This window comes from Vigna angularis, chromosome 9 (genome assembly GCF_016808095.1).
Source record: "Vigna angularis cultivar LongXiaoDou No.4 chromosome 9, ASM1680809v1, whole genome shotgun sequence".
In the NCBI taxonomy this organism is placed as follows: Eukaryota; Viridiplantae; Streptophyta; class Magnoliopsida; order Fabales; family Fabaceae; genus Vigna; species Vigna angularis.
Window position 1 is genome coordinate 10,158,905 of NC_068978.1, and position 72,089 is coordinate 10,230,993.

Genomic DNA, 72,089 nt, shown 5'->3' on the forward strand with positions numbered 1-72,089 from the left:
AACAAACACCCAAAGCTAGGGCTCCTGTGCGAGACGAAGAGAAGAGGTGTCTTGACCAAAGATGACGACGCCAAGCTGGAGCGCATCACCTGCTCGGAGAAGATGACCGGAGCTGCCCGTTGGTGGGGATCAAACGGCCAGAAAAAAAGCAAGGAAGCAGATAAACAATGATCGTCCGATGAAGAAGAATAAGCGTCCCAAGCAAGTTTCTATTTCCTTTACCCGCTTTTCTTTTTCTTTATTTTTTCTATAACCCTATATAAAGGGGTTTGTTTCTGCCATATAGACTACTACACACTTTATATACTTTCACGGAGACGAGACACTAAGTTTTCTAGTTTACATTTTAGTCTTAGGAGTAGATAGAGAGGACGCAGATTCTAGGGTTCTATCGCACTTTCAGTAGTGAATTCAAATTCTCATGTTCTTGCGCCTCGATTGTTCGGTACATTTTCGTGTATTCTCGTTTCTTGTTAATAATACTTTCATTTTTTATGTTCTTATGTGTTGAGTGTTTGTTGATTCTGTTATCTTGATTTTTCTCATTATTTCTATGTTCTTGATTGATGATGTGAGAGTCTTTCTCGTTGTGTTGTATAAAAAAATGTTACTTAGACTATGTTACTCCACATAGTTGAAATTCCTTAGAGAATTACATGCCTCCACAGTGAGCATGACATACCGAGATGTCTTCTCGAGTTTGGAGATGAGTCTAATGAAAGAAAAACACTGTAATTAGTATTTTGTTTCTGTTATTTCATTTTAATTAGAGTTTTGCATGTTTTAGAGTATATTACATGTTTCAATTGCATTTAGATTAGGTTTTGCATTTGGTGATGATTAGAAACATGAATTAGGATTTGAACTTGTTGTGATTTGGTATAGTAAGTGGACATTTACCCAATCTAGGTTCTAATTTGGAACTTAAATACCACATAGTGGGTATGACTGTCCAGGATGTCTTCTTGAGTTGTAAATGACTGTTTTTCTACACTAAAATTGGCACTTTTTATTCTAATTCACGATTCCAATCAACTAAAATGTTTCTACTTATTAGTTTAGGTGTTTGCTCATTTGATTTCAGTTTTATTTGAGAATAATATTGGCATTTTTGTTATTAGTTACTTTTGTTTAGAGTAGGATTTGATGCTTAGTTTAGAAATATATCTTGATTGTTAATGCATTTAGGTTTTGCTTCTGTTATGCATTTTTGTTTTAAAGACTTTCTTTCCTTATTTATTTTAGCATTTGAGTTCTGTTTAGATTGTAGGAAGTTGTAGTAAGTAGATTTTGTTGTTGTTTTGATATTGTTATTTTGTTCTCTTTCAGTACATTTCAAATTCTTTATTCTTTTAAACAGATGTTAGTTTAGACTAGTTTCAATTCTTTTATTTTAGTTTCATTCATTTTAATTGTCCCCACCTAGTTTAATAGTAAATATTTAGTAAATAAAAACAAGACCTTAACCATATACTTTAATCTTAATTAGCTGAGTCTGCAGATTGATTCCCTGGTTGCCCTATACTACATTAGTGGGGACTAGTGTTTGTTGACTTTTTGTGCGACCAAAAAGCCTTTGAACAGTTATGCATATTACAAAAGAAGAGACAATGGAGTGATTGTGGTTAAGTAAGGCATTACATTAGATAATTATTTTGTAGTTCCTTACAACCCAAATTTACTTTTGAAGTACTAAGCACATATCAACATTGAATGGTATAACCGAAGTGCTTCAATAAAGTACTTATTGAAGTACATTAATAAGGGATATGATAGAACAACAACAATAATTTTTCCTAATAAACCATTTACAGACACCAATGTTTAACACAAATGAGATCAAACAATACATTGATTGTCAATACGTATCTCCATGTAAAGCTTCATAAACAATTGTTTTTTCATTTCCTATTCATGGCAAAAATCCAACGGTAAAGAGATTATTTTTCCATCTTATTGGCAAACAATTAATATACTTTAAAGATGAGGATAATATTGAAAAACTCATTATTAGGCCATGAGTTACAAAATCAATGTTTACAAGTTGGATGGAATGTAATAATACATACTACGAGAATGGAGAATTAACATACACACAATTTGTATCGAAGTTTATATGTGTCAAAAGAGACAGATGTTGGACTTCAAATAAGAAAGGAAACACCATCGAAAGACTCGTATATGTACGTCTAATTACAAGTGAATTTTTCTACTTAAGAAGAATGTTGATAGCTGTCAAAGGTCCTTTATCATATGAAGATATCAAAACTGTTGATAGGATTGTATATGAAACATTTGAGAATGGCCTAAAGAATCCTATCAAATGATTCAGAATATTTGTAACAATACTATTGTCAATAGTATAAACAAACCAAAACAATTATGGAACGACATTTGAGAATGGCTTTTGGATGGAATTCTATATAATGAGCAAAGAAGGACTGCAATGTCAGGTATGACAAATTCTCTCACTCTGTATCATTTTTAACAATTTGTAGAGCTTAAATAAAATGATTTTTTTTTGTATAGTTATCCATAGCCTCTGAGCGATTACAAAATCTTACTTCAATAGAAATAGAGAAATTGCTAGAAGTAAATGGAAAGAGCCTAAATGACTACCCATCTATACCTTATCCCAATGGGTTTATAACAAGTCAGTTAGGAAACAGGTTGATTTATGCAGAAATAGGTTACAATGTCAATAAACAACAACATCTACTTCAATCAAACTACAATTCATTCACAGGTATTTCCTATTTATTATTATCATCAATTTCTATAGTGATAAATTTTAATAAACTAAAATTAGCTCATACATTTTAGACTTAAATACTATATCTATTGGTTTCTATTTTTGTCGATTTTATGTGAGACTCATTTTTTTTCAGATGTTCAATGTGGTCCTAGTTTTGGTAATTTATGTTCATTTTGGAAATTTTTCATGGTGTCATATGAATTTTTAACGGCAAAGTGTACACGTTGGAAGTATTTGAATTAATTGTTCAATTTTTGCTTACATGGCTTGTCATATATTATGTGAGTCGAATTTAATTGAATTAATCAAGGTTATTGGAATAAAATCATCTACTTATTTGCTGTTAAAAAACCTGTTTTATTTTGTTTTGTGATTGTGCTATTATTTAGGGTTTCGTGTTTTTGAATAGTGGTGGCATGAAGGATGAGTAATGATATGTGGCTCGAAATGCATATACGAGTTTCATGGTTCATCATGTTTTCAAGTTTGTGGTGGCGCGATTTTGATGTTGTTGTGATGGTTGATTTCTCCTAGTGAGTTGCGTTTATGAGATGGTGGCAGTGTCAAAGTGTTGTCGTGATAGTCGAAGATGGCACTATAGTGGTGGTAGCAAAATTTTTGATTTGGAGGAGTTCTCGTTATGGCTCTATGATTTGGGTGGTGTGTCTTGGTTTGTGATTTAGGGCTTTTCTATATTGTTTTGAGGGCACACAAATATTGTTTTAAGGCTTTGGACATAAGTTTGAGTGACAATGAGAATAGAAAAATAAAATAACACAATATTTAGAGGTAAGGTAAGAGTATTTGGTGGTGATTTAAGAAATATCCTTCCAGTAGTTCTAGGAGGAATCAAATCAGATATTCTACATGCAACTATAAATGTTTCATGCCTATGGTATCATTGTCAAATACTATATGAAAAAACATGTGTCTATCGCAAGGTCATTCAAACAACAACAAAGCAAAATAAATCAAGCAATTCTCTAAATCACTAGTGCAGCAAAGGAAAACAACATCGGTTGGTTTTGACAATAGGCTTCAGCTTTCGAACCGAGGCATATACCGCCGAGGTATAAAGGTGGGGGACCTTTGGCCTCGGTTCAAACCGAGGTATCATGTCAAAGGTTTCTGCTTCGGTATGAACTATTGAATAATCTAATTAAATGCTTTGCAAGTGCATTGCTTAGGTATGTAAGTGACTTCTCAGGAAGTGGAGTAGGAGTCTTGAATCTCTACACAAGACACATGATATTAATTAGTGTATATGAATTCCAAATGATGGAGAAAAACAAAATTCATTAAATCTAAATATTATCGTTTCCTAGCCTATTGTGATATGGACACGAATAATGTGGGTCATCCAATACATTACGTAGTATCCGCACTCATATGACTCACTCTGTCTGTTACACTACAATATATCATCACAATTGTAAACAAAACAACTATAAGAAAGTATGGCTTTAGCATATGTCAAACCTTGAGAGCAACCCATGTAAGCTTTCTACCGTTAACAGTTGATTTCCCAACCAACATCATATGTGCTGCACTAGAACTATAAAAAAAGGCTTTAGCATTCATTTATAGAACAAAGAAAGTCCAAACATTGAGGTTCTTACCAATCAACTACTTGTCTGAGATGTTTGGGAGGAGACTTGTGTAATGAGCAAAATCATACATCATAACTCTCTGGTAGGGAAACAATAAGTAGCTGCCAATGGTGTCTGAAATTGATAATAACTTAATTGTTATATATTAAAATCACATATGGAACTTTGAAGTTTTAAAACTTCACTTACCCAGATATATAAGGAATAAAATATTTGTCCTTCCCACTTGCAAAGTTGCTGGTGAGATATGTTGTGATGTCATCAAAATTATTTGCTTCGAAGATGGAAAATTATCTAAACCTAATATTGATGGTTTAGTAAAAATTCATGTTATAATTTGATGATCTAACTAAAGTTATAATTTGCAACACATACTCAAACCTCATGCATAACTATTGTGATTACAACCTTTTGCAGTCTAGAGCGATTCTAGCAAGCAGAATTGAAACTGTGAATTAAATAAATAGTTATGTTTTATCATTAATTCCAAGTACGTCATTCAACTTAACAGTTAACTATGTCTATACACATCAACACCTTAGACTAACTCATTTTTGTTAGTATTGTGGAGCTTAATTTAGTCTCACATTGTTTAATACTTTGAGATATTGTTCACTTCTTAGCTATATAAGCAATCCTCTGTAAGGCTTGAGAGATACACCAAAATAGAAATATACTTTCTAGTGTAGTCATGGACGTAGGCATTTGTACGCTGAACCACGTTAAATTAGTGTCTCATTTATTTCTTTTTTTCTCTTTTATTGTCTTGTTCCTAACAACTGGTATCATGAGTCAATTTCTTAGTATGCTTTTTGGTTGCAATTTTGTCTGATCTTCCACATTAGAAAATGTTTGGTTTCCTTTTTTCTTGGGAATCTCGATTTAAAGAATTCGTGGGAGCTTTTTTCGAAAGCAGTGGGAGCAATGACAATGAAGAAGGGAAGGTGAAGATTGGGAAATTTGATGGCAGTGACTTCGGGTTTTGGAAGATGCAGATAGAGGACTACCTATATTAGGAGTTGTTAAATCGACAGACCCTTGGTGTGATCCGACAGACATTAGCAAGGAATGTTGCGTTCAACATCATGAACGAGAAAACAACCAAATATTTAATGTAGACGTTGTCAGACATGTATGAGAAGCCCTCTACAGTCAATAAAGTGTATTTGATTCGCAGACTTATCAACCTCAAAATGGGTGAAGGCAACTCGTTTACCCATCATATTAACGAATTTAATACAATTATTTCGTAGTTAACTTTTGATAATGAGGTGAAAGCATTAATCTTATTATTATCTCTGTAGAAAAATACGCAACAAAATGATTAGAGGGTGGGACAAAAACCAAGAAGAGGGTGAATTGATTCTAGTTAAAATTCGCTTTCTTTTTAACAGGTTTTTGCTTTCAAAATTTTCTTTGATGAAACTAAAAATTTCTTCGAATAAAAACAAAAGATTAACGTTGTTCAAAAGCAAATAAGTAAAGTAGAATAAGAAGAAGAGTAATTACATGAATAATTTTTATACTGGTTCGGAGCAAAAAGACCCTATGTTCAATTGTTAATCTCTCCAAAAGAGGGATTAACCTTTCTACTAATAAGTAACAATTTACAATAGAAAAATAAAGATTGAGATTAGAAGCCACCTCTCTAAAAGATAAGAGATGAAAGACACCTCCTTTTGACCCACAAGAGGATGAAAAACTTGACTCTGCTTTGTAGGTATACTTCACCACTTAAACACGCTAAGAAAGAACACTTCTCCTATAAGCACCAAGTAACACAAATTTCTTTTTCAGAAAAAGAGAGTTTCCTTTAAGCACACAACTCTAATACTCTTAGTGAAAAGTTATTTTTAAGCTAATTATTTATAGCCTCTTGCATTTGAAAATTAGGTCAGAAAACTAACAGTCAGGTTCGCAACTGTCACTGATAATTGATTATCATAAGTGGTAATCGATTATTCCAGAAACATTTTCAAATAATAATTTCTTATTGTGATAATCGATTATCACAGAGATATTTTATGAAAAATAAAAGTTTTTCTCAGTGTTATGCTACTTGGGTTCTGCCTATTGACTCTTGAACTATTAAATTAATTACAATACACATATTACAAGTCTTTAACAATTAAATTATTGACTCTTCAAAGTATTTCTCGGAACCAAACACTTCTTTAATTCTTCAACACTTCTCTATGAAACATCATCATCAAAATCCTTTATTGAAGCAAGATGTTCATCTTCTTCTTTTTGCTCACAATCTCTTTTGGAAAGTTGGGGTGCAACTGTTATTGTAGTTAGTAATTTTGCAAGCAACAACAAGTTGAAGTTTAATAACATTCGTGACTTGATTTTAAGCGAAGATGTTCATAGGATAAGTTTAGTGGAATCTTTCAGTTCTAATTCTAGTTCAGCATTGAGTGCTGAAAATAGAGGAAGAAATAGCCAGAAAAGTCATAATCAAGGCTAAGGTAGATCAAAGTCCAGAGGGAGACCACAAACAAAAGTACGAAATGATATCACTTGTTCAAATTTTTAGAAAAAGGGTCACTTTAAAATCAATGTTGGCCTTCAAGGAAGAACAACGACAAAAAGAAACAAGATGATGATCAATCAGCAAATGCTGTAATAAATGAAATTGTAGATGCCTTATTATGTAGTTTAGATAGTTTCATTGACTCATGGATTATGGACTCAGGTGCATCATTTCTTACTACACCTTAGAATTAGTTTTTCGCAAATTTGGGAAAGTTTACCTTGCAGATGGAAAATCTCTTGATATTGTGGCAAGATGTTATATTAACACCAGAACCTCTAATGGAAACGTGTGAACTTTGAATAATGTCGGACATATTTCTACCTTAAAGAGAAACTTAATATCTATAGGGTAGTTGGATGATGAAGGGCATTACATCACTTTTGAAGATGGACATTGGAAGGTAATGAAAGGTAATCTTGTTGTTGCTCGTGGAACGAAGCAAGGATCTCTTTACATGATTGCAGATGAGGATATGAGATCAGTTGTAGAAGTTGGCAACAATTACTCTTTATGGCATCAAAGGCTTGAGCATAAGAGTGAGTAAGGAATGAAACTCATGATCTCAAAAGGTAAAGTACATAACTTGAACCATGTTGATGTTGGATCTTGTGAACATTTATCTTTGGAAAGCATAAAAAGGTTAGCTTCTCCAAAACATGAAAGACATCTAAAGTTGAAATGCTAGAATTGGTGCATACAGATGTTTGGGGGCCAGCTCTAGTGAAATCCCTTGGTCGTTCACAATATTAAATGTCAAAATTGCATTCCTACATGGGGATCTTGAGGACAAAATATTTATGGCACAACCATAAGGTTTTGAAGCAGAAGGCAATAAGAATCTTGTATGCAAGCTTCATAAAAGCTTGTATGGATTGAAACAAGCACCGAGACAATGGTACAAGAAGTTTAATGAATTTATGAGAAACTTAGGTTTTCACATATGTGAAGAAGATCGTTGTTGCTATGTGAAAAAAATATGTTGACACTTATATCATCCTTGCTTTAGATGTTGATGACATGTTGATTGCAGGAGCTAATATGGCAGAAACTAACAAGTTCAAGAAATAATTGTCAGAAAATTTTTAAATGAAGGATCTTGGCCCAGCCAAACAAATTCTTGGTATAAGAATCTCCAGGGATAGATCTGAAGGTATTTTGAACTTATCTTAGGAGAAATATATAGAAAAATCACATAGCAGATTCAATGTTGGAAATGCAAGAACCAGGAATACACCTTTGGAACTCACTTATAATTTTCAAAAGGGCAATCTTCTTAGATAGATGAAGAAGAATCTTACATGTCTAAAGTGTCATATGCCTCTACAGTAGGGAGCTTAATGTATGCTATGGTTTGCACCATACCTGACATAACACATGCAGTGGGAGTTATGAGTAGGTTTTGTCAACTCCCAAAAAGAAGCATTGGGAAGGTGTGAAGTGGATATTGAGATATTTGAGAGGCACTTCAAAGATGCATTTGTCTTTTACAAGAAGCAATCTTACTTTATAAGGGTTCTCTGATGTAGACTTGGAAGGAGATCAGGATAGTAGAAAGAGCACAAGTTACAGTTTTACGTTAGGTGGTACAACTATCAGTTGGAAGTCTAAACTTCACGGAAGAGTCTCCTTCTCAACCTATAAAGTTGAGTATGTAGCTATCTCAGAAGCAACAAAGGAGATGATATGGTTGAAGAACCTTCTAAAAGAATTAGGAAAAGAGCAAGATGGTCCTCCATTATTCAATGATAGTCAAAGTGCTATATATCTTGCTCAAAATATAGTTCTTCATTCTAAATGCAAGCACATTGAATTGAAGTATTATTTTATTAGAAACTTGATAAAAGATGGAGACTTGTCTTTGTCCAAGATTCCAAATGTAGAGAATCCAATTGATATGTTGACCAAGACTATCATAACAAATAAGTTAAGGCTTCGTATTGCCTCAACTGGCCTTCAAGATTAATTGTTGATGAACGCAACTACACTAGGGGATAATGTAAATCAAGCTCCAAGCTAGAGAATTGTTAGTATTGTGGAGCTTCATTTAGTCTCACATCGTTTAATACTGTGAGATATTCTTCTCTTTTTAGCTATATAAGCAATCCTTTGTAAAGTTTAAGAGATACACCAAAATATAAATATATTTTCTAGTGTAGTCGTGGACATTAACATTTATACGTTGAACCACGTTAAATTCTTGTCTCCTTTATTTCTCTCTTTCCCTTTTATTGTCTTGTTCCTAACAATTTCAAAATTGCAAGCTTAAAAAGATAATATATAAGCTCTTATAGCATTGATAATACTAAATTATTCAAACTACATATCAACATGTTACACCAGAATTCCTCAATACATTAAACACATTTGGACTGCACAATTATATCATTAGTTTAAAGATTAGGACACCAATTTTGCTTTTGAGGAACTTGGATCAAACCAAGGGTTTGTGTAATGATACTAGATTAAGAGTTACAAGATTGACAAACCATATTATCAGAGCAAAGATTATTACAGGAAATAAGACTAGTCATGAAGTATATATACCACGAATGTCTATGTCACCATCATAGTCACCATAGCCTTTTAAGTTTATCAAAAGACAATTTTCAATTATTTTATCCTATATAATGACTATTAACAAATCCCAAGGACAATCACTAGCATCAATAGGATTATACTTACCATCTCTAATTTTAAGTCATGGCCAACTATATGTTGTAGTACCTAGAGTATGGAGCAAAGATGGACTGAAAATACTAATCCATGACAAATAGAAAAGGCCTTTGGACTCTACAACAAATGAAGTTTTTAAAGTTTTCCAAAATCTATGACAAGTGAGTACCAAACCAAATCGTCTTATGCCTTTATTACCATAATTATCTTTAATTGTTCCATATCAATTTCAGAATAAAACAACACCAATAAAAGGCTTGGTCTGTAGGACTATCAAAGGACTGCATCCATATTTTTTCTGTGACTTGGTAAATGTACAACTCAAGCACTCTGATTATACCTAATTATGTTATTTTGTTACCTTAAACCTTATTGCAAATAGACAACAATATATTGTGTCTGGAAACTACAATACCATATTATCAATTATTAGGCTGGGTGCTTCTTCATACTCAAACACTCAACTTCGCCATACAAATCATTCATAGAATCCACACCAAGCGTAACAAAAAAACTTGTAACATATATGTATCAAGCAACATTTTTTCCCGAGCTAGAGTCGAGCTTATCGAGCCCCAAGATGTAAAATTTGACACTGAGATATACGTTTACCATTATTCTACATCCTCATAACCATCAAACATGTATGGGATTTTCTAAGTTCACCTTGCTAATTTTTTTAGAGTGATTCTCCTTGCACCTCACTTATTTCGTTCTGCACCTCCAATTTTTATTTAATTTTCATCTTTGCCCCTGTCGCAACTCGATCACCGGCTATCGCATTTCCAACGCCGGTTGAATGTTACCGCGTTTCGAATTACAGTTCTGACTATATTGAATTCCTCCCATTTGGCTTGTTGCTTCATGCTTGTAGATGCTAGTTTATGAATTTATGTCTAATGGCACATTGAGGATCACCTTTATGGTATAAATTATGCTCTTATTTTCTAATATTATGAATTTATTAAGATTTTGGTTCATTACATTATTCTGATGAATGAGTAGCCACATATGCTTTGAACATATTACTTGTCTCGAAGCCCAACATACGTAGTTGTGTGCCTAATTTCCTTTTTAAGATGTCTCTCTTAAGAGTAAGCCTATTGTTTACAGTTAGAGCGAAAGAACCCCTGACTTTTTCCATGAGATTGAAGATTGCACTAGGGGCAGCTAAAGGCCTCATGTATCTATCTACACACAAAAGTTGATCCTCCAATATTCCACTGAGACATAAAGGCCAGCAACATATTGTTGGACTCTAAATTTTCGGCAAAAGTGGCTGATTTTGGACTTTCGCGTCTTGCCCCAGTTCCATATATGGAAGGAGTTATGCCTAGTCATGTATCTACGGTGGTAAAGGGGGCCCCAGTAAGGGTTTCATGATTGGATTTGGTTTTGCTAAATAGTGAACATGTATAATAATTACAAGATTATAAATCATATTGTTGGATTACTAATCTATCTTGGCACTTGTATAATACTATTAGTGTAAGTTGTAATGGATAAACAAGTATAGGAATAACATATCAATGATATCATAGCAATTATCTATGTACTGTATTATTAACAAGCCAAATTAAAAATATAGAAAAAATGAAAAAAAAAAGAATCGCAATTCGAAATACAGTGCCACTTAACCGGTGTTAGAAGTTCGACAGTCGACGTTGAAAGTGCACCAGGGAAAAATGTGGAAATTAAATAAAAATTGGAGGTGCAGGACGAAACAGGTGAGGTGCAAGGAGAAACACTCACATTTTATTGCAACTCCTGATCCATTTTACTCAAGCAAGTGTTTCAATTATGATAAAGTCAAACATTTGATAAAAGATTATCGGTCTGAAAATGAAAGAAAAGAGATGATCGACCTTCTCATAAAGATGTTGAAAAAGAACTCAGCAAGACAACCAAGTAAAATGGAAAACTTAATAATAGAGCTAAGTGGAGAACTTAATAATATTGTTTAGTAACAAAGAGAACTGGACAAGACAAGTAAGTAGTATGAATAAGCCAACTAAACACCTTAGTAGCCTAGATAGATGCAAGAGAAGCTTAGGTAGTCCCACAAAAACATAGCTAGAATAACCAAGAGATTTACAATACTAATATAAAATAACAACAATTTTACATAACCTCAATCTGATTATATTTTAAATAAGTATTCTACTGTATACAATTTAACATATTATTTCGTAAAATCAATTACCGACACTATATTATGATATCAATTTCATTTATCATATTTAATACTCAAATTATTGTTATATCACTTCAATTTACTACTTGATTATTCTAATAATAACGATTAAAATAATATAACCTAATCTTTATCATATCTTATTACATAATAATTTCACTACTATATTATTTTTATATACAAAATGAAAACAAAATTAAAAAAGAAATAGACAACCCGTGCTTACACGCTCAATCGACTAGTTAAATAGAAAAGAAGTAAAGAAATTCAATTCAATCAGCACAAAATTCTTTTATTAGAATAGATGAAGGATGATTTGTGAACCCACCATAGCCAGTCTATAAATTGTACACACGGCAAACAAAATAGCTCGAGTTGATTGAACTCCACCGCCCGATCCCCAGTGTTCTGTTGTGTTGTTCAAGGCTCATCTTACAGGTGTCGTCTAAAATCATGTCAAAACGAAGTTTAAGCTCATAAATAGTGAGGGAGACCAATAATTTTAACCTTCTGGGAAGAGCTTTTGTGGACAAATAACGCTTTGTGATAGCAAGAATCATTGGAATAAACAAGTGCAAAAGCCAAATAGAGATCTATCTTATGTCACATCTGAATAGTACACAAATTATTTGTACATACTATTGGAGGCTAAAGCCAAGCCTCTACAACCATTTACACAAGTTTGATTCTCTAAATTTTACACTCGTCAGCAGCTAAAAAGAATATATATATTTTCTTCATTCTGCCGCTAAAGCAGGACAAAAAAATAAGCAATTAATTTTGGTATGGATGAAACCATTTGTCAGGCCAAGCTCTCTTTTAACCGTAGCTCAAACGGGATTCTGAGGAGCGTGATGATGATGTATGAGTCTGACGCCGTGGAATCCCAATTTCACAGGCATTGACTCTGGCTGCAAAGCGTAGGGAGCAAAGTGACTCACCAGTGGAAGATTGATCAGGAGAGATGTTGACAAACATCAACGTTTTGGAGTCGCCACCGAGACATGGCTGCCATTGAACACAGCAATTTTAAACTAAGATCTTCCTTTATCAACATATAAAAGTTGATCATACTTAAGTAGTGTAACATTTTCACTCTTTAATTTGAATATGATAACAACCACCGCATCAATTCATCAATAATGAAAATTTGAACAGGTTAACAAACCTGGAGAAGGTACGTCAGCTTTGAATTCCTAAAAGGAACATGGTCTTCTTTCTTTCCTCCCAAAGCAAATATGACATCGCTCAAACAAGATAGACTTCTGTTGATAGCCTGAACGTGACAATTAATAAAAACGCTGTTAACACAAGAAAAATAGAATTGTTGGCATGCTGCCCAAGTTAACAGCAATGAATACCTGAGTTTCCTTCAACCGGTCTCCAGTTGCCCCACTCTTTGAGAGTCTTTCACTACCAGCAAGATCGATCAGGTTTAAGACACCGTGGACTTGTTGTTCAGTGTTCTATAAAATAGAGAAAGTGCCTCAGGAAATAATGTCAACAGGACAAAAGAACAGAAACAAAATATGTATTAAGAAAGCATGTACCTCATTTTTCCCACTTATACGCAGTGTAAAGACAAAATGGCTTCTGGATGACTGTTCATTCATTTGTGTTCTTCCCACTGACCTGTAAAAAAATGAGTCCCACAATTTCCCATTGTCCTTATTTATACATAGATTGTAGACCAATAACAAGAGCACGTTGTCCCTAATAAATTATTAGATTTTCTAACTGAATCGAGTACACTTATAAACCATAAACGGAAACCTTAGCAGCTTCAACTGATTAGTTGAAAATGAATAACAAATCATCTAAAATTCATATGAATCAGACTTTGCACACATTTATCCAGACAGTTCATTCAAAACAATCATTTTCATGACCAAAATATTAAAGACCATATACCTGCTTTGTGCTGCCTGTCGTAGGAGGGAGGAAATCTCATCTGCGCTACAAACATCCTTTATTGTGAGGTCCGAAACATGTGTGTTTCCGTTTGCATCATGTTTTATAGTGTACTGCTTGCTGGAAGCATTATTTTCCGTTCGTGCATGATCACTTGACCGATTGGTTAATAACAAATCCCTGATGGTGTCATTATATATTTCCAGAATTGATGCCTGGAATTGTTCAATTAAATTTTTCAGTTTCCATAAGATGTGGCCACATGAAAATTGAAAATCAGGATGCAGTATACTAACCTGCATTGTGTACTTCCACCCTTGATCTTTCAGAGATTGGCTAGTCTGAAATATCTGTTCTAAAGAACGGGGTATCAACCCTTTCAGATCTGGCTCATCAGGCCTACCCATCATAGTATAGGTTTTACCTGAACCCGTCTGTCCATATGCAAATATGCATACCTGTCATAGCAAACCATGGCCCTCTGTGTCAAGACACGGCTTAGACCCAAATACACAAACAAAAGTAATAAAAAATATGAACGAAAAAGATAAGCCTCAAGTAAAGCGTATTTAAAATGGTATATAATTCATTCCACCCCACGGCTAAGACAACTTTTCAAGAAATAAACACAACTGAGTTGTCTTCAGCCAGCCATCTTACGAGGCTAGAGTTCATAATAAATAACAAATTTAAAGAATATATACTTCAAGCGTTGATAGCATACTCAAGGAAGATACTGAGATAAAGCGGTCAATGAACACTTAACAACAACCTATGTAATCACTAATTAGTGATTATTTCCTATGAAGGGAAAAAAGCAAACAATCATAAAAACATTAACTTTATCTCTCACGCAGTGTTTCATTTAAACAAACAAAAAAGTATCCCAAATGTTAATATAATCACTTAATTTTTTTGGTTTAACCACCACTGCACCCAAGAAATTTGGTAGGATTGCTCAAATGCAAGAAATCATCCATGGTATTTTAAAAATAGAAAATCATTGTCCCAAACATAGGCACTGGGATAAGTTGTTTTTTTTTCTTCTGTCCCAAACACCAATGGCTATTTCTTTTCTTGCTAGCCATTTTGATAATTATTTCCTGAGTACTATGATCTGCCAGAGAAATACTGAAGGGAAAGGAGGCAAACTAGAAATTACCTTGTAGCCATCAAGTGCACTTTGTACCAGTTGTGATATCTCTACAAAAACGTCCTGCTGAGAAGCCTCGTGATTGAACACCTTGTCAAATGTGAAATTGTACTTTTGTCCTGCTCAACATTAATGAGTGGGATTGTGATGCTTGTCTAAGCATGTATACTGCACTAAACACGTAAATCATAAAATACAAAAGCTGAAGAGTTACAAAAATGTTCGTATATATACCGCTTTGTACTAATTCAATGCCCCGACCAAGAGCTTCTGTTGAAGTAGGGAACGAAACAACTGTGTCCGCACTGTCATCTGGTAGGAGCGGCCGTACACGGCAGAAAACACGAATATTTCCTTTTAGTTCCTGAAATAGAAATTAATTGGATATCATTGACCTATAAGCGGAGATTTACACCATAAAAATCAAAGAAAATATATATAAAAAGCAAGAAATACCTACCAAAATAGTGTTATGCAGTTTTTTTCGTAGCTTCTCTCCTTCTACTACTTGAAATTCTTTATCTGCCAAACGCTCATGTAGCCCCTGTATAATTCTCTTCTGCTCTTCAAACATTGTTCTTGTGTCTGAAGCTGATAGATCAGCATTCTAACATAAAGAAAATAAGGTTGTTTCAGGTAGTTGTCAAAAACACTAAAGCACACTGCAATAAAATTATATGCTAAGCAACTTTTTTATGCAAAGCATAAAAACCAACTACATTACCTTTAACTTCTCTCTTTCAGCAAACAATTGCTGCTGCAGTATATGTATTTGATCCTTTTGAGATGAACAAGTTTCCTATAAAGAAACCCATCATAACATAAATGCACTAGACACAGAAGTGCACTATTAATGAAATAAAAGAATATATAAAAGTGAACAAAACAAAATAACAAACCTCAAGAGCATTTGTTTTAATCATCAATGCATCCAATTGTGTACATGTTTTCCCAGTATATTCTTTGTGCCTCGCTATTTCTCTAGTTAGAGCATTTACTTGCTCCAACTGACGGTCACGGTCATCTCTAAGTTGCTTTAACTCCTCACGAAGACATTTGAGCTCATTTACTAAAATTTCTTTCTGCTTTATAGTCTCGTCCTGTGAAACCTGAAAAAACGATTAAAAAAAATTTAAGAACAGAGGCGACAAACACAAAAAGAAGAGCAGCTATCAATATACCACCATCAATGACAACAGATAGGTAATGCTAATAGTAATAGTACCAGTAAAATGCAATAGGTTCTTTACAACAAGTTTACTTATGAGATTTTAAGAAGTATAAGGGTAAGCTATCAGTGCCAGTTAATCACTTCCATTTCGCATTTAATGTGGCAAAATAATTATCACAATATTCACATAATTCATTTGATTTCAAATATTTATTAAAATTAGTGACAAAAATTCATACAAAAGGTGGAACTATAGAGAAAATACAGATACAACTAACCTTAAGAGATACCAACTGATCCTGCAATGCCTTATTGTGGCCTCTTAAATTACTAAGGCTCTCAACAATGGTTGCTTTCTCCGTTTCAAGCCGTTTAAGGGCCTCATTAACTGTTTCAAGATCAAACTGAAGACGACTATTGTACTGCTGCAAGCTCATATTATACTCCTGTGATCGCTTGTACAAATCTTCGTTTGAAATGGCCTGCAAAACTCAATGGTTTCAAAAGGAACAGATCACGAGGGAATCTGTAGGATTCAAATAGCAGAAAACATGAACATCTTTTTAGTGCAGAATTTACCCAAGAGGACATCGATTTTGTATTACTCGGGGGTAAAGTTCAGTAGTCCAATATTTTACAAATAACAATCTTATACAGAATATAGCATTGAATCACCTTCTTCTCAGCAACTGATTTCTCATCCCGAACTTTCTCAAGCTCAGCTGACTTCTCATCCCGAACTTTCTCAGCCTCAGTTCTGGCTTCCTTTTCTTTACCATAAGAATTAATTGCTTCCTAGATTTGAAGCCACAAAAAAAGAGGTCATTGGGAAATAAAGTAAATTCTCTTGACATACTCCACACAACGACGGCAGACAGCGTTACCAATTTATCTGATTCTTCCTTCACAATTCTCTCTTCTAGACAAGAAATTGTCTTCCTCGAATCAGATAGAGCTTCCTTCAACTCATCAATTTTATTCTTCATCTCAGTCACTGAGAAAACAGAATTGTATGAATTTTCTGATAACCAAAGATAAATTATATCTGGGCATGAAGGCACTATAGACTCAATCATAGAAATTTAAAAAAAAATAAAAGAAACAGGTCTTTAAAATAGAATAAATTAAAACAAAATATATAAACCCTCAACAAGCTAAATACATCACCAAATAATTACAATAACTCCGATAACTATTTCACTGTATATTGAAGAATGAATGTCACTATTTATGTGTAAACTATAATTCACCTAAATCCCTACCTACTTCTAGCCAAACAGTAAACAATACAAAAATATACGAATTCCTTCTCCCACCCAAGACAGATAGTAGCTACCATGCTTCTAAACACAGTATTAAGAAATTTTCAATAGTATATCAGCATATCAACTCAACTTATTCTCAAAAATCTCCGTAGAGATAAAACACACCAGTATCACTGCACTTCTTCTCAGAAGCCTCTAGCTCAGACTGAAGCTTTTCCTTTTCTTGAACATACCCTTCTTCTATCCTTTTATACCAGCGAACGCAGGCCTTAAGTCGCTTAATAAGATCCGTCATTTGCTCCATCTTTTTCTGCCAAACAAACCACAAAACAATCAAGAACAAAAAGAAGAAAAAATATAGACTAATTGATTAAATCAAGAACATCACAAACCAAACCTTACTATCATATGTATTTCCCTTTTTCTTTTCGTTCAGCAAAGCCTCCACCTCCTCCTTCGTGAAGTCAACTGCCTCGCTGACATCGCTCGTCGTGTTAAGGTCGGAGCGATTTGTGACAACGGAAAACGGTGTTCTGTGCCTCCCAGGAGCAGCGGCACCGCCCTGTCGCTCCATTTTCTCAGCTCCGATGCCCCGGCGACGCTTGTCCAGAGAAGCATCTTCGGGGCGCACCCTTTTCTGCAAGGGAAAACAAAGTGATTTAGAGGAAAAGCTGCATGGACTGCGAGGAAATGAAATAAATATTTGAGTGGGAGGAGAAAAGGCTTTACTTACAGAAGCCATGTGAGGCTTGGGAATTGGAGGTTTTGATTATAGAAATTGAAGGAATTGGTAGATTTGGTCTGAGAGAGAGAGGGTCGGGGGGGAGAGAGAGAGGAGCGTGAACTTTTGAATTTGAATTCGAAACTAACGTAACATTGTTTTTTTTTTCTTTTTTTTTTATTTATCAGCAAAACGTGACATCTCACATCTTTTTCTTTATCCGATAATATGTCTAAATATTTATTAAATAGTTTTTTATAAAAAATAAAAATTAAAAGAACATAACAAAATATAATATTAAAAACTTGTATATATTTTTTATTTAATACTAAATAATAATAAAAAAGTATAATTACATTATTTAAAATAAATAAACTATCAAGTAAACTAAAAATATTTTAATAGTGTAAAAATTATATGTATTACCATTATAATAGCAAATTAAGTTTAAAAATTCAAATTTGAACAATAACCAACATATAAATTTAGTTCCTGCTTTGATTATCATGATTCCCTAGATTAGAAGATTAAATGTGTTGTTTTCTGATATGGCACTGAGCAGGACAGATGTGACACTGAGCATTGGCTTGATACTACAAGTCTGGAAGCAATTTTGCTTTATGCTGCTGAGTGTCCACTTTTTCACTAAGCGGTCATTTTTTTAATGGTCTAACACTCAGTTGTGACAAGACAACGTTGAGCGTCATATTTTTTATTGTATGTGTGGAACCAATTTAAGTCCAAGTCGTAGAGCGATAAAATGGTGTCATTGAGCTATACAATGGTGTCATTGAGATATACAATGGTGTCATTGAGTGAGGAATTTTATGAGAAGAATGACATTGAGCGTCAAAGTTTGTTGAGCGTCAGTTTAAATTCCATGTGTTGGCTTATTTACTTTGGTTGTTTGGTATTGATCTATATTATTCTTAATATTACTATTGATTATAATGATTGCATGAATATATATGACAACTTTTGATATGTTGATGTGTGGCTTGGTTATTGAAAGAACTTCAAGAAGAATATTTATGTCTTAGTGATGATTAGTGTATACTTGACATATGGGAGTTCAAAACGGAGGTATTCTGTTATATTACAAGTCATTAAACTCATATAAAGATGAATGCGATGGGGAGAGAATGACAAGAGGTTTTGATGACTCGTCCAAAAGCTGATTAAGGTCATGGTTGCAATCACGAGCTAAGCAAGCAAAGAAAAAACCATGATGTAACGGAATTGAGAAGGGTGAGGTAAGTGCTTGATGAACAAAAGGAGCTCTAGCTCAAGCGGTCATCCATCATTAGAAGGAATTGGTGATAAGCAAAGCAGAGAGACTCTCGGATAGAGAGGTTGGACTGAATGCAACAACATAACTCTAATATTCCAAAAGTACCATACAAGAGAGGTAAGTGTTGAATATATATAGTAGACTCAATAATCACATTTGGTTCCTTATGCTGGGCTGATGATCAGCCATGTTTAGTGGATCATAGGCCACGTGTACAGGAGTGAAGCATGTTCTGGAATCAAGAGTTGCACCAAATACATGTGTTAAACGTGAAGAAGGCCTCGTGGCAGGCTGGTGTACATGGGGTTTGCGTTGGGCGCATCTTCATAGGCCGAAATGAGGCTTTCCTTGGCTAGCCTTCTCTATGGGCTAGAATGGTGGAAGATGGGCCTCCTTTCTAGTCTATGAGCTACCATTGAAAATGAGCAAATAGGTGTTGGGCTACTTTGGAGGTGTATTCAAGATCTTGTTGTATCTTTTTAGCCATTCCACATGTAATGGGCCCTTGACTTGTTATTGGGCTTGGGCCTAAGTCATCATCTTCTCCCTCTTGAGAAGGATTTATCCTTAAATTTGTAGGACCTTCATCATCTGTCAAATCCCCTATAAAAGGGCAAAAGTCAGCCACATTAAATGTAGAATGAACACCATATTCTTGAGGAAGGTCTAATTGATAAGCATTATTATTGACCTTCCTAAGGACCATCTCCTTTAGGACTTAGTTTGAACTTCCTTTGAGTTGGAAATCTTTCTTTTCTAAGATGAAGTCAAACTAAGTCTCCTTCATTGAAGATTATTTCTTTCTTCCCCTTGTTGTTATACTTGGCATATCTCTCATTTTGTTGTTGAATTTGGTTTCTAATCCTTTCATGTAGTTCCTTAATAAACTTGGATTTAGATACCCCTTCTTGATAAACAAAATCAAATGAAGTAGGAAGAGGTATTAAATACATTGGTGTAAGAGGATTGAAACCATATACAACTTCAAAAGTAGAGATTTTAGTAATCCTATGAACTACTCTATTATAGGCAAACTCCTCATGGAGAAGATACTCATCCCAAGATTTGTGGTTTCCTTTCAAGACTACCTACCATCAAGAAGGTGGATAAAGATCTATTTACTACTTCTGTTTGGTCATCTATTTGGAAATGAGAAGTAGTAGAAAAAGATAGCTTAGTCCTAATATAGACCATAAGGTCCTCCAAAATTTTGTGTCTTTATCCGAAATTATAATGTGAAGTAGCCCATGAAGTCTAACCACATCTCTAAAGAATAACTTAGCTATATTGCTTGCATTATCTACTTTGTGGCATGGTATAAAACGAGTCCTTTTACTAAAATGATCCACTACCACAAAAATATAATCAAAAGCCCTTGTAGCTTTTGGGAGTCCTTAGAAAAACTTCATGCTAATTTCCTCCCAAGGGGTTGAAGCAATAGGTAAAGTAGTGTAAGGTCCATAAGGCATTGCTCTAGATTTGGCTACACTTTCTTTCCTCATGTGGGGTCAAAAAAAACTTTTCTTTTAGCATGCCTAGGGTTTTATCTACCCCCAAAATGCCTCATTAGTCCTCCCTCATGCATTTCCTTGACAAGGAGTTTCCTATATAATCCTTGGGGAATACAAATTTTGCCTTCCTTGAAAAGGTACTCATCTCTCACATAAAAACCTCCTTGTGACTTATGCATACAATCTTTCTTAAATATTAGCAAACTCATTGTCTTGAGCATACAATTCAGTTATATTATCAAACCCAAGAATTTGAGCACCTAAGGTGGCTAACAAATTGTTTCTTCTTGATAAAGCATCTACCATAATGTTAGATTTTCCTTTCTTGTATTTGATAACATAGGAGAATTGTTCTAAACACTCCAACCATTTGGCATGCCTCTTTTGCAACTTGTGTTGACTCTTCAAATACTTTAGTGATTCATGATCACTATGAATGATGAACTCCTTGAAAACAAGGTAATGTTCCCAAGTTTGAAGAGCCCTCACAAGAGCATAGAGTTCTTTGTCATAGGTGGGATAATTACAAGTGGCCCCATGAAGTTTTTCACTAAAATAAGCAATAGGGTGGCCTTCTTGTAATAACACAACACCTATGCCTAGACCCAAAGCATCACATTTTAGCTCAAAAGTTTTGGCAAGGATAGAATGAGTGTTTAGGTCAAATGATTTTTGTTGTTTTTCTCCCCAATCGAATGTAACATCCTTTTTTCACCAACTCATTGAGTGGTGAAGCAAGACTAACAAATCTTCTATAAAAACTTGTTAGGCCATGAAAGCTCCTAACTTCTACATTCTTTGGGGTGGCTCAATCTTGGATGACCTTTATTTTTTCAGGGTCAATATAAACCCAATTTTTATTGACAGCAAAACCAAGAAAGATGACACTATCTACACAAAAGGTGCATTTATCAATGTTTGCAAATAATTTATTGACCTTAAGAATTGATAAGACAACCCTCAAATGCTTATCATCTTCTTACAAACTTTGACTATACACCAAGATGTCATCAAAATAAACTACAACAAATTTCCCAATGCAATCCCTTAAGACATGATTCAGAAGTCTCATGAAAGTGCTTGGAGCATTAGTAAGACCAAAAGGGCTTACTAGCCATTCATATAGAGCAAATTTAGTCTTAAAAGTAGTTTTCCACTTATCACCTTCTTTTATTCTTATTTGGTGATAACCACTTTTAAGATGAATTTTGGAAAATATTTGGGCTCCATGCAATTCATATAACATATCATCAAGTCTAGGGATGAGATGCCTATACTTTATTGTGATGTTGTTGATGGCCCTACAATCACATCACATGCGTCATTTTCCATCCTTTTTGGGCACCAACAACACAAGCACAACACAAGGGCTTAAGCTCTTTTGAACCCAACCCTTGTCCAGCAAGTCTTGTACTTGTAACTCTATCTCCTTTGTCTCTTGGGGATTTGTTGTTAGAGCGATGCAACAAAATGGTTAGTGTGCTTGGAAAAAAAATCACGATGACGGGGTGAATTGATTTCTTATGCTTTGAAAAAAATTTGTCTTCTCACTTTATAAAATTTACTTAACAAATAATATCAACAACAATAAAGAGTATAAGGAAAGAAATATTTGCACAGGAAATTTTATACTAGTTCAGATCCCAAGGATCCTATGTCTAGTTGCTAATCCCAAATAGAGATTAATTATCCACTATCACAAAACCAATAAACTATTACAATCACACAAAAAGAAAAGTTTAAGGATTCAGAAACACCTCTCTTGTTACCCCCAAGAGATGATACTCACTTCTCCTGAAAACCATAAGGGATGAACACCTCCTTCGAATGCTTCACAAAGGATGAACACTTCCTTTGAATCTTCACAAAGGATGACAGGTTTCACTCAGCAATAACAACAACAACACTCAATCACACTTCCAATGAAAGGTCTCGCTCTATGCCAACACCAAGTTCTCAAAGCCACAACACAAGGGTTACACAAACCCTAGATCACACTTTACTTTTCAAGTTCAGTTGTGTGTGTTAGAATGAGAGTTTAAAACATCTTTATAAAGACCTCACTCAATGACACCTCCAAAAATTTGTTGTCAGCTATTTAATGCGTGATAATCGATTATCTAAATGAGGTAATCGATTATGCATTTAATGTATGCACAACAGGTAAAAAACATGCTTGAAAACTCTATAATTGCACGTCATAAGTGATTATGGTAAGTCATAATCAATTATGGATAATCAATTATCAGAATTTGATAATCGATTATTCCAAGGCAAAATGAGTTTTTAGAAAACTTTTAAACACACAATACATGTAATCAAGTATAAATAACACCCTATAAATAAAACTACTGAATTAAAAAAGTTTTAATATAAAACAAGTCTTCATAAAGGTCTTCTTGCAACTTGAACACTTGAGACTTAATTTTGGGCATCATCGAAACTTCTAAACTTCCTCTTTATGCTAACATTTGTCCTATAGGCAGACTTATTAAGAAGAGTTGACCTAGGTACAAAACCAATTTGATGCTCTATTCCTCTCAAAGGTGGAAGTCCAATGGGGCCTTCCTTGGGAAATACATCATCAAATTCTTTTAAAAGCTTTCTAATATGAGGAGATAGAGTAGAAGTCTTGGATTCACTAGAAGTGAATGTGAGTGTTCCTTGACACATGAGAAGGTAAGAAGCTTGCTCTACATGAAGAAGATTTGTAAAGTTTTTTTATTCAAAAGAACTTCATGTTGAGTGACCTTATGGGAGGGAACACCATTCTCCCACACCTCCTTTTCATCCCTAAGGACAACTCTTGTCTTTTTTTGATTTAGGATTTTTTTTTCTTTTTCTTTTATTTCACGCTCCTTGTTGAGCCTCATTTGTGCTTGATCCTTAGCCACTTGTGAAGGGGACAAAGGGTGAAGCAAAATTTTCTTGTCATGGTGGTGCACAGTTATGGCTTTGATGAGACCATGATGAAGGGTTGTATGGTCAAATTGCCATGGTTTCCCAATAGCACATGACAAGCTTCCATGAAAACTACATCACACAAAACTTCATCTTTGAATTTCCATATTGAAATGCTCAATTTCACTTAATTCTTGATTGTTATATCCCAATCTTCATTAAGACAATAAAGTTTGTATGGTCTTGGATGTGGTATCACAACAAGATTCAATTTTTCACATTTGACCAAGTTCATTCAAATCTCTATAAGGAAGTAGTTCAATCCTATCTTTTCTATCAAAATTTAGCCCAATTCAAAAATCTTGCCAAGTGATACGTTGTCGTTGAAGCTATCAAATTAATACTACTTTTCAAGGCAACTTCAGTATTGCCAAGTAGTATCCAAGAAAGTAGATAGGGCTAAAGTAACCCTGAGTCGTCTCCCTACGAACATAGAATTGCTTTCAAATATCTAACTCTTATGAATGTTATGCAATGCTTATGAACAAAAGTAATGGTTTAAGAATGTTTAAAGAATAAATAAGAAACTTAAAAATAGTTATGATTAAATAGGCTAATTCCACTACTTTTCCAAGATAGATTCATCATCGGTTATTCACGAATAATTATTCAATTAATTATTGTTTAAGTTTGAAATTAATTAAAGTACATTCTTAATTAATTTGAGGGCGATCGTGCATTTAACCAAAGTAAATTCTCAATCAAATGCAAAACCTTTCTAGATTATTCACAATAAATTCAACCAAAGTACATTCTCAATCAAATTCTATTGTGTTTAATCATGTCTATTCTTAAATCTCCTAACCAAGTTAAAAGTTAATTAATCAAATTAAATTCTCAATTAATTATAGTTGAAATTATTACTACCAACCAAAGTACATTTTCAATTGATAGTAAAAACCATTTAATCATATGAAAGTTCCTAAATTAAATCAAAGTAGATTTTTAATTAAACCTAGAAACCCTAGAACTCATATAATCAATATGCATGTAGATTCAAACACATTATGATGGAAAAATCTTTACTTTTAACAAGATAGAGAGATGAAAGACATAGAGAGAGAACAACTTAAATCAATAATCAAAATAAACAATTGCATTAACTTAACGTAACCTCAGAATCCATCATGAAATTACAGCAGAATAGCCCTAGATGCTTAGCTCTCCATGAATGGAGTTGAATACAAGATGAAAGAAAAGTGAGAGGAGTATGAGAGAATGAATTAATTGAAGTGAAGTCCCCCTTGGGTCTCTTTATATAGGGCTTGATTGGGCTTGAACTCTGAATATTCAGTTGACAAAATCTTTTATCTTATATCTTCCAAATAACTAAAAGATTTAGATAATTATAACATTATTTGGAAGATATTTTCTGTTGATATTCCTAAATTACATTAATTCAACAACTGAATTTTATCTTTTAGCTTTTCTGACTTTCCAAAATTGCACAAATGCCTTGAAATTTCTTCTATCTGCACTTTAGCCCCTTCTGAATTTTCCAAAATTGCACCAGAACCCCTATTAACTAGCTTTGACCAGACTTAAGCAGTGTTGACCGGCTTTGACTGAGGAAGGGCACGACCAATGAGAGCTTGCCACATGGAATTCCCCATTTCTCCCAAATTAGGTTTCCGATTGGGGAAAGAGCTTGCCCCTGCGCCTACGCCGCCATGAGGAATAGAGGAGAGGCTTCCAACGCTGTCGTTCTTGCTGAAAACATGGAGGCGTGAGAATGTGGAGGTTGCCACGGTGGTTGCAGTGGCGATTTCTGTTCTGGGTTTTTGGATTTGCAGATCTGAGATGTTGGCAGCGGCACTGACGCGTTCTTGCTTCACAGTGGAGGCGATTGCAGCGGAAACGTGGAGAACCTACGACCTTGATGGTGATTTGGCTGGTGCGTCGATTTTGCGAAAGGATTGGGTTTTGCTGTGTGGTTTTTCTTAGTGCAGGTGGTGGCCGGTTTGGATGTTGGCTTGGAGGAGGTGCTCGCGGACGATGGAAGTGCTGTGTTGGTGTTGATGGTTGCGTTAATGGAGGAGATAACAGCGTAGGTCTCGTGATGGTGGGGTTTGACGGTGGCGATGGTTGAGGATGGCACGACGAAACTGGCGAGAAAGGGATTCGCGATTTAGGTTTTTCTATGCTTCTGGTTTTCAGGTGATTCTAGGATTTGGGTTGTTGTAGTGGCAAGGCGCGAGTGGCATGGAGGCGGCAAAGTGGCCCGCGAGGTGATGTCGCGATCAGAGATGGAGGTTTTAGAACGGAAGAGGCGGTAGTCACAACGGAAGGAAAGAAATCACGACTCTGGGTTCTGTGATTTCTCTAAGTGCAGGTGGTGAAGATGAACGGAGGTCGTGCGTCGTGGCAGCGGGAACTTGCGATGGTGTTGAGCGTGAATAAAGGTGGCTGTCCAGCGAGAGGAGGTGATGAACGGTGGCCTGAAGCGACGGCGACTTAGGAAGATTAGGGTTTCTGGTAAGAAGATGGTGATGTGGCAGAGGGGGTGATGTGGCAGCATGTGGTTGGCTAAATCTATGTGGGGAGGATTTGGACTCGTGGCATGATCTAGTGGAGTATGATTTAGGAGGGGTAGGAATAGGATATTTTAGGGGTTGTAGGAGAAAATGCTTAGTGTTTGGGCTTTGTTGTTTGACCTGTTTCAGAAATAAAAGTGTATGTAGGGAAATTTAGGAGCTGCAAGGGTAAAGTCTGCTTGTTGGCCCATCTATACATTATTTTTCAAATAAAACCTGGTTTTGGGTCTTAATTTGCAATTTGGACCAATTAAACTTTAATTTCAGCTGCACAAATAAACATTAGAACATTCAAGAATAATTTATGCGCTAAAACTCACTTTTTACATCTCTTTAATTCCCAAACCCAACAATTCTAATCATCACAAATCCACTTAAAATCAACCATTTAAGCACAATTATCTCATCAAAAATTTGAATTTTAAAGCATAAATGTGGGCATAAATATGCACTCATCACACCCCCACACTTATCCTTTTGCACTCTTGGGCAAAATTGATTAATTCCAAGACTTTGTTCTTGGTCATTTTATTCCATATTTGCATTTGGATCAAAAGAATGAGCAGCACTAGACATAGATCAATCATCTAAACATTACTTTGTCATGGACATGCAAATGAAATCACTCTATTCTTCACACATAAGTTGACATTTTAAAATTTCCCAGAAAATAAAATACGAAAGATAACACTCAAGTCAATATGTATCTATTCCTCTCCAACTCTCTCAAGTGTTTTTAGCTTGTGTTTACACTCAAAATACCCATGTAAGTAGACACCCTTGATATTAACAAGACTCTATCATTCACATACTTCAGAAAACATGCAGTTATTGATCATGAGGGCTTTTTAAAGGATGTATTGAGGCCAAGGCAAATGTAGGAAATTTTCTTGAAATTTCTGAGCTTTTGAAATTGATATAGAAAGGGTAATGACACTTGATTTCAAAAACAACTCTATTTCTTGCTCTTTTAAGGAAGATTTTTTTTTTCTTTTTTTTTTAAACTTCAACTTTTCATCTTCCTTTTTACCCTTTTTATTGTTTTGTGGGTGAGGTACTCACCCACACACTTATTCATCACTTTACTTCTAACAGAATCCATTACTCCTTCTTCTTTCCTAAGGTAAGGAACATATGATTTTTCTTCTTTTCTCATTTGACAATGACTGGAAACATGAAAAATAGGCTTAAGGCTCAAAGGGGGGTTCCAATGGATTAATGTTAGGACAAGTTTATTTGGCCAAGTAGCTAAAACAAGAAATGTCTCAATCATATCAAATCATGCATATTCTCCTTAGTTGCACAAAACAGAATCAAGCTAACTATTAGAGTATCAACAGAACATGGGCAATTCACACAAGAAAAATAGGTATGGCACATGGTGGTCCATCCTTAACATTAAGTTCAAAACTCACATGGTTCAAATTTCTTTCACAAAAGATTTAATCAGGAAATTCTCAAGTCAACTCAATCAACAAATCATAAAAGCAATCCACTCATATCAACATAACTCATTTTTTTTTCTTTGAATTTATGATAATTCCAATTACTGATTCAAACTCTCCAATTCAACGCAAATATTTATTTAAAAAAAACAAACAAAATAGGGAACAAAACTAATTGTTTCCCTACACACCCCCACACTTAAACTATGCATTGTCCTCAATGTATGCCTTATATGTAGAATGCAAAGAAAAAGTATGAGGGTACTTCCCTCCTTCATAGTGGAAGGAATGTTGGAGTGGTCAAATTCACTCCATCCATCGTCTTGTTCAGCATGTCTTGATTTTCATTAAATATCCGCAGACGATGGCCATTAACCTTGAAGATTCTATCAGAAGATTCTTCCTTGATCTCCACTGCTCCATAGGGAAACACTTGTGTTACAATGAATGGACCTTCCCATTTGGAGCGTAATTTACCACTCATAGGCCCTACCCTAGACTTGTACAATAACACCTTTTGACCTATGTTGAAATCCTTTTTGGTCACAAGCTTTTGATCATGGAATTTCTTCGTTTTCTCTTTGTAAAACTTGGAGTTTTCATAGGTTGTGAGCCTAATCTCCTCTAGTTCTTGCAGTTAGAGCTTTCTCTCTTTCCCTGCTCCTTCCATGTCCAAGTTACAAGCTTTCACAGCCCAATAGTCTCGGTGTTGAATCTCCACAGGTAGATGGCAAGCCTTTCCAAATACAACCATGAAAGGTGACATACCTATTGGTGCTTTGTAGGCCGTCCGATGTGCCCAAAGTGCATCATCCAATCTTGCGGCCCAATCCTTCCTATTTGGCTTCACTAGCTTTTGCAATATCTTCTTGATCTCTCTGTTAGAGACCTCATCTTGTCCATTAGTTTGGGGGTGATATGGTGTAGCAATGCGACGCGTCACCCCATATTTTTTCAACATATTCTCTAACAACTTATTGCAAAAGTGGGTCCCCTGATCATTAATGATGGCTCGTGGTATTCCAAACCTACAGAAAATGTTAGATCTGACAAAACTCATAACAACTCAAGCATCATTAGTCTTTGTAGCTATGGCTTCCACCCATTTGGAAACATAGTCTACAACAAGCAAAATATAAGAAAACCCAGAAAAAGAAGGAAAAGGACCCATGAAGTCAATACCCCAAATATCAAATACCTCACAATATAGCATGGGTTGTTGAGGCATCTCTTCCCTCTTAGTGATGGATCTAGCTGCCCTCTAACATTACTCACAATTTTCATATATCCTCCGTGCATCTTTAAAGATGGTAGGCCAATATAATCCATAAGCCAACACCTTCCTACCTGTCCTTTGTGTGCTATAGTGTCCTCCAAAAGGTGATGAATGACAAAACTCAAGCACATAAGGTATCTCTATGTCAGGAACACACCTCCTTACAACTTGGTCACTACCAATGCGCCATAAGAATGGTTCATCCCATACATAGTACTTCGCCTCACTTTTCAGTTTGGCTTTCTCAGATTTGGAAAAAGATGGAGGAATAGCTGAAACAACCAAATAGTTAACAATGTCAGCAAACCAAGGTTCAGGATACATACCTTTTACAGAAGTTAATGCTAGCAAGACTTCATCAGGAAAGTCATCCTGAATAGGAATTTCATCTTCTTCTTTTTCAATCCTACTAAGATGGTCTGCTACTAGATTATGGGCTCCAATTCTGTCCCGAATCTTAATGTCAAACTCTTGGAGCAGTAGCATCCATCTGATCAACCTTGGTTTGGAATCTGCTTTCTTTAGAAGGAATTTCAATGTAGCATGATCTGTATAAACAATTACCTTGGATCCAACTATGTATGATCTAAATTTATCCAAGGCAAATACAACAACTAGTAATTCCTTCTCAGTTGTGGTATAGTTTGCCTATGCAGTGTCCAATGTCCTGGAAGCATAATATATCACATGTGGTAGCTTCCCATTTCTTTGTGCAAGTACCGCTCCTACTACAAAGTTTGATGCATCACACATCAACTCGAATGGCAATGTCCAATCAGGTGGTTGGATGATGGGAGTGGTAGTGAGTGCCCTTTTCAAGGAATCAAAAGCGGCTTTGCACTTCCCTCCAAAGTCAAATGGTACATCCTTCTAAAGTAAGTTGGAGAGAGGATTAGCTATCTTGCTAAAGTCCTGTATAAACCTCCTGTAAAACCCTGCATGACCAAGAAAAGATCGAACCTCTCGTACAGAAAGGGGTAATGCAATTGTGAAATAACATCAATTTTAGCAGGATCTATAGATATACCATTCTTGGAGACAACATTACCCAAAATTATACCTTGTTCCACCATAAAATGACATTTTTCAAAATTCAAAACAAGGTTAGTTTCCTCACATCTCTGCAAAACTCTTGCAAGATTAGCCAAACAATTATCAAAAGATGAACCATACACACTAAAATCATCCATGAAAACCTTAATACAATGCTCCAATAAGTATGTAAAAATACTCAGCATACATCGTTGAAATGTACCAAGAGCATTGCATAAACCAAATGGCATTTTCCGATAAGCATATGTACCAAAAGGACAAGTGAAGGTAGTCTTATGTTGGTCCTCCGGGGCTATACAAATTTGAAAATACCCGGAGAATCCATCTAGAAAACAATAATGTGACTTACCTTCCAAACGGTCTAGCATCTGATCCATGAATGGCAAAGGAAAGTGGTCCTTTCAAGTGACTTGGTTAAATCTCCTATAGTCAATACAAACCCTTCAGCTATTCTGAATACGAGTAGGAATCAATTCCTCCTTCTCGTTTTTAACCACTGTGATTCTAGATTTCTTGGGAACCACATGTACAGGGCTCACCCAAGTGCTGTCAGAAATGAGATATATAATACCTGCTTGTAGCAACTTGGTTACCTCTTTCTTGACAACCTCCATCAGTTGAGGATTCAGTCTTCTTTGAGGTTGTCTCACTGGTTTAGTATCCTCCTCCAAAAGTATTCTGTGCATACAAAATGAAGGGCTAATACCAGGAATATTTGCCAAAGTCTAGCCTATTGCTTTCTTGTGATCTCTGATAACCTGTAATAGTTGTTTTTCCTACTCATCAGTAAGCAATGCAGATATAATAACAGAGAGTTTCTTATCCTCTCAAGATAAGCATATTTCAAATGGGATGGTAAAGGTTTCAACTCCAAAACGGGTGGTTGTACCACAGATGGCAGGATTTTACTGCCTAAGGTAATCTTAGCCACCTCAACATCACACTCGGACGCCACAGAGGTATCCTCTATTGACATTGCGTCCTCAATATCACCTATTTTACAATTTTCTTCGTCGTCCAAAATCAGGCACGACATGTTTGAAAAAGAAAAGTCCAAAATGGAGAAAAAGTTGAAAAAATGTCCAAGAAATTAACAGAAAAATTATTTACAATTTCACTTAATAAATCAATACAAAATAGAGAATGCTCTTCAATTGGGTGCTTCATGGCTTCCAATACATTAAAATGCATCTTCTCATCACCTATCTCCATGGTCAGTGTTCCTGCACGCACATCTATCTTGGTTTGTGTTGTCATCATGAAAGGTCTTCCCAAGATAATAGTTGATGACTTGATTCCATCTTCATCCTTCATATCCAAGATGTAGAAATCGGCAGGAAAAATTCGCTTGTCTACTCGGACAAGGACATCCTCAAGCACACCTGTAGGGTTAACTATGCTACGGTTGGCCAGTTGAATGACCACACCAGTAGTCTTAAGAGGTCCCAGAGATAGAGAAGTAAACACTGATAAAGGCATTACATTAATGGAAGCCCCTAAATCTAGCATGGCATTGTCAAACTTTAAATTTCCAATAGTACAAGGAACAAAAAACATATCTGGATCTTTGCATTTTTGTGGTATTTCAATGTGTTTCTTAACCAAGCTTGACACATTTCTTCCCAAATTCACAATCTCATTATCCCTAATACGCCTTTTATTTGTGCAAAGTTCTTTCAAAAACTTGGCGTACTTAGGGATTTGTTTAACAACATCAAGCAAAGGAATGTTGATCTCTACCTTCTTGAAAGTATTTAGAATCTCTTGGTCTAATTTCTCCATACTTTTGTTTCTCGGTTTTAACTGATTTGGATATGGAGGAGGTGGAGAATGACATGAAGAAGAATTTTTAGAAGAGTTAGAAGATACTAACCTGGATTTTTCAATGGTAGATTCAGGTGATGGCTCACTTGATCCTCCATTGTCATCAATTTGTGCTTCTTCTTTCTCTTTATCTTCTTCCTCTAGGGCTCCTTCAGGGCCTTCTACCTGCTTACCCGTTCTTAAAGTAATAACATTTACATTTCTCGGGTTGATCACTGTTTGTGCAGGCAGTTTATTTGATTCCTTAGCCTCTAACTTATCCATCCTCTGAGTCAACTCTGCGATTGATTTCTTCATTTCTGAATTTTGCTCAACTATTATTTTCATGAAATCTTGCATTGACATTTCAGGCTGAGATTGCTGCCTTTGTTGAGGTGGAACATAAGGTTGCCTGTTCTGCTGATATCTATTGGAGGACGAATCATGATAATTCTGGTATGGTCTATTTCCTCCAAACATGTTTGCAGCAAAAGCTTGAGATGGGTTTTCCACAGTGGTTTCCACCAAGCTAGGACATTCATCAGTATAATGGTTAGTTGAAATGCAAATTCCACACTTCTTAGCAATTTGTGGAGTTGAGGTTTTAAACAAACTTGCAATCTCGTCGAGTTTGCTTTCTAGCTTATTCAATCTTTCATCTATCCTCTTTCCATCAACTGTACCATTATCAATTTCATGCACTCCCTTCAACAAAGTCACTGAATTTTCTCTTGTACCATACTGTTGATTGTCTACTGCCTTCCGTTCTATTAGATCTATACCATCTTCTGGTGCCTATCTAAGAAAGATCCTCTGCTTGCAGCATTTGCCCATGACCTATCAGTAGGACTTAGGCCTTCATAAAAGCTTAGAATAAATCCTTTCATTTGGAGTTGAGGGCATGAAGAACATAGTTTCTTGAATCTTTCCCAATACTCACTAAGATTTTCTTTATCTCTCTGTCTTATGTCTTGGATTTCCCTACGGATGGCAGCTAATCTGGATGCAGGAAAATACTTTTCAAGAAAAAGTCTTTCAATAGTTTCCCAATTTGTAATCCTTGCAGAGAGATAATACCACCAATCTTGAGCTGCTCCATGAAGAGTAAAAGGAAAAGCTCTCATTTTAAAGCTCTCTATTGTGATCCTGGGAGATCTAAAGTTTTCACACAGCATGTGGAATTGTCTCAAGTGCTTGTGTGGATTCTCCCTTGATAACCCATTGAACTTTGGTAAGGCATTTAACAGGTCAGGTCTCAACTCCCACTCCTCATTAGGGTATTCAATGTTACTTCGGATAACTGTATTCTGGGAGGTGGCTAACTGTCTGATGGTTCTTTGTGCCATATTGTTTGGGTTAGGATCAGGTAAAGGATTAGATGGTATGTTTATAACTGGAGATAATGAAGGTGGTATGGCCTCAGATGTAAGAAGTGTTCCCTTAGTAGAACACCCAAATTTCAATCTTCTCCGCAGCTTACGCAAATTCCTTTCGACTTTCGGGTTAATTTGATAAAATTCTCCCGGGTTAGCTTTGGTCATGCACTACGCAATCTGCTTGAAGTTGTTTCTTTGTTACTTCTCTTTTTCTTTTGTTCTTGCTTTACAGAAAGATTTCAGATAAGAGATAAGAGAAACTTGTTGGGTCCACTCCCAGGAAAGAGAGGTGTGTCACAATGGGCAACTTAAGTACCAAGTCTTTCCTAGCCAGAGTGTATTCAAACTAGCCTCAAGTATTTCTCAAGAGAAATTCTTAATTAAAACAAGAACAAAGATTTTTGCTAAAACAAGAATGACTAAAGACTACAAAATAACTCAAAATAAATTAAATGTATGTGCGTTAAAAAAAATAAAGATAAAAATAAAAATAAAGAAAAAAACAAAAATAAAAATAAGAATCAAAATATTCAAAATACTAACCGTATTCCCCGACAACGGCACCAGATTTGATACGCTATCGTTGAAGCTATCAAATTAATACTACTTTTCAAGGCAACTTCAGTATTGCCAAGTAGTATCCAAGAAAGTAGATAGGGCTAAAGTAACCCTGAGTCGTCTCCCTACGAACACAGAATTGCTTTCAAATATCTAACTCTTATGAATGTTATGCAATGCTTATGAATAAAAGTAATGGTTGAAGAATGTTTAAAGAATAAATAAGAAACTTAAAAACAGTTATGATTAAATAGGCTAATTCCACTACTTTTCCAAGATAGATTCATCATCGGTTATTGACGAATAATTGTTCAATTAATTATTGTTTAAGTTTGAAATTAATTAAAGTACATTCTTAATTAATTTGAGGGCGATCGTGAATTTAACCAAAGTAAATTCTCAATCAAATGCAAAACCTTTCTAGATTATTCACAATAAATTCAACCAAAGTATATTCTCAATCAAATTCTGTTGTGTTTAATCATGTCTATTCTTAAATCTCCTAACCAAGTTAAAAGTTAATAAATCAAATTAAATTCTCAATTAATTATAGTTGAAATTATTACTACCAACCAAAGTACATTCTCAATTGATAGTAAAAACCATTTAATCATATGAAAGTTCCTAAATTAAATCAAAGTAGATTCTTAATTAAACCTAGAAACCCTAGAACTCATATAATCAATATGCATGTAGATTCAAACACATTATGATGCAAAAATATTTACTTTTAACAAGGTAGAGAGATGAAAGACATAGAGAGAGAACAACTTAAATAAATAATCAAAATAAACAATTGCATTAACTTAACGTAACCTCAGAATCCATCATGGAATTACAGCAGAATAGCCCTAGATGCTTAGCTCTCCATGAATGGAGTTGAATACAAGATGAAAGAAAAGTGAGAGGAGTATGAGAGAATGAATTAATTGAAGTGAAGTCCCCCCTGGTCTCTTTATATAGGGCTTGATTGGGCTTGGACTCTGAATATTCAGTTGACAAAATCTTTTATCTTATATCTTCCAAATAACTAAAAGATTTAGATAATTATAACATTATTTGGAAGATATTTTCTGTTGATATTCCCAAATTACTTTAATTCAACAACTGAATTTTATCTTTTAGCTTTCCTGACTTTCCAAAATTGCACAAATGCCCTGAAATTTCTTCTATCTGCACTTTAGCTCCTTCTGAAGTTTCCAAAATTGCACCAGAACCCCTATTGACCAGACTTAAGCAGTGTTGACCGGCTTTGACCGAGGAAGGGCGCGGCCAATGAGAGCTTGCCACATGGAATTCCCCATTTCTCCCAAATTAGGTTTCAGATTGGCGATTTCTGTTCTGGGTTTTTGGATTTGCAGATCTGAGATGTTGGCAGCGGCACTGACGCGTTCTTGCTTCACGGTGGAGGCGATTGCAGCGGAAACGTGGAGAACCTACGGCCTTGACAGAGATTTGGCTGGTGCGTCGATTTCGCGAAAGGATTGAGTTTTGCTGTGTGGTTTTTCTTAGTGCAGGTGGTGGCCGTTTTGGATGCTGGCTTGGAGGAGGTGCTCGCGGACGATGGAAGCGTTGTGTTGGTGTTGATGGTTGCGTTAATGGGGGAGATAGCAGCGGCTAGGTCTCGCGATGATGGGGTTTGACGGTGGTGATGGTTGAGGATGGCACGGCGAAACTGGCGAGAAAGGGATCTGTGATTTAGGTTTTTCTATGCTTTTGGTTTTTAGGTGATTTTGGGATTTGGGTTGCTGTAGTGCCAAGGCGCGAGTGGCGTGGAGGCGGCAAAGTGGCCCGCGAGGTGGTGTCGCGATCAGAGATGGAGGTTTTAGAGTGGAAGAGGCGGTAGTCACGGCGGAAGGAAAGAAATCACGACTCTGGGTTCTGTGTTTTCTCTAAGTGCAGGTGGTGAAGATGAACGGAGGTCGTGCGTCGTGGTAGCGGGAACTTGTGATGGTGTTGAGCGTGAATCATGGTGGCTGTACGGCGAGAGGAGGTCATGAACGGTGGCCTGAAGCGACGACGACTTAGGAAGATTAGGGTTTCTGGTAAGAAGATGGTGATGTGGCAAAGGGGTGATGTGGGGAGGATTTGGACACATGGCATGATCTGGTGTAGTCTGATTTAGGAGGGGTAGGAATAGCATATTTTAGGGGTTGTAGGAGAAAATGCTTAGTGTTTGGGCTTGGTTGTTTCACCTGTTTCAGAAATAGGAGTGTATGTAGGGAAATTTAGGAGCTGCAAGGGTAAAGTCTGCTTGTTGGCCCATCTGTACATTATTTTTCAAATAAAACCTGGTTTTGGGTCTTAATTTGCAATTTAGACGAATTAAACTTTAATTTCAGCTGGACAAATAAACATTAGAACATCCAAGAATAATTAATGCGCTAAAACTCACTTTTTACATCTCTTTAATTCCCAAACCCAACAATTCCAATCATCACAAATCCACTTAAAATCAACCATTTAAACACAATTATCTCATCAAAAATTTGAATTTTAAAGCATAAATGTGGGCATAAATATGCACTCATCACAACTCCACACTTATCCTTTTACACTCCTGGGCAAAATTGATTAATTCCAAGACTTTGTTCTTGGTCATTTTATTCCATATTTGCATTTGGATCAAAAGAATGAGCAACACTAGACATAGATCAATCATCTAGACATTACTTTGTCATGGACATGCAAATGAGGTCTCCTAAGTGAGGCTTGGAACTTTGGTTCCAAGACACACTCACTGTCTAACCAATTTTAATGAAAAATTAAAAGAAAAATGTGCAAGTGAAAGGAAGAACACTTGTGAATTCTTCCAAATCACTTGCTTAGAGGCCTTAATACAAGGAATTGTAAAATTGGAAAACAGAAAAAGGAAAGAAAAATTGCAGCTCTGGATTCTCGACAAAAAGTTTACTTAATGCCAGCAAAATGAAGAAAATCTCGCAACTATAGTGGTGTATAGAAGGCTGGTTCTCCAAACTCACTTAAACTGATCTTGCAAAGGCTGCAAATCAGATTTTCTTGCTGCAGTCTAGGCTTGTCTTCGTGTTGGTTGTTTATCACTTTTCCCCACTTCTTAGTAGGCTACCAATGATGATTTGGCGCCTGAGCTGAGCTGCAACTTCAAAAGCACCTCAAACAAATCATATAATTTGCAAAGACTATCACTAATCACGTTACTCAGTAAAGAAAAATTAAACCAGCAAAGACAGAACACCAAATAGGACTTTCCACAAACAATTTGGTGCTTGAATTTCAAAGAAAATGACTAAAGCAAGAAACAGGTTATCAAGAAGGCAGACACTCAAATTGAACTTATGAATGACACTAGAACTAGTTAAAAACACAAGAAACAAAAACAAGTTGTAGCAGCATCTAAATTTGAAACTCAAATGCAATTGAATGCAATTGTTTGATGAAATGTCTAAGAAAGAAAACTAGTTTCTAAAGACATTTTCTAATTCTGTGTTTCGAAATTAAGCATACTGGACTGCACTGACCCTATTTATTTTTCAACTTATGCAATGATTATTTTGATTGATTATTTTCATCTTTTTATGGTCAAACCTATTGCTACAGTCCAACTATGAGGTTTCAGAATTCAGAATAAGTATACAGAAATTATGCAACAACTTGTGAAGGAAAAATTATCAAGACTTGGCGGTCTAATGAGTGAAAGTTGGTATGGCAGATAAAACACATAATATCTTTGCTTCAACAAGCTTAGTGCATGAATTTAAACTGGTTTACATTGTCAAAAGATGCAGAAACAAAGTATCTCACAATTTCAATGTTCCAACTCCTAAATTCACTCAAACAAGTAACCTAACCATCTAAATTTTGACTTATATGTTTAAACAAGTTGTGACTCACAAATTTATTATTAAAGTTTTGGGTTAGAAATAATATTTAATACTTTATATGATTTAATTCATAACTCATTCGTCTTAAATCTTTTTTATATATATGGATTATCTCATTAGGTCTACTTGAAGAACTCAACTATGATTGGATTAACACAACAATAACAAAAAAGAAATAATAAATAAAAGTGTATGGTATATAGTATAGACCGAACGATTAACACTCAGGATCGTTCGGTCCATCCTCTACATCAACAATGGTCAACTAGGTTAAATGATTTTATTGATCTTGGGCCACAATTGGGCCATTGTTTAAGTTATTATTGGGCCAATAGTCCAACAGATGATAAAATAATAGTAGAATGATTAAAAGATATTAATTAAAGATATCTGATTAAAGATATTGATAAGATGTTTATGAGTAACTAATCGAATCTAAAGGAAAGTTTGTTTTTATTGGATCTATGCTAGTTTAGGATCCATGGGATGCCTTATAAATATAAGTCAAGGCCAAAAGCAGGTATGTTCTACTAGATCCAAAATACTCAATTGTGATAAACAATCCACTAAACCACGCCTAACTTGAGCGTTAAAGTAAATTTTGTAGGTACCTCACCCTCCGATCAAGAGTGAAAGTGTTCGGAGTAGGCGACTCAAGCATTGGAAGGCAAGAAGGCTACGTCAGAAAGGTATATCTCTTAGCCCTACACATACCCATACAAAATCATTTTGGCACCCACCGTGGGACCGAGAGAAGCTGAAGAAACTCAATGGTGACCACGAGAAACATGGAGGAGCAACAAAGCACCAAAGAACTGATATGAGATATGCAAGCATAGATGCAGGCTCAGGCACACATAGTTGGAGATGCAACGAAAACACGAGGAGGAGATTGCGACATTGAGGGCAGAACGAGGTCGTCCTGTGCAGTCTGCTCAGCACTCAGTGTCGACAACCCATATGGATCACAACCGCGAGAATGAAAATGATGCAAGTCGTAATCGACAACCATCCCATCACACCAACCCGAACGGTCGAGAAAGAAGGGAACCAACGCCCTTGCAAACCGTTCGGCCTACCAGTTTACTCCCTTTTATGTCGACCATCATGCAAACTCCAATGCTAGAAAAAACTCCTCCTGCATTGGATAAATATGATGGATCAACTGATCTAGATGATCACCCTAGGATGTTTATTAACACAATGGCATTTTACACGAACAACGGCCCAGTCATATGCAGAGCCTTCTCATTATAACTCAAGGATGAGGCATTCGAATGGTACAACACTCTTCCCCCAAACACAGTGGGTTGTTTCGCTACTGTGGAAACTCTCTTTAGAAGACAATACGTGTCCAATCGGAGACAGGAGATGACACCAGCGGAATTGATAAATACTAAACAAGAGAAGGAGGAAACTTTGAAGGCCTTTATGAAAAGGTTTAATGAAACTGCACGAGTTAAATATGTTAATCACACTTTTATCATCAACAATTTACCTTCATGCCTAAGACCAGAATATTTTGCTGAAAAATTATATGCACGACCACCTAAAACTATGGACGAACTCCAGAGAGAGTTGCCGAGTTTATCCGTATTGAAGACATAAGACACTTAAGGAAAAAACAACAACAAGAAACCGATGTAGAAAGAGAAAAGAAAGATGACAAGGTTGGCAGTAACGATAGGGTTCCTCGTTTAAAGAATTTTTCCCGAACGCCCAGGTTTACTCATTATACAACTCTTAATGCACCAAGAGCAAAAATTCTGGATGAAGCCCTTAGTGCTGACCTCCTCTTAGTAAAAACTGCTACTACACCTAGAAACGTGGATGGAAGGAAGCATTGCCAATATCACCAGAACCTGGGATATAGTACTCAAGAGTGTTCAACACTAAAAGATGACCTCGAGAAGCTTATCTAGGAGGGTCATCTCCATAAATATGTGAACCAAGAGAAAGCACAAATTAGAAGTTCGTCAAGAAAAAGGTCTCCACGGAGAAGTCCCGAACGATCATATAGAAAAAGAGGAATGAGGACATAGGCAAAGTTGCAGCTGCAGTCGTAGCCCTGACCGCTCAGTTCGTGGGCACATCTATAAAGTGTAATACAAAGGTCAAACCGAGAGGTTTCCGAGAAGGTGACCTCAGGTGGCAGAAAAAAGGAGAGGCCAGGATGAACCGAGCACATGGATGGGGAGGACCATTTCGCATCACAGGATTTGATGAATGGAGCCTGTCATCTTGATTCAATGAATGGGAAAGTCATTCCTAACACTTGGAATGTGACTCGTCTTAAGTTTTATTTTAGTTGAATTTTGATGTCATGTTTTGTTTCGATTAAATTCCTTTGACAAGACCTGTGTTTACACTGTTGGTATGAATAAAACCAAACAGTCTCCATTCAATCACAGGTATTCGGCCATTCGGCCTCATAGTGCAGTTGACAGAATCATGCACACAAATCATTTGGCCAATCGAGAGCTTACCGTTTGAGCCACCTCACAAAACCTAGGGAATGTTATCCGAAAAACTCCTGGTCCAAATCGAGGTGATAAAAGTTCTCAACAAACTGTAACTCTTGTCCAGAAAACCCAGGGAATGTTATCTAAATAAACTCCTACTCCAAGCCGAGGTGATAAAAGTTCTTAGCGAACTGTCACTCTCGTCCAGAATACCTAGGGAATGTTATCCAAAAAACTCTTGGTCCAAACCGAGGTGATAAAAGTTCTCAGCGAACTATCACTCTCGTCCAGAAAACCCAGGAAATGTTATCCAAAAAACTCCTGGTCCAAGCCGAGGTGATAAAAGTTCTCAACGAACTGTCACTCTAGTCCAGAAAACTTAGGGAATGTTATCCAAAAAAACTCCTGGTCCAAACCGAGGTGATAAAAGTTCTCAGAGAACTGTCACTCTCATCCAGAAAACCCAGGGAATGTTATCCAAAAACTCTTGGTCCAAATCGAGGTGATAAAAGTTCTTAGCGAATTGTCACTCTCGTCCAGAAAACCCAAGGAATGTTATCCGAAAATATCCTGGTCCAAACCGAGGTGATAAAAGTTCTCAATGAAATGTTACTCTCGTCCAGAAAACCCAGGGAATGTTATCCGAAAAACTCCTAGTCCAAACCAAGGTGATAAAAGTTTTCAGTGAACTATCACTCTCGTCTAGGAAACCCAGGGAATGTTATCCGAAAAACTCTGGTCCAGACTGAGGTGATAAAAGTTCTCAGTGAACTGTCACTCTTGTATACAAAACCTAGGGAACGTTATCCAAAAAACTCTTGGTCTAAAACCGAGCAGCAAAGTCTCGTAAACAAAACCCAGGGAATGTTGTCCGACAAACTCCTGGTCCTAAACCGACCAGTGAGGAACCTTCTCAATGATTGTGCCTATTAATGTTATTACAGTCACCTTCTTATCTATTTTGCAGTTCACAAGATATTAAAGCACCTATAGCTCACCAAGGACACCTCTTAATTTACATTTCTCATTTTGGGCCTTAAACGTCCAATCAAATAACAAGCGGTTTCGCTTGAGTGGTCATCCGGCTTTATAGCTTAAACTAGCTTGTGCTGATAGCATAATCCTAGGGTTTACCGCTCGGCCTAGCAAAAAGTTCCAAAGAGAACTTCTAGTGCCTTCGCTCAAAATAGGAATAAGTTCTAAGAGAACTTCTATCACTCACTACTCGGTTCAACCTTGCTAGGAAGGTTCAGTTAGATAACAGGATTTTAGCGTCTACTGCTCAACATGGGAAAAAGTTCTAAAAAGAACTCCCATTAGTCGCCACTCGGCCTAGAGTCCACCATTCCAACTAGAGAACAACAATGACTTAAAGCACATTGAAAATAAGCTCCCAATACAACGAGAACGACCCCTCTCAAGCTCATATAAGTCCTATAGTTAACCTTGGCTAAAGTTGAACGGTTAACTCGGACTTCGGGGAATATGTATAGTATATAGTATAGGCCGAACGGTTAATATTCAGGACCGTTCGGTCCATCTGCTACATCAACATTGGTCAACCAGGTTAAATGATTTTATTAATGTTGGGCTATAATTGGGGCAACGTTTAAGTTATTATTGGGCCAATAGTCCAGCAGATGATAAAATAATAGTAAAATGATTAAAAGATATTAATTAAAGATATCTGATTAAAGATATTGATAAGTTGTTTATGAGGAACTAACTGAATCTAAAGGTAAGTTTGTTTTTATTGGAGTTGTGCTAGTTTAGGATCCATGGGATGACTTATAAATATAAGGTCAATGCCAAAAGCCAGGTACGTTATACTAGATCCAAAATACTCAATTGTGATAAACAATCCACTAAATCACGTCTAAGAGCGTCAAAGTACCTTTCGCAGGTACCTCACCCCCTGATCAAAAGTGAAAGCGTTCGGAACAAGTGACTCAAGCACTAGAAGACAAAAAGACTACGTTATAAAGATATATCTCTTAGCCCTATACATACCCATACAAAAACAAAAAGGCTGTCTACATACACCTTGTATCATGCATTAGTTTTGTATGTTATTTACATATAAAACTAAACAAACTCTTTCTTTCTAAAGAATTGTTTAAACTCTCAATTTATTTTAAAAGAAGGATAATGAACTATTCATAGCCTAAAAAAATCCAAATGATAAATGTATGTTAAATTCAATACGAATGAAATTCTAAACTCAAGGTTTGTTAGACTCAAATTTTCAATTTTTTTAAAATTCAAAATTTAAAAATTTGGATAATAAAAAAAAAATATTTTTTTTAGTAATTTAGTAAAAAATATTCCCTATGTTTTTCCTAATTCCATCTCTCTTTTTTTTAGTATAAGTGATTTTGTATTAACTATTTTTCATTATATACAGACAAAAAGGGTTATTGATTTGGAATGGGGAATAGTATATGATTTTGGTTACATTAAATTTAACTGTAAAAGAATTTCCTCTGTATAATTTATTTTTACCCATTTAAAATATAAAGTTATTATTTCATCTGTAATATCAATTTTAAATAGATAAAAAACATTTATTTTTGGGGTAAGAAAATTTAGAGATAGATATATATTTTTTTAATTTAATCAATTAATGAAGAGCACCTAATAATATAAAACAGTGATTTTAACTTAAAGATGGTACAAGTGTTCTTTTATTCAATAAAGCTTAAAGATAGTAACAAAGTTACAGTAATAGTGTGCTGCATCATAATTCTGAGATAAAGCTCCCCTGCTAGTTCTGAGGTTAAAATTTATTTTTCTGCTATAGGAATTCTATTGAAAGACCTTTCTATCATTTCCATGTCACTGCTATAGGGCTTCTAACAGCATATTTACCTGATACCCAAGTAAGTGATCCAAATGATGAGTTTCCAGTAACTGTTGTATTCCCATTTGAAACAAAACTCACCTTATAACTCATTTTTTGACCAGTTTTTCTGAAACTGATATTCCTTGGTTCAACCCTGACAGATACTCCATTTGGTTCTTCCACCTTCACTGCATAAGAAATTTTGGGGTTTCCTACATTTGTAACTACCCTCTTGAATGTCACACTAGCCTTTAGAGCCCTTGTGCCAAATAGCACAGCAAATGAGGGGTAGTTCAAGTCACCAGCTTGAAGAGCTGATTTTTTGGGGCATGTAAAATTACCTTTTGACAATAAAGCAATCTGGGAGGGTGTGTATTTCAGGCTGCACAAGTAATTTAGGTAATCTTTGGTGGTGATGTCATAGACCAATCCTGGATCAGAAGCTCTTTCAGGGTTAACATGGCCTGAACCAAATGCAAAGGGGTCAGCAAGTGCTGAAGTTTTTGAACCATAGTCAGCAATTGCAGCACCTTTGTTGTTTGATACAGAAGCAGTAGTCATCAGAGCAGATTTGATGGCTGCTGGTGACCAACCATTGTGCGCAGATTTGATCAAGGCTGCTATACCACTAACATGAGGACATGACATTGAGGTACCTGAGACTATGTTAAATACTGCACTTGTTTTGTCGCTCTTGAGCATGCTTGGACTAGTTATGGGAGGCCAAGCAGCCAAGATGTTCACACCAGGTGCAGTAACATCTGGTTTGATCACATCTCCTCCTACTGCACTTGGTCCTCTAGAAGAAAATGCTGCCATAGCTGGTGCAGGGTCTCCATATGCTGTCCCTTGGAAGGAAATTGAAGCTGTTGGTGCTTTTGCAGAGTGAATGTAGCTTCTGATTATTTTACTTGCAGAGGCCCCTAAAGATGTGCCTGGCAAAACATGATGGTCAGCAAAAAGTTCTTCTCCCTGGTTTTCTGAGTTGAGTAGTATCATTCCTGCTCCACCTGCCATCTTCACTTCTTCTCCCTTTGCAGTTCTACTGTTTATTCCACGTTCGCAGGCAACTATTTTTCCTTTGACAAACTTTGGATCAAGAGAACCTTTGGTGCAATACTGTGCTGTCCTATGTTCTTTTGAGGAATTGACATAAACAAGAGGCAATTGGTTAGTTTTCTTGCCCTTGTACAATGATGACCCTTTGAAAAGCTTTCCATTTCCAAGCTTCACTTGAGTTGGAAAGCTCCTATCAGTGTAGCTAGCAGCAACAGTCATGATCCACGGGGCAACATTTCCAACAGTAGAACTAAAAGGGCCTGAATTGCCTGCCGAGCAAGAAACAAAAACACCGTTTTGTGTTGCTCCAAATGAGGCTATGGCAATGCTATCGCTGTAATAAGGTCTGGCACTGCCACCTAATGAGAGTGACAGTACATCAACACCATCAGCAACAGCTTTGTCAATAGCTGCTAATATGTCAGAGTTAGCACAGCCTAAACGCCAGCATACTTTATAAGCAGCTATTCTTGAGGTATACCTCATTCCACTGGCTGAACCACTGGCCAAGCCGAAAAAGCTGGCATTCTTCACCATGTTTCCAGCTGCCGTTGAGGCTGTGTGTGATCCATGTCCTTGAGCATCTCTAGCAGAACGATAGTCCATGGTTTCATTGATCCTTCCTGCAAATTTTTCATACCCTTGAAGAAAGACTCTTGCACCAACAAGCTTCTTGTTACAACTTGAGGCAGAGAAATTGGTGCCTGCTTCACAAGCTCCTTTCCACCGAGAGGGTACTTTGGACAAACCAGTGTCTTGGAAACTGATGTGTTCAGGCCATATTCCTGTATCAAGGACTCCTATGATCACATCTGAGGCCAAGTTAGAAGCACTCCAAAGTCCTTCTCCCTCCTGCAGGCCAAGAAAATGGGGGGTGTAGGTTGTGTGAAGGGTCAATAGTTCATCAGGTAATGCTGCAACGAAGCCATCCACTTGGTTCAAGTACTCAAGCTGCTTATTTGAAAGTTGAGCAGCAAAACCGAAAAGGCTGGTTTCATAAACATAAAGGAGTTGAGGTTCTCCTCCTCCTTCTTCTTCTTCGAATGAAGCTTCAGAGATGAAATCAATGACTGATTTGAACCAAGGTTTTGATTTGAACCAAGGTTTTGCCAAGCCTTGGGAATGGACTGAGGCTTCCATCTTGGTCTTGTCCATGTGTACTATGTATGTCTGCTTCTCCACTACTGCTACTGACTTTGTCACCATAAAGGCCAGGAAGAGTAGGAGTGCCCTGAAGTTCATGTTGCCTACACAAAAGTGACAGCAGACAAAAAGAAAAACACTTTATATAATATTTTATCTAACAAAATAAAAGTAGTATACTTTTATATAACATGTTCAAACTTCAATGAACTTTTTTTCCTTACTGCATACTTTTTTGTTTGGTTTTTACAGACATAATTCTTAGCAATGCAAACTATCTCTAATCTTTCTTTATGAAGCATATATCCTACTCTAGAAACATGTATAAAAAACTTACAGGAAAAAATTCCCTATTTGTGTAGATCACACTTTATAAGTATACCATGCAAGCAACATTCTAAACAATACTACTAGAGTAAATGATACATAGCTAATTAGTGTTTACTAAAAAACTAGAAGCTATCAATAAACAGTGACAGAGACAATGGAGGTAGAGGTTCAAACCAATGCTGCAGTTAGCACAAGAACACTAGAGAAAAAGATATGGGGGGTGAAGAATGCTAGTGGTTGCTAACACTGAATCTTTAATAAGCACAAGAAGAAAAAGTTAAAGGCATTAAAATTTTGTGTGTTCATTAAATTGCAGTTCTGCAATGCCAATGAGTCTACCTTTTGTATTCTTATCTTCTACTTCAAGACTGCACCATTTAAGTTCTTATATACTTATTGTGATGGCAACTGGTCCAATGATGGGCCATTGTATATTTAGTGGTGCAAATATTTTTCTCTATTCAGTTGCAAGTTATATTATTGACCATGATAGTTGTTTCCACTTACAACTTTTGCATTATTTTATCCTTTTATGAAGGCCCTTTTAATTTCAAATTGACATTTATAGTTCTGACATCATTTCTTCATTATAGAATATTGTGGTATCTTAGACACAGTTCTAACAATGTTCATGTGGGCCAAAGGCACATCTTATTTTACTTAAGTCAATTAGTGAGCTCTGCAAATGGAAACGAATCTACCTCACCATGGTCTTGCCAACAGAGGGTGTTGAATCAGTCAACACCAGTTAATTAAGTTCTAGCTAGTAATTTACATTATGTTGACTAACCAAATACACCTCAGATTGCACCAATGTGGAAGTTCATGCAAATTTTTTCATCTCTTATCTTTGCAACTGATAACATATCCATTATCTTTTGTTTATTTCCTTTAGCATAAATCTCAGATGAAGTTCCTTACATATTGTTATTGAAATTTCAACTAAAGTGAAACTTAAACCTCTAACTCTGACTGAATTACAGTTTATAAACTGTATCTAACTTTGAATTTTTTTACATTTCATTTTAGTGCAGTTGCACCCATTAAGCCACACTAATATCAGTGTGCTTCAAACTGATCCTTTATTCAGTGTATGAAGCTGAAAAAGTAGTTGATTTGATGGCATTGTGGTTGCCCATTTAGTTCAATTTAGTGGAGTCTTTGGAAATCTTTTCAGATCCAGAAGGATGGTGAGTCTGAAATTTTATTAGGAGATTTCTAAGTGGGAAGACAACACTTTTGATCAGCACTCTCACATGCTACAACTGTTTACTATTATTGTTTGCTGTTCTAGCTTTCTAAATAAGGGAATTAGTACGTGTCAGCTAAGCAAGAACAGAAGACTCTTTTTGGGACCACAACTTTAGTGCTAGCTAAGTCTTGGAATGTCCTTATGAATGATATGCACTCATTGATGCAAGAATTTTAAGAGCTGAAGATACAAAGAGTTCTCCTTAGTTTGTGTTTTAAAGCGTGTATCACATTTTACACTTTGACATCTCATGTCCACTAGGAAGGTAAGATCAAATTATAAAATATAAATAAAGATAAATTATTAAGAATCTAAGTGTTATTTTAAATCATTGAATAAAAATGAATTTTACTGATTACTTTTATTTATATATATATATATATATATATATATATATATATATATATATATATATATATATATATATATATATTACAATTTCAAGTGTGAATCTAAGTTTTACATGAGAAAGTAGAATATTATATAAAGGTGAAGACATGTTAACACATTGTTTTAAAGTTTTGGATAAAGAGTGATGTCAATATCTTGTGTGATTGGACTCAAGTTTTATTGATGATTAATTAACATGATGATACAAACCTTCTTTTGAGTCAAATCTAAAACTATTTCTCACTTACTCATTCAGATGACAAATGAGTGTGTTCTATTAAGAAATTTGTGAATCAATTAACAATTGCTTCTATTTTTTTGTTAAACCACTTCCGTAGTCCTTATTTATGTTGGGTTTTTCCAAATAGATTTCTTTCTTAATTTTTTTCCCCAATTGAGTCCTTAAAAGTGAAAAATTGACTCAATTGGCTCACTGCCGTTAAATTGGGTTAACCAGGTTAAGTTTTTTATGACCTGATAGTTTGACTGTGGTAAATTTTTAATACGTGACATTAACACAGGTTGGTACGTGGAATTTAATTATATTATACATTTAAATATTAGGGTTTGGTGGTGAATTTTAAAATGGGCCATATGTAGAGGGTGCTAAATCTAAAGATGAGGAATTATGGATTTAGGGTTCGTTCTTCTTGGATTAAAATTGGCAACCATTGAAAGCACTTGAAGGTTGAAGATGCAAGACGAAAGTGGCAAGACGCAAGATGAAAGAATGTCTATGGGCCATTCGTGTTTGTCTTTCACTTTCAATAAGTGTCGAAAGCAATTCCGCTATGTCAGCTCTTGCGGAGATGGAGGAAGGAATGACGCATAAGTGATTTGCCATTATGGAGAGAAGTATGTGTTGAGGACTGCAAAAACCAGTAAGAATCGAGGAAAACAATTCTGAAGTTGCCCTAAGTATAAGGTTAGAAGTGAAAATGTTGGATGCAACTACTTCAGATGGTGCAACGATGGTGGATTTGACGAAAGTGTTAGTTGTGAGTTGTTGGAAACAAAGGATGAGAGGTTGCTGAAGAGTGAACAAAATGAAAGTGATAGTTGATCTGGAGAAAGCTGTGATGAGTCTTCAAACATGAACGAAATTGTTCGTAGGGATTGTTAGTTAGTGTTCTATGTGTAATGAACATTATTATAGATGTTCATGGGAAGGGCATGATATGTTGTTGTAGGTGTAATGTAAGGAAATTTAATGTATTCGTCCAGTTTAATGTTATTAAGATGTGTTTCAATGTATTGTTGTTGTTGCAGATGTTTAATGAAATTAAGATTTCCAAACAATGAGATGAAATGGTGTGTCTGATTTGGTACATTGTGGTTTTGTTTTTTGAAGAAGAAGTGGAGGCAATTTGCATTGCTTTTGTTGAGTTAATTCATCAGACATTGAAATGGCAGTACAATCTGTGCAGTGAACCAATTAGTAATAACAGTGCATAAAATCTACCATTCATAATTCACCAATGTTAGCTCAGGAAAATGAAATTAACACCAAGCTTTTTAAAGTAACTGCAACAACATTCCCAACACATCTTTTAACTTATCAATATCAGTTTGTAGTAACATTTTGAGTTGGTAAAGCTTCAACTTCAGTAATGTCTTCAACTCAAGACCCATTACTCAAAACAAGAATAATTTATTTCCCATTCTTCTCAATATTCATTTAAAGATAAAAAAACAAATTTGTGATGGACATAAGTAGTACAACAACAATTAATGGCACATAATGTGTAGTCATCCATTACTGATATCAAGATGGACATAATAACATATGCTATATTAATAACAAAATGTAGTCATCCATTACAAAGCTTTGTTCATAGAAATATCAAGATCTAGAATACTAAAATATAAAACATTGCTCATACAACAATGCTTTCATCTATTACATTTCCTTTCATGTATTAAAATGTTCATTAGACATGTGGTGCTATGGTTAAGCTTCTTCCACATGTGCTTGACCCTCAGACAATGGAATGGGTTCTTCTCCCTATGGCTGCACAACATGTTCTTCATTTCTTTTGGGACAACGTGTTATGTTGTGGCCTAGTTCCCTACACAACCTACATCTCTTCAGTAATCCACCTTTTGTCATTCTTGTTGAATCATTTTTCATCTCTCACTACTCTAACCTCCTTTTCTTATTCGGTCTACCAGGCAACTTTCTTTTTTATGGAGGCATGACATCAGGATATTGACTGATTTCCTAGAGGTTCTTTCCATTAATAGGATAGATAATGGACGAGTAAATTTTTTCATAGGTTGACTTCTGAAACCAAGAAGGTATGTAGTCCTCTCCATCTATGTTCAGAAACCTCATTGTTTCCAATGCATGAACACAAGATATTCCACTAATGCTCCATTTTCTACAGGAACATGAATATTCATCTATGTTCACCACAAAATTCTCCCCACTTTATGACACATGTTTGACTTCAACTAGCTTGTGTACAGACTAACTGTGAACATAACCCAACATTAGTGCAGACCACCTGTGCGAATAAATGAACAAAGAAAAACATATACCAGAATTGTTCAATACCTGGGAATCCAATATTTTGTTAGTTGTGCCTCCTTTTGTAGTCTACTAACTATTTTTGGACAAATTGATGATTGAAATGACCTTACCCTTGACCTATTAGTGGCCCATCTCTTCATCATGTAAAGTCTGATTTCCTCTAACATCTCTTCATCATGTTGTATGGTTGGTAACAGTGTGAATGAGTAGGCAAGTTAATTGATATTCATTTTCAAACTATGCATATGAAATAAAAGACAATAAATTACAATTCAATTTACCTTATGAAAATCTTTTTGTGTGGCCTGTAAGCCATTTTTTTAGATATTCCTATGTTCCATTTCCTACTAATTTTATCTCTAATATCAACTCCCTTAGCATTAGGATTTTTTCTGAGTGTTTTTTCCAATTTTTTACTTAGTCATTTTGCATTCAGTATGCGCAACTTGTGCTCCCTACTACATGTGTGGGTGTCCACAACAGTCCTCAATTGCCACGTATGCGCTGCCTCCATGCAACCATAATATGCCATCCAAGGACATTGTCCTTTTTCTCCCACACATTTAAGCCTTATTCTTTTCTTATCATTTTTAACAAATTTGATATTTCTTCCATTGTCTAGTGCATATGTTTTGATTGCATCCAAGATGTCCTATTTGTCTCTAAAATATGTTCTCACTTCTCATTTGAAATCAACAATAGTTTTAGGCATAGTAAATGTAACCAATTTCCCATAACCCTTTTTGTTGATAGAGGGAACACTATGATAGTTGAACCTAATCCCTATGATAGTGATTTTTGATGATGACAACACATTGGTAATAAAAACACATGAATATGTACTGTGGCATATGTCATATGTTGTATGTGTTTCTGATTATTATGAAATATGCACATATTGTGATTGTCACATGTGTTGAACATATAATATGTTGATTGTTACATAATGTGTTAGTAAAGTGATCATAACTTGAGTTTGATAATGAAATGCTGCTGAAATCCAGCCATTCTCTCAAGTTCATTACTTGAAACTGTTTTAGCTTGTCTCCCTTTAGCTCCTTTCCCCTAAGGAAAGCCGTCTGAGTTAGAATTCCTCACCACACCACATCCAAACACTGCCACACATTTCCTCAAACACCTTGCAAGCACCGGAACATCTCCATTCCGTTGCCACTTTTGGTCCGAGAAGTCGCTCCAATCTTGAACGTGGAGGCTGCTTCCATCATTTGGCATCCAGAGTCAGTCGTCCACGCTGTGCTTCAACGAGCTAAGTTGCTTTTTCATTCATTTCCAGTTTTGTCCGTGTTGTGCTGTTCTCTGTCACCAATTGTTTGATTTGTTTTTCTAATATTTTATGATTTGATTTTATGTTTGAGTGAATAATTGTTTTCGTTCACTGTTCCTTAGTCTTTGTCAATCATTTTAATCGGTGCATCTTCTTTAAGTTTCGTTTCCATTCAGCTTAATCATTGTTCCAGTTGTGTCTCGGTCATGTGCAAATGTTTTTGCAGTTTTACCTCTGTCACAATGTTTAATTCTTTTCAGCCGTGATTTCTTTCTGTTTTTTTTTTAGTCTAGTGTGTTTCTAGCTATATGTTGATCATGAAAAGCAATGGAACCATGTCCAGCTTTGATCATTTGAGCTTACACCATTGCACACTGATTTTAACAATTCAAATTCTGCAGAAACTGTATTTTCGATTTTGATATACTGTTAATCTGATTTCATCCAGATTTATGTTGTTTTAAGCTTCGAGCAAGTTTGTCTAATGATTTAAACTGTGTCTAAAGTAATTGCAAATCATATGCATGAAAGAAAAGCAAAATGAGTGGCTGAGTTCATCATACTCTGATTTCAAACACTGCACAAAGAGTCATATTTTGGTGCATTTTGTATAAGTTGTTTTGTCCAGTTTTTTTGTGCTTCTTAAGTTTTGTGCAAGCTTGCTTACTGATTTTAAATAAGTCTCAAGTGATTCCAACTCCTAAAATTCTCAGAATTGTAAAATCAGTATTTGAGTTGATCAAAAATCTGATTCTCAAAACTGTCACAGTATTTTTTTTCCAGCTTTGCACTATGCTGTAATCATTTCCATGTCTTAGGCCATTGTTACTTCTCCTAGCTCACATGTTCAAGCTAGATCTAGTTGCTTAGGACCTTTCCTACATGTTTCTTGATCCATCCAACTTTGATTCTGTTGTTTATTCATTTTCATGTGCTGTTTGGCCACTTTTGCTGCATAAGTGGCAACTACAAAGGTGATTTTGGAATTTTGAGTGTTTCGGTGCAGTTTGCATGTTTGTCCAAGTATATTTGGTGAATTGAAATCTGTTTCTACTATTCATATGGTCATTTTTGAACCTATCCAAAAACACACCAGCCAAACCACCAAATTTTGATAAATTTTGGGAAGTGAACCAGTGGATTTTGTTGTGGTTACTTTCTTTGCTGCCTAAGTGATTGCACACATTCAATTTCATAATATAAACTTGCTGGAACTCTCAATTGAGCATTAACCACAGTATCATTCCTTTTGACCACTGATGTTTCCATTTTTCCAGCCTTTGTTTCTGGTGCAGTCAGCATTGCTTTGTTGTTTGACATTGTACATATTTTGATTTGCATTCCTAGATTGACAAGAGCTGAGATTCTGTTTCCATATAAATTTAAATGCTTATACCAATGTAAACAAATGATAAAAAGCAAATTAATCCCTGCAATCCAGTTTTGAAAGGTTAAAAACCATAAAACACAAATTTTGCTTCTCTTTGTGACATTTCATCAAACAGTTTGGAAAATTATCAAACAATTCACTGCACTTGATTTTGATCTTCATTTTTGAGTTTTCTTATTTTTTTTTTAATCTGATCTAGTGCCTTTCCTAGGTTCATTTCTTGTCCCTCCTTTGATTCAATGCTTAAACTCAATTGAATTCAACTTTTTTGGCTTTCAAATTGTACCACACAAAAGTTGTTTTTGTGTGACTTCTCTTGAAGTTCGAACTCTCCTCCTCCTTCTACTTTCGTCCAAACTTTCAAGAAGAGGTTCCGAAGTGATTCTGCTCATAGTTCGAACTGTATCCTGCATACACAAGAAAACAAGTTCCTAGAAACAATTGTTAGCACAAAAAGATAGAAAAGATAGATTAAAAAGATAGAAAGATAAAGATTAAAAACAAAAGATAAGAAGATAAAAAATAAAAAATAAAAACTAAAAATATCAAAAGATAAACTAAAAAGATAAAAAAAAAATCAAGTCAAAGTTAATCAATAATCACACAAATAGAATAGTTCAACCATGAGTCCCCAGCAACGGCGCCAAAAACTTGTTAATCCTCGGCAAGTGTAACCGAATCGTATCAAGTAATAAAACTGGTAAGACCAAGTATCGTTTTCCCAAAGGACTCACGGCCTAGACAGTTATGTGATTTGTTGATTATCTAAGACTTGTAAAAGCAATTCTTTGAGATTTTAAATGCAAATTACTAAAAAGTAAATATGAATGCATGTATTGATCAATGGAAAGGAAGAAGTAAAACACGTGATTTGAATTATATGAATGATTATGTTGTTGGGGTTTATTAATTTGATCCTATCCACTCTCATGTAGTCAATAATTCATCTTTCTTCATTAATGTTAGTGCCACTTTCTAAATTACTTTAAACCCAATGTCTTGGTGAAAAAAGCCTACTCACAATCACTAGTTTACAATGTCTTGTCTCCCTAGCAATTATTCATGCATTATTTCGCACAAAAGCTTAAAGGCAACCAACCTTCATATTCTTATGTCTAGGTTTATACTACTATTGGGAGAGATTCCCCAGATCTAGATTTCCCCGTATGTGTCTATATCGACAAAATCAATAATCATGCAATAGAATGAGTTAAACAAAGCATGCATTGAGCAAAAAGGAAAAACCCTAACAATTAATGAAAGAAAGCATATGTATTAAAGAACCAATTCAATACATAAGAGTTTCAAAGGATTACATTAATTCCCCAACAACAATAAAGGTTTAGTTCACCATATTCATGGTGAAACTAGATGAAAACAATGGAAGAATGAAAGATAAAACCCTAGAATTTGAAGAGTGGAGCTTGAGCATCCAAAATCCTCCTCCAAGGGGTGAAGAAAGTGTAATTTGCTTCGTTCCAGCCAAAGATGATTGACCTAGGACGACTAAAACCTTATATAGTATTCTAAAAATTACAGAAAAGTGGTCCAAGGCCCATAAAAAGGGCGCTCAGCGGTAAGCGCGACACTTCAGATTGGCGCTCAGCTGCATTTTCCCCTCAACGGTTACTGCGGGATCAAGAATGTCACTCAGCGGTAATTCCCGCTCAGCGGTACTCGCGTCTTCTCTTTTTGTGCACTTTTCACTTTCTTTTCTGATTCCAACTTCTTCCTACTTCACTTCTTTCATCCAATTCATCTTAAAACCTGCAAAAAACAAGGAAACCAAGCATAAAACCCATCCAACTCTCTTATTTCAAAAATATAAACAAAAGCATGATTCCAAGCTAGTTTCTAAGTCATAAAGGTTGTCTTTAAGGTCAATTTTAAGTAGAAAAATAACAGTTTTTCAACTGTTATCAATATCTAAGTTAGATTGTGCTAAAAATTTTTATAGAGGTGATCAAACGCTTCAAGAAACAAGAAATTGAAGTCGTGGACTATTCTTGAAGATTTCTTGAGAGACAAGCTTGATTGATTTGAAGAATTTGATCTTTCTGCACAACTGAGGTGCTTGCTGTGTGATCAGGAGAAGTTTCGCAATCTGTGTGTTGTTGTTCCCTATGCGTGTTGCTAGGAAGAAGAACGAGGAGTTCTTGTACTTTGCGAGGGTTCTTAAAGGGGTGACTATAGGAGGGGATTGTTCTTGCTATAGGGTTTTTGTATTTGGCTATATTAGATTAGTGAGTTAGTGATGTGATTTACATTTTGACAGTGTGGTCGCTGTAAAGACCTTGTTGTAAAAACTCAGATCTCTATAGTGCAAATTGGCTTTCAATCTCAGGTTGATTGAAAGGACACTGGCTGTAGGCATTAAGGCCGAACTAGTATAAAACTTAGAGTTTGATTTTTTTGCTCCCTATTTCTCTACATTAATCGATTACATACTGTCATCATTTGAATACACATATTGTTATATTGCATACACATTGCTTGTTGTTCAGAAAAAAAGGTTTAAAGATTCATCCTATTTGTGAAAAAGATTTGAAAAACGAGTATTTTTATAAAACACCAATTCACCCCCTCTTGGTGTTGAGAAACAAAGCTCATCATTTCTAGCACTTTTCATCATTACTTTAACTATCACTGATGTCAGGAGTAATTAAGTCCTCAAATTCCCATTCATCATTGAACAAATTGCTATCACTAATGTCATCATCATCCAAATCTAACTCGGAAATAACACTCCAATCTGACCTCTCCATTTCAAGTGAAACAGATTCAACTTCAACCTCCATATTACAAGACCTTCCACTTTCTCTTAAGTCACACTCGACATTTATGTTAACTAAGTCCTCCATACTATTCACCTCACCATTATCATCATCATCCGATGTACTCCATTTATGAACTTCTACTTGTATGTCATCCAAGTCTCTCAAATCTCCCAACTCTTGTGTTATACCACCATCGCCCTCACCGTCATGTACTTCTATTCTGTCAGCCTCACCATCATCTAATTATCTCCTCTCACCCTCGCCATCATGTCCTTTTATCATGTCACCATCAACACCTACAGCTTCACCAAACTATTGTGTTTCAGCACCATCTCCCAAGGATTGACTACCACATACACCCTCAGCATGATCTTTTTGTATGGCCTGACCCAACTGTTCAGTTACACCACCATCATCTTCTTTTGTCCTCTCATCCAAAACTGCACAATCACCACCCTCATGCATCATTGCTGCAAGTTCCTCACGTCCTTCATCAACATCATATTCAATCATGTGTATGACATCAGATTGAGACATAGTGTGGACAACATATAAATGAACCTTACCATTTAACCTAGCTAAATTCACCATATGCATAGCTCCTCTGTCATCAAATAATGGTTCTAACCTGTAATCTAAGACAAAACCACATCCAACAAAGAACCACAAATCCTTAAATCCATCATACCCAAGCCATTTCACTACACTTAGTACAACAAAGTAACTCCATAAGTCAGTGTCAAAATACATAATATCAGTTTCCCCTTTATACTTAAGGAACTCTTCGTTCATGAACTTCCCCCATGCTGAATAACCACCTCTATATCATCCTCCATCAAAGACAACACAATCAACAGTATTCTACACCTATAAATAACCATAAAACGACAAAAAACATCATATATTAAAACAAATCCAAGTGATATGACAAAAGAAAGGTACTTTAACTATGGGGGACATGGGGGACCACAACCGCAATAAGCATACAACACATTTTCGGACAACCCCAACCCCACATTCCAAAAATCATGGCCACATGACTACAAAAAGCACCGAATATTAAATTCAAATTTACCTATACTACATATACTAACCTTGTACAAAATTCCACTCCAACCACTTTCGATACACGTCCAAGGACTTCGCGATTCACATCTCACCTGGTGATTGCAAATACCCAAGCCTTAATTAACTAAACACCCTCTCCAATAACGACTTCGTGCAACGTCAAAGAACACTCTACTTCAGAATTTTAATCCCAATTTCTGACCCAATTTCAATGAACCCTAATTCCTAACATTATACATTTCAGAAAACCTAATTTTAAAATGTATAATATAATGAAATTTCATGTACCAACCTGTGCTAATGTCACGTATTAAAAATTTATCATGTTAAGCTGCCAGATCATCAAAAACTTAATCTCGTTAACTCAATTTAACGGTAGGGAGTCAATTGAGTCAATTTTTCACTTTTAAGGACTCAATGGGGGAAAATTAAGAAAGGGATCTATTTGGAAAACCCCAACATAAATAGGTACTGCAGAAGTGGTTTAACTTTTTTTTTATACTTGAGCAAATATTTAGAATTGAGAAATTTTATTTACAAGTAGTTTAATTTTTAGTTTATTAACCTTATAAAATATTTTAGATTTTTTTTTCTTAAAATGTTCACTTCTCATCTTTAATCTATAGATAAAGTTGGTGGAAAATCTGTCAAATTTCAAAATAATTGGGAGAGGGTGTGATTTACTTTTTGAAAGTTAAAGTTTCTTAATGAAATAATAATAATGGTTGTTATCATACCAATGTCAATATATTGTTTGCATTATTATGATAGGTGCTCTTAGATATGTCATAATAAATTTTAAACTTTATTACAAAATTGTCATCATGTCTAGTTATTATGATAGGTTTTCTAAAATACGTCCTAATAACATTTTCTTTTATTAGGAAAATGCCATCGATCTAGCTATTATGATAGGTTTTCCAAAATATATTACAATAACATTTTCTTTTATTACAAAATTGTCACCGGTCAGCTTATTATAATAGGTAGATTTCACCTATCACAATAAGTCATCATAAAAAAATATTTTTTCCACTAATGATTATCATGTAAAAATAAAAAGTATGGAAACACAGTCTCGAAGAACAATAATCATAAAGTAGTACTATAATTATTAAAAACTTATGAAATAAATCATCAAAAGAAAACACAAAACATTACAAATGAATTATTTGACCCTAAAAATTTTGTGATATATTTCATTAAAATTCTCAAAATTTAGGAAATTATAAATGTTAATAGTTTCATCTAGTTCATTAAATTTAACCACTTACTTTTATTTTGTTGTCTAAATATATAGTACCTAAACTATCAAGCGAATTTGTTTTTAATCCATCTTTCAAACTAAGCTAAGTTTTGATCCTTCTCGTTAAGGAAATCATAATTTTTCGTCCTCCAAAACCAACGGTGTTAAAAAGAAGGTGAGGTGGCTAACGGTGGTGTGCCAAGTCATTTTTTCTTTTCTTCTTTTCTAACGTTGTCCCTCCCTCTTCCTACATCTCTTTCCTTGCATCTTCACGCCCAACTTCTCTTCCTCCTTCTTCCACTCTTCTTCAGGCCCAGCTTCTCGCCCTCCTTCTTCCACTCTTCCCGCCGTATCAAAAAACTCTTCTCAAAGATCACAAAACTCTTCCATCTATCCGCCCATCCGGCGTTAGCTCCGAAGCGATAACCTCGTCCGAGCGTCCGTCTAGGAGAGATCGGTGACCAACACGCTGCCTTTCATGGCCACGACGTGCATACGCACCGCCCGAGCATGCCGCCATGGAGTTGGCGGACTCCGAAGGAATCTTCAAGAACTTTGAAGGTGCGCTCCGTCACGAACCTCACGAACGATGGCGAAGAGTTCGGAAGCACCAACAACCATAGGGGAAAGGCGAAGCGAGGAGGACCAACGACAAAGTGGTTGAGATCAAATTGTGTTATGTTGCATTTCTCGTCTTCAAGAGGAAAATGCTTCCCAGAAATTATAGATATTTATTGTGGTTTATGATTTTGTATCTTTAATTTGGATTGAGCTGATAAACTCTGAATTCCATCTTTCCCATAATTTAATATTTTCGTATCAGGAGACATGCAAGTAAATTTTGGCTTAACCCCCAGTTGTTGATCTCTTGCCTAATTTCATTTTCATAATCAAACATAACACAATTTATTGCAGGGTTTGAATGAGGCCTTTTGGTATTTAGATCACTTTCTTCATCCACATTAACAGCTTTTCCTTCCTCCTTGATGTTCAACGGGTTTGATGCCTCATGAGTTTGGTCACAATGTATGTCTTTTAACTCTTAAAATGGTATAACTCTGGTTCATCTCTCTGGACCCAAATATTTGTATAATGAATGCCATCAGAATGGCTTGATGCATCCCGTGCACCTTCGGTATCACTACTTGCAGACCCTTCAATTTGGTATGTTATCTCCTAAAAACGGCCATGAATTGCAGCACATCCATTTTTAGAATAATGAAGAAATTGAAGATGCATGCCACATGGATTATTTGATGATACATAATCAACCACGTAACCGTTTGCAGCATAATTGAGGCAGACACCTACACCTGAACATTCTGATTTTTTCTCTATTCTGGCTCTTGTTCTCCACTCGGGAACCAGTGTTGCAATTTCATTGTCTATCATATTTGTCAAATTGATATTGGACTACTTTTGAGTCAAATCAAATTTTCTTTTGCGATACGGCGGTGGATGGAAGAGTGGAAGAAGGAGGAAGAGAAGTTGAGCATGAAGAACCAAGGAAAGAGATGGAGGAAGAGGGAGAAGTAGTCAAAGATTGACTCAATGTCAGAAAAGAAAAAATGATCTGGCACACCACTGTTAGCCATCTCACCTTCTTTTTAACACTGTTAGTTTTTGAGGACCAAAAACTAAGGTTTCATTAAGGAAAAGGACTAAAATGTACCTTACTTTGAAAGAGGGACTAAAAAAAATTCGCTTGATAGTTTAGGAACTAAAAACATATTTAACCCTTTAATTTTCAAGGTATTAAAATTATAAGTATATAAGGAATTACATAAAATCTTATTAAATACATCTTTTTTAAATGACAAATACATATGTGTTTAGATACATCCGATTAAAAGTAGTGAATATTAGTTATATAATCAAACGCAAATTATTAATTTTTTAATCTTAATAATTTATTTTAATTATATTATAAAAACCATCTATTTTAATTATATAGTTATTATTTGCCCCTCTTACATTTTCTACGCTACCTTATTAATTTTTTTAATGATAAATATACATTATATTTAAATGTGTCGAAATTGAATTTTAATGTGAATAAACCTTTTAGAGATGCATTGTATTTTGATGTGATTCATTATATCATAATAAACTATTTTCTTTATAGAAAATGGAAATTTTTATTTAACATCCATCTACTTTCTCTTATCACTTATCAATCCATTTAAAAATAAAATAATTATTTTATTGTGATTATACTCTTAAGCCGAATTTTATTTAAAGACAATAGATACATTTGTAAATCTTCATGGTGTTTAAATACTCATGTTTGTAACCATTATGCAAGCTTTGGTTCAATAACTTTTTCTTGTACATAAACATGTTTTAAATTTTTATAAATATAATGAAGTTCAATTTCATCTATTCTTTTTTTCTTCTATAAGTGATTGCTAACATGACATATCAAGATGGAGGAACTTCAAAGTCAATCTAAATATTTTAAATTAATTTTAATTGTTATAAAAAGTTATTTTGCAAGTATTAATTGAAACATAGAAAAAACTCTATAAAGAGAGTTTGAATACAGTTTTTAAAACTTTTCGCAAATAAGTGTTTAAGTGTTTTTGCAAGAATTAGACAATCTACAATAAGTATTAAGCACTTATATTTCTAAGAGCGTTTAGGAAAATTTTAAAAACAAAAACAATAAGGCAAACTTATTTTTATATTAGTTCGCTCTAAAACTAAATTACCATATTAAGAAGTGGGCTTTTAAGCCTAACTCAACCCCACAAAATCAGCTTATAAGGTGAGTTTTACACCCTACTTATATATTATAATTTGGTCTTATCTCTAATCGATATGAGACTTTCAATACACCCCTTTCACGCCGAGGTATACACATCTCGTGCTTGATAGTAGAAATTGGGTGGTCCGACAACGGGTGGAATAGAAATGCCCAAGAAACAAGAAATATCGCTAGGATAGACTCTAACCACGGCTCTGATACCATATTAAGAAAGTGGTTTTAAGCCTAACTAAACCCCACAAAATCGGCTTGTAAGGTGAGGTTTACACCCCACTTATATATTATAATTTGGCCTTATCTCTAATTGATGTGGGACTTCCAACATCTCCCTTAAGCACTCTTAAGGAGTTCCACTAAGTTTTTAAAAAATTACGAGTTTAACCACTCTTGGTTTTAAAACTAATTAACCTATTGGTTCACCAAGTTTTACCACTCCTAGTATCTCACTAGTCTAACTGACTAGACCGTTTAACTTCATTGAGTTAATCAACCAAGTATTTTAATTCACTCCTAAATATACAAACACAACAAATGTGTTTTTAGAAAACAAGTAAATATTCTAACTCTTGTAGAGATGATAAGTTTTCAATACAAAGAAATATGAAGACTTGTAATAATATTTTTTACAAACACAATGTGCTACACGATGAAAACTTGAGAGAAAATGACAACATAAAATTCATAGAGTATTCTTATTATCTTCTCTTCATGCAATCTTCTTTATATAGCTTTCTTCAAAAAAGATTTGTTACTCAAAAGCATTGAATTTCTCGTCGGTAGGTAGCTTTTTGGGAACTCAGATGCTATACGCTTTTGCAAAAATAGCTTGTACGGATGAGTAGAGCGTAAAGCACTTGAAGAAACATTCCCAGAATGTCTTCTTATCTCTTAATATTCTTTTGATTTAATGCAAAACATTTGAAAAAGCTTTATATTTTTGTGATCTGCACAAATAAAGAGAATACAACATATTAGACAAAAAAGTATTATTCGTACATGCATTTAATACGTTAGGAGTTAACCATTTAGGAAAAGTACAGTTTAGACAAGTTCTGGTTTTAGAGTAACGTTGAATGTTTATGATAGTATTAATATGATAATAACGTTTAGCATGTTTATCCTAGACAATTCATTTTTATTAGATGTTATTTCATTAAATAATGTTTATTAAATTTCAAAACATGAGTTGCTAAACGGTCTTGTCTTATTAGACGATTTGTTTTAACATTAATATCTTACTCTAAAATATATATATATAAGAAAACTAATTTATATATCTAATCTATTCATTTTCTGATACACTATTTATGTGTATTCAATTACAATAAAGATGTTTACGTAGTGCATACATGCACTCTTTATTATGTCATCTTATAATTTATATATATATATATATATATATATATATATATATATATATATATATATATATATTCTACCTTAACCTTAACCGCTAACATTATCTCTTCTCCTAGCTTCCTTTTCTTTTGCAATATTGGCCTAGCTTCGTTGAAGGTAGATAGCTTGTGGTAGGCTACCCTTAGGTTGACCCTTGGGAGGTCAACTATTGTCTATGCATATATATCAACATTATCAATAAAATCTTGACCTATAACCTTTTTTCCTTCTTTGTTCATTGTTGCTCCTATCTTCTGACCCCGACCCTTCTGTTAAGGAAAAATCTTGGTTTCTCCAACGGGCTCTAAGCCTTCATCACTACTTAATTTGTGTTCAAGATCATCCCCTTCTATGATCATATTGGCCATGTTTTCTTGCTCAACATTGTTAAAAGTGAGTGATGGAATTAGGAGGCTTAAACTCGTATGTAGAATTCTTGAGTTGTCTTCTAATGGTCACAAACCATGATCATATATCAATGATCATTGGAATTTCATGGCTAGGTGGGGAATGAACACTGTTGTGCCAAGTAAGTTGAAGGATGGTCACCCCAAGAGGATGTTGTAATATGTGTTAGTGTCTATTGTAAGAACCGAGAGGTTTAGAAGAGTTTGGAGTAGACAAGTGTAAGCAAAGGATGTGACCGAGCGGTTTAGATTAAAATAAGATTGATATATAAATGAAAAGTTTAAAAAGTCTCGTTCCATTCTCTGAATACAACTTTATCTCTCTAATTTCTTCTACTCTCTTCTTTTCTCCTTCTTCTCTTTAGAGTTCTTCAATCTCACTTCATTTGTTTAACGATCACACCGTGAATAAGCAATCTGGGAGACAAAAGCTTTATTTTTCGCCGATCAGTTTCGTGTGTAGAGCTGGTAAGTTTCGTTTCCCTAGAGTCTTGTGCAATTCTGAAACTCTTTGCCACATGCAAGCAATAATTCGGGTTACATGTGTAAATCAGTTTTCTCTCCTCAATTCTGACTTCGTTCTTGGTCCTTTGGTTGGTCTCTTCTCACAAATCAGTGAGGTATAGGTGTTCTTAGGATTTTCTGGAGGTGTGAGCAAATTTCTGGAAGGGTAGAAGATTCCCGTTCAGTTGAGAGGTAAGGGAAGCTAGTTAATTTAATTGTTTGGTTGATGATGTATGAAAACGTTGTTTGATGGTTTTGCATGTGGGTGAAATTGAATGTTTGGGTGTTCAACATTGTTTGTGTGACATGTTAAATGTTGTGATTATTGAGTTGTAGATTATGCAGATTTTGGAGTGAATTCTGGGTTGAGAAAAATATTCAGTTTTGGTAAATTCTAGTGTGTATTTCATTCTGCAGAAGTTCTGCAGAATTATACAGAAAGTCGAGCATTCGTTGTTGACCGCTCGGACAGGTTCAGGTACTCGGTCATTAATTTGGTTCGGTCTTAGCGGTATTCGGTTTTTAGTAGTATTCGGTCTTAGTGTTGTTCGGTTTCGTACTGACGTTCGGTTTTAACAGTTCATTTTCGGCCTTGGCAATATTAGGTTTGATATTAGCGTTTGTTATTAGTCGTACTCGGTTCTGTATTAGCGTTCGGTTTAGTAGTGCTAGGTTTCATATAAGTGTTAGGTTTTGTATTCCTGTTCGGTCTTAGTAGTGTTCGGTTTTGTATTCGCGTTCGGTCTTAGAAGTGCTTGGTGTTGTATTAATGTTCGATCTGAGTAGTGCTCAGTGTTATATTAACGTTCAGTTTTAGTAGTATTCGGTTTAGTCATAACGTTCGGTCTCGTACTAGTATTCGGTTTAGCGATGAAGTTCGGTCTTGTACTGGTGTTCGGTCTTAACTGTGTTTGGCCTTAACTGTGTTCGGCCTTTTATGGGACTTACCTGTTAATGACTGTTCGGTAATGTTTTAGTGATTGGTATTGTATTAGTTTTGGTTTAAGTTTTTAGTGTTCTATCTAAGTTAAAAAGTGTTCGGTTGTGTAAGTGTTCGACCCTTCAACTACAGTAGGCCCATGATTTGAGCCTTACTCGTTGAATGACCGTTCGGTCATGTTCACGTGTTATGAGTGTTTTTCCATTCGGTCTCATTCATAGGTTATGTTGATCTTTTTTGTTCGGTCGTACTCAGGGGTTGTGCTGTTGTCTGTTCGATTTTCTTCTACGAAATGTTATTCGGTCTTTAAATGTTGATTTCATTGTTTGGTTCGGATTGATTATTAGAGTTGTATTGATCTATCTTGTATGAGAAATTGTATTAAAATTCAAATAAAGTATGATGTTCCAACTGGTATGAAAGAGAATTCCAAGGAGGAATGTCTCAATGATTAGTTAATCAAGTTGGTGGTATAGTATGAATATGAATAGCGAAATCCACGACGTTCATCCTGAAATTCTAATGATTACAAAGTCTCAAGTAGAGATGGGTAAGTCATGTCGTGAGAATAGCAGGAGGCCCTAGCTGAGGGGGGGGGGGGGGGGGGGGGGGGGGGGGGGTCGTACGGTGAGTGATAACGGGTTAACCTCATGTGGTAGCTGATGGGTTTCCAGTTACTACACCCACGAGTGCACGAACGACCAAAGCTACATATTCATACTAGTCCGGACGGTCGGTTCAAGTGGTCGGTCGATATGTGTTTATATGTTTTTCTACATGTGTATGATTATCTGATATGTTTGTTTGGATTGTATGTTCACATGACTATTAAATGACACTGGCTTACCCTTCTTTTTTTCTTGTTATGTTACCCGTTCGGCATTTTCTCCTTTGCAATGATCATCCGGTGGATGTGAGCAGAGGATGGCGAATGTTCGGTGGAGCAAACGCTGGATGGAGAGGACCCAACTGCTTAGACTAGGACCGATCGGTCAGGTGGAGAATTTTTTTAGGGACCGATCGGTTATGTTTAAAGTTTTGTTCTTTAGATAGAATTTTGTGAAGTTTTAATTTTATGGTTATTTTTGGATAACTGTATTGTTAACACTTTATTACTTAGTAGATGACTATTCTATTTTATCATGTTATGTGATGACTCTATAATATAGTTATACTATATTTTTAGGATGTTACATCTATGACCAGGTACCAAATAGGTATGGTCTCTGTTAAATCCTTTTCTCCAAAGGTTGTATGCAGGTCGATGTAGCCCTTGGTACTCTCACTTTCTCTCCAGAAATAACTATATATCGACTCATCATATAAAGTCATTACCTTTTCTACTAACTCCAACTAAGTTTCCCACTATGATGACCATAGGGTCGTCTTGATTTGGATCCACTCCTTGAATGTCGACATCTGTAAAGGTAAGAGGAGGCCTTTCCTTCCTCTAAAAGTTCGGGATATGACTTTAGCTAACTGCACAACCTTAGATGTCTCTTCTTGGCTGAAGATGAAGATCTTTCTCCAACGAAACCTCCAGATATAGTATTGATTATACCCCTTAATAGGGGTCTAGCATTAGAGAGTCTCACTTCGTGCTGGGCTGGTTCTTCTTTCATCTCATCCTTTTGTCTATCCCTCCTTCCTTCTCTTTAGCCATCAAACTTTTGGTAGCTAAAACACGAACCTCCCTCATCATCGCGCCTCACAACTGCTTGAGGTGGCCGAATTGGATCAGCTCCTCAAATTTGTCTTGCAAATTAAGTAACATACACACAAACACAAATAAAAGGGTAAGCCAAAAGAAAACAAACAATGATATATGAATACAATTAAACATTCAAGCAAGATAAACTCCAAACATACTGAACCGAAACTAAATTTGCATTTAACCAACCCTTGACTTGACCATCCGTATTTGTATGAATATGTAGCTATGGTAGTTCATGCACTTGTTGTGGTGAAACAGCTGGCCCACCCCAAGCTCCCACACAAGGTTAGTCCATTATCACTCACCTTAGGCCAAGGAAAAACCCCTAGGCTAGGACCTCTTGTTATTCTCACGACATGCCTCACCCTTCTCTACTTGAGAATAGGTGACCATTACAATGTCAGGATGAACTCCAAGACTGAGTTTCCTATATTCATACTTACAAACTAAAGCAAGCACCACTGAGAAATTCCTCCTTGGAATTCTCTTTCACACCATTTGAAACAATGAACCTTACTTTGATACTCATATATAGTCATACATCATCCACAAACAAATCAAATTCATAAACCCAACTAATAAAGAACAAAGAAGAAAAGACTACATGATACTCTGGAACAGTCACTCAGTGCACACACTCGCTGAGCGACCACTGACTTTACTCGCACAACGACCCAGTTCGTTGTGCAAATCCACTACAAACACTCGCTCAGCGACACAACTCGTTGTGTGAATTAAACTACCAGTGGTACTAGACCCCAACCTCTTGCTTAGCACTCCAACTCGCTATGCGAAAGTCCAAACAATGGCCCATACACCCAACTCTCTCGCTGATAAAAAACTCACAGTGCTCCCAGACCTCAACCATTCGCTCAGTGCACCTTCTCGTTATGCGAATCCTTAGACAGTCAGTCAACCTTTAACACCACTCGCTGAGCGACCCCACTCGCTGAGCGACCCCACTCGCTGAGCGACCCCACTCGTTGAGCGACCCCACTCGCTCAGCGAGTCTGCATAACTTGCAGCACAAAATCTGTAGAATTACGAAACCTACTCCAAATTTACCAATTCCAACTATTTTTCCTAACTTCTAACCCTCCTAGATTGTGTTATATACCTAATTTTACTTGACTAAGTGTGTCTAAACCTTTCTAACCTCATTCTAAAGTGATCACTAACCAATTCCCCCTTCAAAACACACAATTCATCAACCTAGGGACCCAAATCTCATTCTACTACTCTTGGCACAGTTTTGAACAAATTAGGGACTCTAGCAAGCCCCAAATGACTTACCTAAACTATTACAACTGACCATTTGAGTGCCCAATCCCTAAATCAAAATTTCACTACTCCACTTCCTCAAAACTCACCAAAAATCAAATTTGAACAATGCCCCCTCCTCACTAAACCTTCTCATCACAAATTTCCAGCACCCAATACATTTCATCATAGTCCAAACATCATTCAATTCCATTCATAAACACCATTCATTTAACCACACTCAAAGACAATCAATTTAATCATGAAACGTCTATTCCAAACCTAATTTCCATTCAAATAACATAATACTCATAAATTCATCCCACATACAAACTAAATTACAATTTAAAGTAGATCTAGCTTCCTTTACCTCAATCAAACTTGCACTGCTCAAGAATTACTCCGACCTTGCCTTGCACTACAAGGAATTTCTAGAAACACCTACAAATCACCAATTGGTGATAGGAAAAACTACTTTTAGAACTTAAATGGAACTAAGAATCAAGAGAAGAAGACTCCAAACACATGCAAGAGCATAAATTCTGTGTGATCACAGAATTAGGGAAAACCTAGAAAAGAGGAACGAAACTTACCTACTCAAATCGAAAAATTGATCGGGCAAATATGTAGACTTCGACGTCGTGCTCCCCTAGGTACCTCCTGATCGTCAAATAGTGGATCAAGGAATGAGAAAAAGTAGAGAGAAGTGAGAGAACTCAAGGAGGATAATGTTCTAGAGAGATAAAGGTGATTTAGATAATGAACCGAGCTTTAGAAAATTATATTTATATTATAAGATTATTTTAAAATAAAATACTCGGTCTCATTATTTTAATACACCTATTTACTCTAATATTCTATTTTTTATGTGTTACAATTAGTTCATAGTTTTAATTTTAACTCTGTTTGAAACATTCAAAACAAAAAAATAAAACGTCTTAAATGTTTTCTTCTTTTTTCAAGTTTGAAAAAATTGTAAAAACAAAAAGAAAATATTTAAAAAAAGGGTTATAATTTATATTTGTTAATAACAGACGTCGACTATGGTATAGTCCAATTGACATTGGTGTTTATTAGTGTAGTAACATATGTCAATTGTATTTTATTTTTTGTTAGAAGTGATACGAATTGGACAATGATGTATCGTATAATTCGTCGTCAATTGCCGTCAAAGTTTCCTATGATCGACGTTTAACATCTATATTTTATTTCAATGTCAATTTGATGTGGTCCGCTAAGATATTGGAGTTTAATCCTTTAAAAATAAAAAAGCAATGTATTTTAAAAATCGTTTTTTAGTAGTGAATGGTTAATCAGTGATTACTGCATACTGAGACTAAACCCATTCAGTGTGTGGGTTACGTAGCTTTGATCTAAAGATTTTCTACATCTCTATATTCAAATATTCTGTGTGGGTTATATTTAAGTCTATGAAGTTGAAAGATATAATTAGAAGAATTTTGACTTTCCATGCATGCAGAGTCAAAACGTGAAAGATGGACAAGTTTCAAATGTGGTTCAGAATTATTCAAAATTCTGATTCCCCTTGTCATTGCCAAAACCTTGAAATATTGTGTGATCACTCTAATTTACAGTAATAATTTTCGTTCACGTATGATTTGGTTCAATAAAATGGTAGTTTTTCATGTCCCAGACTTCAAAACTTCACATCTATTTGGATTGATTTCACATGACTTTATAATCCATAAAATAATAATTTTAAATATACAAATATTAAGACAAAATATATATTTTAAATTTAAAGTAGATTAGTAAATGTAATTGTTAATAAAAATAATACATTGATATACAATATATAATATATAATATACAATACATGGATGTATTTTAATAAAATAATGTTACCTTTTAAAAAGATATATATATTATTTTATAAAGTGTTTTGACTGAGCCTAACTTCTTAAAACGTGGATTAAACGAATTGAAGACAAAAGATTAAAATGTATTTAATTTAGCCTTCAAAGTTGTTTTTGTCGGTTTTTTTTATCACTATGTTGGTTAAATTCATTTTACCTAATTTCGTTTTAACTGTTTTAATAATAATAAAAAAATTGTCGTGAAATATTAATATTTCTTTGCAAGTATAGAAGTACTCGAGAATATATTTACGCAACCAATAATCAAAGAGAATAATTGTTCCCGTTTTCATATTCCTGGGAATGGAAAAAGAAAATGCGCCTAAATATAATTCTTTTGTTTTGGTATTGGCGAATACAAATCTAAATCCTAAATATTAAGGTAAATAAGTCTAATGTTGGTAGTTCAAGATTTTGTTGGTCAATAACAGAAACATATGAATTTCAAAGTATTAGGGACGCGTTCTCTCCATTCTCATTTTGTTTTCAACATCTTCATTGTACCACAAAATTGTTTGCATTTTTCTTTGCCACTAGGTCTTCAAATTTGTTGGAAAATAACTTAATTAATTTAGTCATGAATCTCACTAATGTGATGTTTACATATATTGAACTTCCAAAGAGATATTTGTGAGTACAATCCTTGAAAAAGTTAAACTAAGTTTAAAGTTCATTTTATAATATTATAATATTGTGTATCAAAGTTATGAGCCCTTCATATCAGAACAACATCAAGTTAGATTTAATCAACTTGTGAATTGATAATTAGGATCTATAAAAGGAACAGATCATGTCCTAAAAGGCAAAACAACCTTAAAATTTGTCGTAGGGTTGAGTCTCATAATCATATATCCAATGAGTATTATTATCTTGTGCCTTTTTTTGCTACCCTTTTGCCTCTTAAACTTGAGCACCAACATCATTTTTGTAACTGGTCATTGTCTTGGCCATCAACAATCTTTGCTGCTGCATTTGAGGAACAACCTTGTATTCAATCCGACCAAGTCCAAAAAACTGATTCACTGGAACCAAAGTGATGATTGTTGTGAATGGACTGGAGTGACATGCAGCAAAGGCCATGTTATAGCTCTTGACTTGAGCCAAGAATCCATCTCTAGAGGTATTGATCATTTAAGCAGTCTCTTCGAGTTGCAATATTTGCAGAGTTTGAATTTGGCCCACAATGATTTTCATTCTGAGATTCCTCCACAGTTCAAAAAACTGAAGAATTTGAGGCATTTGAATTTGTCAAATGCTGGATTTGAGGGGCAAATTCCAATTGAGATTTCTTACTTGATCAAGTTAGAAACTCTTGATTTGTCTAGCACAGTTACTTCAAAACATGGTTTAAAACTTGAGACACCAAATATTGCAATGCTTGTGCAGAACTTCACAGAAATCAAAGAGTTACATCTGGATGGCATTGCAATATCAGCCAAAGGAGAGGTGTGGAGCCATGTTTTATCTTCACTCACTAGCATGCAAGTGTTAAGTATGTCATCTTGTAATCTCTCTGGTCCTTTGGATTCTTCATTAGTAAAACTGCAATCTCTCTTAATTCTTCAGTTGAACCAGAATAATTTAGCAGGTCCAGTTCCAGAGTCTTTGGGAAGTTTGTTCAATTTGACCACCTTGCAACTCAGTGATTGTGGTTTGAATGGAGTCTTTCCAAAAACTATCTTCCAAATACCATCATTGCAGGTGCTTGATGTGTCTGATAATCCAGGTCTTCATGGCTCTCTACCAAACTTTCCAAGTCAAGGCTCTCTCTACAACTTCAACCTTAGCCACACAAATTTTTCTGGGCCTCTGCCAGAATCTATTGACAATTTGAAGCAATTGTCTAAATTAGACCTATCAAATTGCCAGTTCAGAGGAACACTTCCTTATTCAATGTCAAATCTCACCCAACTTGTTCATCTAGACTTGTCATACAATAACTTTACTGGTCCTATTCCATCTTTTAATAGATCCAAGGCCCTGATAGTTTTATCCCTTAATCATAATCATTTTATGGGTACAGTTCCATCTACTCATTTTAAAGGCCTCACAAATCTCATGAGGATTGATTTAGGAGATAACTCCTTTGATGGAAGAGTCCCTTCATCTTTGTTAAGACTTCAATCTCTTCAACATCTCATGCTTTATTACAACAAATTTGATGGTGTGTTGGATGAATTTCCTAATGCATCTTTGTCATCATTAGAGATGCTTGATTTGAGTGGCAACAACTTTGAAGGGCCTATTCCTATGTCTGTCTTTCAACTCAAAAGACTTCGTTTGCTTTATCTTTCCAAAAATAAGTTCAATGGCACTCTACAACTTGGTGTGATTGGGAGGCTGCAGAATTTGTCTTCACTTGATCTTGCACACAATAACTTGTCAGTTGATGCAAGAATCGATGATGCATCATCCTTTCCCAGTTTGAAAACTCTATGGTTGGGTTCATGCAATTTGAGATCATTCCCTGAATTTTTGAGAAACAAATCTTCACTGCTCTTCCTAGACTTGTCTAGCAATCACATTGAAGGAACAATACCAAACTGGATTTGGAAATTTGACAGTATGGTTATCTTGAATGTTTCTTACAACCTTTTGACAGATTTTGAAGGGCCTTTCCAAAACCTTACTTCAAATTTGCTCAAACTTGACCTTCACTCAAACAGTCTCCAAGGGCCTGCTCCTACTTATCTGAAAAATGCCATTTATTTGGATTACTCAAGCAATAACTTCAGCTCTATTAATTTTGTCGACATTGCTAGTAACATTCCTTTCTTGTACTTTCTCTCCCTTTCAAACAACAGTTTTCATGGAAAAATTCATGAATCCTTTTGTAACATTTCAGATCTTCGAGCACTTGATCTTTCTCATAACAGATTCAACGGCCTCATTCCAATGTGTTTGACAGGAAGTAGCAAACTCAGGCTACTAAATCTTGGTGGAAATAAACTCAATGGTTATATTTCAGATAAATTCTCAACTTCATGTTCTCTAAGGTTTTTGGATCTTGGTGGGAATCTTCTAAGGGGAACCATCCCAAAATCTCTGGCTAATTGCCAAAAACTACAAGTTCTAAACCTTGGAAACAATCAACTAACTGACAGATTTCCATGCTTCTTGAAGAGCATCTCCTCCCTCAAAGTCATGATTTTAAGGTCAAACAAATTGCATGGGAGTATTGGATGTTCCAATAACATTGGCAATTGGGAGACACTTCAAATTGTTGATTTAGCCTCCAACAATTTCAGTGGCACATTACCATCATCACTCTTACTGAGTTGGAAAACTCTGATGCTTGATGAAGATAAGGGTGGACGATTTGGCCATCTATATTTCAATCTCTATGATGACTTTAATCCTGTGAATTTCATAACTGCAATTGTAGATCTCAGTAGCGAGCTACAAATAAAGTTAACAAAAGTCATAGCATCAGAGCCAATCCTTATAATAGACCACATAATCTCTCATGTCTTTGAGGAAGGTGTTGGTGTAAGAACATATGAGGATTCAGTTACAATTGTCAACAAAGGTAGACAGTTAAATTTGGTTAAAATCCTCACTGCCTTCACTTCCTTGGATTTCTCATCAAACAGTTTTGAAGGGCCAATACCAGAAGAGCTTATGAATCTCACTGCACTGCATGCTCTTAACTTGTCACAGAACACTTTCTCAGGTAGCATCCCTTCTTCCTTAGGCAATCTGAAGCACCTTGAGTCCTTAGACTTGTCAGTAAACTCTTTGAGTGGAGAGATTCCAACAGAGCTTGCAAAGTTATCATTTCT

General features: G+C 35.4%; 3 protein-coding genes across 3 annotated transcripts in view; 1 reads left to right on the forward strand and 2 right to left on the reverse strand.

Moving 5' to 3' along the window:
* Positions 1 to 12,344: 12,344 nt before the first annotated feature.
* LOC108346893 (kinesin-like protein KIN-14C) lies at positions 12,345 to 18,138 on the reverse strand. The gene is made up of 17 exons (XM_017585954.2): positions 18,005 to 18,138; positions 17,669 to 17,908; positions 17,437 to 17,581; positions 16,891 to 17,000; positions 16,682 to 16,801; positions 16,285 to 16,488; positions 15,735 to 15,944; positions 15,560 to 15,634; positions 15,296 to 15,442; positions 15,070 to 15,199; positions 14,845 to 14,954; positions 13,979 to 14,140; positions 13,683 to 13,897; positions 13,322 to 13,403; positions 13,133 to 13,237; positions 12,940 to 13,047; positions 12,345 to 12,779 (listed from the first exon to the last, which is right to left on the reverse strand). The coding sequence occupies exons 1-17, from the start codon at positions 18,011 to 18,013 to the stop codon at positions 12,591 to 12,593; spliced, it is 2,361 nt and encodes a 786-aa protein (XP_017441443.1). The 5' UTR covers positions 18,014 to 18,138; the 3' UTR covers positions 12,345 to 12,590.
* Positions 18,139 to 42,779: 24,641 nt separating this feature from the next.
* LOC108346974 (subtilisin-like protease SBT1.1) lies at positions 42,780 to 45,827 on the reverse strand. The gene is made up of 2 exons (XM_017586052.2): positions 45,674 to 45,827; positions 42,780 to 45,273 (listed from the first exon to the last, which is right to left on the reverse strand). Exon 2 carries the CDS (start codon positions 45,266 to 45,268, stop codon positions 42,950 to 42,952), a length of 2,319 nt encoding a protein of 772 aa, XP_017441541.1. The 5' UTR covers positions 45,269 to 45,273; positions 45,674 to 45,827; the 3' UTR covers positions 42,780 to 42,949.
* Positions 45,828 to 69,162: 23,335 nt separating this feature from the next.
* Positions 69,163 to 72,089, forward strand: part of LOC108346474 (receptor-like protein 7) — a 3,330-nt gene continuing 403 nt past the window's right edge. Inside the window, exon 1 of the mRNA XM_017585552.1 lies at positions 69,163 to 72,089. This exon is cut by the window's right edge and continues 403 nt beyond it. Coding sequence (XP_017441041.1) covers positions 69,163 to 72,089 — 2,927 coding nt within the window.

Coding starts and splice junctions, on each gene's coding strand:
- LOC108346893 (XM_017585954.2), bottom strand. Junction 17,001..17,436: donor GAAGAAGTGCAGTGATACTG/GTGTGTTTTATC, acceptor CTGTTTTCTCAG/TGACTGAGATGAAGAATAAA. Junction 13,048..13,132: donor ACCGGTTGAAGGAAACTCAG/GTATTCATTGCT, acceptor TGTCACGTTCAG/GCTATCAACAGAAGTCTATC.
- LOC108346974 (XM_017586052.2), bottom strand. CDS start 45,268: ATGAACTTCAGGGCACTCCTACTCTTCCTGGCCTTTATGGTGACAAAG.